This window comes from Cibotium barometz, chromosome 62 (genome assembly GCF_041138505.1).
Source record: "Cibotium barometz isolate CiBa-2024 chromosome 62, ASM4113850v1, whole genome shotgun sequence".
Taxonomy (NCBI): Eukaryota; Viridiplantae; Streptophyta; class Polypodiopsida; order Cyatheales; family Cibotiaceae; genus Cibotium; species Cibotium barometz.
In genome coordinates, this window is record NC_141107.1 from 8,684,048 (window position 1) to 8,756,136 (window position 72,089).

Genomic DNA, 72,089 nt, shown 5'->3' on the forward strand with positions numbered 1-72,089 from the left:
ATGTTGATAGGTGTTTATAGATTTAGTGCTGCCACGTTTTGTCGAGGTATCATCTCTTTTGCTCCTTTTGCCGCTTTCCTAACTTCACCACTTACTTTAGAGCGCAAAGTGATGCTCTAAGGTGAGTATGGATCTGCCTCTTCTAGTGATATCCTAGCTACATCAAGTAGCAGCACAGAGATGGGAGGTAGACGAGTTGCCCATGATCCTTGAACATAGAGCCCTTGTGTTTGGTCGTTCCTCCATGTTACTACTACTGTTGTGAGATGGGAGGTAGAAGAGTTGCCCATGATCCTTAAATATGAGCCCTTGTGTTTGGTCGTTCCTCCATGTTACTACTGTTGTGAGTCGCTTCAGAACCATGCTGTCTTCTTGCAACAACTGGTCTTCGGGTGTCATTGTTGCTGTATTTCCATCTTCTAAAATGTTGGATTCTTTGCCCTCTCCTTCTCCAAAGCAAATGTCTGTCTCATCAGAGCTCTGACTCTCGTGTTGGCTATTGGCATAGCCAGGAGTAAGCTTTTCAAACTCATTCTTTAATCTCCAATCTTGTGAAGAAGGCGGTTCTCTTTCTGGTTGTCCTCATCTTCTACCTTTGTTTGTAAGAGTCTTTGCTGCTACTACCAGATGACTAGCCTTCACTATAGAAACTCCTACTGAGGCCTAGACAACCGCCATAGGTGGCGGTTTCTTTTTGACGGTGATGGTAACTTTGGCTTATGTAACTAGCATCAGAAGAAGTAACTAGGGGTTGGTGGATTTTAGGAGTGTGTTGTACCTCGTGGGGCGTGGGTGTACACAAATGAGTGGTACTTCAGTTTTGGCTATGGGGATTGGGTTTTCTAGGGTTAGGAGTTGGCTCTCGAGCAGATATATGGTATTCTTCATGGCTGTGTGCAGAGCATGTGAAAGGCAGGAGAGAATGTAGAAGGTTGTTGTAGGCAAAGGGCTATAGCTTGGGGCGAGAAAGGGTTCTGCATGCAAACAGATAGATACACCAAGATTAGTTGGATCCTGTAGAGATTTAAAAAGGGCTACCGTGTAGCATTAGCATGCAACAACGGTTGAAAATTCTTAATGAGACTGCATCATGTCACTCTAGATTTTAGGGGAATCTTTAATGATTATTTCAAGAGGTGCGATGTCATGATGGTGATAGATGCTCATGTAGTGGATTGGTGGTGTTGTTGCCTTAATGAAGGGATTTGATGGCATCAACGCGTGGTAGGGTCGCAGGCAGTAGTAGCCGTGTGATGATGACTGGCTTCTATGGAAATGTTCTCCATTAAGTGTGCTGAGAAGGAAGGTGCCATCATAGAATTTTTGAACTATCCAGAATGGTCCTGTCCACCGCAGCTTCAATTTATTTGAGATGCGGACCCATGCAAGAATGAAATAATAGGTCTAGCTCTTCTTCCTTGAACATGCGGAACTTGGAGTGGTGGTCGACCCATTTCTTCCTTCTTTTTTGGATGACTGTGGCGATGAAAAAACTCTTGAAGCATGGTTCATCCAGCGCAAGGAGCTAATCCACGTGATGCTGTAGGGAGTCTTCCGGGCTTAACTTTTTAGCAATGGCAATGCGGAGACTTGGTACTAGTTAGGTATTCCATTGGTACGATTGCCTCTGTGCCATATATACTAGTTTGAATGGGGTCATTCTGGTCGAGATCTTGTAGGCTATGTGTGGAATGCCCATAAAGCGGAATACAGCTTTTGATCCCAATTATTGCGATTTTGATTGACCAACTTTGTGAGGATCTTCTTGAGGATTTTGTTGGTCAACTTAGCTTGACCATTGGCTTTGCGGATAGTACACTATGAAACATTTATAAATGATGAGATGTTGGGTGACCAGTTCTTTGATGACATCATTGACAAAGTGCTTGCCTTGGTCACTAATCAACTCGATCAAGCATCTGAAATGAGTGATTATCATCTCATAAAGGAATTTGGCAGTTGATTGTGTTGTATTATCCTGGAGAGCACGGGCTTCTACCCATTTGGTGCTATAGTCTAAAGCCACTAGGATATACTTGTGACCGGTGAAACGGGCTCCGGATACAATTTCCAAATAGCAATTGCAGTGCTCCGGATGGAGGATATCAAAGGCACTTATCCAATGTTGCTCGGTAGACCTTGGCTCCGCCAAGCACAGATCAAGCAAGATTGGGACATGGATATGATTACTGTCTTGTGTGGAAAGAAGAAGATAAAGATCTCTATCGCCAATAGGCAGAAGGTGGAGAAACTAGCCCAACTGGAAATAGCCGAAGGAGTCAACATGCTGGAAGGGCTAGATCTCGATGAGGAGGAGTATCTCCAGTAGAATGCTAATTTGAATAACTTGTTTGAGGTTGTTGATGCAGTATGGATAATGGATAGATATCAACCAAGCACTCCACACAAGGATAAGGTTCCCAAGGATCAGTCCACTCCATGGATGGAAGGACACACTCCGGATAAAGCATAAGATTTTTATGAGGCTCTGGCCGAGGAAGGCACTACTCCGAGTCTATAGCAACTCATTTCAACATAAAAGGCTTTTGACAAAGATCTCAAGCACTCCAAGAGGGTCAAATAGGATGAATTGATGGAAATGAATCTCGGAACTAATAATGACCCCAATATGGTCCGGGTCAATGCCAAGCTGGACACTGAGTTCCGAGAGAAAGTCCAGGTGTTGCTCACTTACTTCAAAGATGTGTTTGCATGGAGCTACACCAAGATGAAAGGGAATGATCCGAGCTTCTACCAACACCGGATCTATCTAAAGGAAGATGTCATCCCCATCCGACAACAAAAATATCGGATGAACCTGAACTATGCCAAAAGGGTGAAGGAAGAAATAGATGAGTTTCTACGAGTCCAACTCATATATCCAATTGATTGGGCAACATGGTTGTCCCCAATCGTCATTGTACCCAAGAAAAACCAAAAGTTGAGGGTCTGTATAGATTATTGGAAGCTAAATGCAGCAACCATCTCAAATCTTTTTCCCTTTCCATTCATAGATTCCATGCTTGATGTTGTGGCAGGCCATGAGATGTACTCATTCCTAGAAGGGTTTAGTGGATATAATCAAGTTCAAATGGCCCCAGAAGATCGGGAGAAAACAACTTTCATCCAAAGAATTGGGAGCCTTTGCATCAAACATCATGACCTTTTGTCCTCAAGAATGCTCCCGCCACATTTCGGCGCATGGTTCATGAAATTTTTCCTAATTTTTTGACCACCTTCATGTGGGTATTCATTGATGACTTTAGTGTTTTTGGCAAAACATCTCAACGTTTGATGCACCTACAGCTGTGCTTGGCCAAATGCAGACTCTCTAGATTAAGCCTAAACCCAGCCAAATGTGCCTTTGCTATCCAAAGCGGAATGCTATTAGGCCACATCATTTCCAAGGAAGGAATAGAATCGACCCGCCGGCCAGGGTTGAGGTGATCTGGAAAGCCCCAAATCCAACAAATGAGAAAGAGCTAAGAAGATTTTTGGGGCAAGTCAAATGGCACAATTGAATGCTTAGGTACCTCGTCCATGTAGCAACCCCCTCAAATCGAAAGATTGTGCAGATCAAAACACCTCTGACTAAGCAATTGAACTACGCAAATTTCAACTGGACAGTGGAATGCGACATCGCGTTCCAACGTCTCAAGATCATGCTGTGAGAAGTGCCTGGTTTCCAACCCCCAAACTGGTGACAACTGCCCTTTCACGTCTTTGTGGATGCCTCTCATTTGGCAATTGGTAGTGTTTTGATGCAAGAGGCAAACAAGAAATGGTTCCGGTCTATCTACACCAGTCAAAGGCTCCTAATGCTGAGTGGAATTGCTCAACCACACATAGAGAAGCCCTTGGCACATGATCTACTTAGTTACCAAATTTTGGCAATAATTTTGCCTTTCATGTGGATCACTCAGCCTTGCTATATTTGGTAGATAAGTAGAGTCTAGCAGGAAAACTAGCTAGATGGATACTAATACTTAAGGAATTTAAGTTCACAACAGCGCACACCCCAGGTGCCAATCATATGCTGAGCTTTTCACAACTAACACAGTCATTCACGTCCCCCAGACATGGTATGATGAAATGCTAACATTTGTTGTTACAGGTCTAATGGAGGATAATCTTTCCAGAGATCAGCAGAAGCGGATTGCCATCCATAGTTGGCATTTCCAAGTCATAGCCGACCAGCTATATACAAGAAAGGGATTGACCAAATCCTCTAGAGGTGTATCCCACCACATGAGTAGCGGGCTATCCTCAGAGAAGCTCACCAAGGAATTAGTGGAGGACACTTCGCCAGAGAAATCATCGGAAGGAAAATCCTCCAATCAGGCCTTTGGACAGCCACCAACAGTACTTGGTGATGCCTAGAGATGGGCCAAATAGTGTGATGTATGCTAATGTCTTGGCCAGCCAACAGATAAAGACATGATGCCACACAACCCAATCCTCCCCTTATAACCATTGCAGAAATGGGGCCTTGACTTTGTTGGCCCATTAAGCCAGATTAATTCAACTGGTTGCACTCACCGCCCGCTGATCTGCCATTTTCACAGCAAATGGCATGGGCTCCCAACTTTTTCTATATCCACTCCAGCCAACTTGACCTAGATCATTGGGATAGCTTCATCATAAATGGGGGCTTCCCTTGGTGGGGTATCTGCCTTCTCAATATTCAAGGCTTCCAGCCTTGCTCTACAAGGGTGGCATTTCCTCTCCTCCCTAAGGTTTCAAGCGACCTACCAGCTGCTCTTTGAAACTCGAAACCAATGTGAGTAACTGCTCCACTGACATGTGTATTTGTTGTCACTTCAGATCTTCCCATAGATCATACGGCTAGTGTTCTACTTCTGTGTGAGCTTTCTTGGGTAATCCACCTGCTTATATGCTTCTGCACATTCTTTCGGCCCTGGTGTCTCTGTACCTTTCATTGGCCATTGCATTTTGACTGGCAAGGAAGCTTTGCCTTCTTCTTTTGGGCTCATCTCCGAAAAACTGAATTGTGATTCCGACTGATAGATTGGCCTCTGCCTTTCCGGGTGCTTTTTTTGCAGTGCCTCTTTGGCCTACTGCTCCTCCATCCAAGCAGATACTTCCATCTAGACTTTGTGTTGTTCTTGTCAGGTGACCCCTTTCTGCTTCCCCTTCTTATCCAAGGTCGGTCCTTACGCCGCCTCTTGAGTCTTGGGTTACATCATGGATCTAGTCACTGCCATGGCTGATGACTTAGCCGCTTGTGTGGTCGGTCGGGGTACTACTTGCTCATCCAGAGCTTGGATTTCCACGACGTTTACTGCAGGTTGAATGGGTGCGGAAGCCTAGGCTCCCTCTATTTTTTCTTTATGCTTTCTCCATATTTCACACTCTGACTTCCGATGGCCTTGGCCATGGCAATAAAAGCATGTGAAGACCAGCCTTGGGGAACCAGCTGCGTCCCTAGGAGGAAAGTTTCACATGGGCAAAATTGGGGTCTGCGGGACTAGTCAAGCGTAGCCATTGGTGGCTGGGTGGGTTGGACTATAACCACCACAAGGGTTTGGAGTCTGGGTTATGGAGGGGCTCTCCTGCCATTGTATGGGCAAGCTTTAGTTGTATGTGTGGCCGTCCTACAGATGGCACACCAAAGTTCATTCAAGCTGCATTCATCGGCTCCATGTCCATAATTATGACACTTCACACACCAAATGTCTAACCGGACAATAGGAGTGGGCTTCGCACTTTCATTGGCAAACTCAGCCCTGGATGGAGCCACTTCCTTGGCTGTCTTCCCTGCCTTCTTGCTCTTGGACCTAGACTTGCAATCTTCCTCCTCCTCCTCTGATTCCTCACTGGCTATGGAATCATCGAGCCGCGTCCCCCCTAGGAGGAAAGTTTCGCATGGGCGGAATTGGGGTCTGCAGTACTAGTGAAGCATAGCCATTGGCTAGGTGGGTTGGACTACAACTACCACAAGGGGTTGGAGTCTGGGTTATGGAGGGGCTCTCCTGCCATTGTACTGGCAAGCTTTAGTTGTATGTGTGGCCGTCCTACAGATGTCACACCAAAGTTCATTCAAGCTACATTCATCGGCTCCATGTCCATAATTACGACACTTCACACACCAAATGTCTAACCGGACAGTATGCACTTTCATTGGCCAACTAAGCCCTAGTTGGAGCCAGTTCCTTGGCTGTGTTCCCTACCTTCTTGCTCTTGGACCTAGACTTGCAATCTTCCTCCTCCTCCTCTGATTCCTCACTGGCTATGGAATCATCAAAATCATCCTCTTTGTCCAAAGATCCGAATGAGGATTTCTTGGAATTTTCCTTGCTTTTGCCAGGGCCCACTCTGCTCTGAGAGCTGAGTCTACAAGCTGCTCCATGGTGATGGTAGTCAGGTTGGCACCAGCAATGGAGCATTTAAGTTGCTTACTGAGGCCCTTCATAAAATAAGAATTGAGAATTTCCTGTGCAGGCTGATTAGCTGCATAATCTTCCACTGTCATTATCCTCTGGTTCATTCTGCATATCTTATCTAGTACATGCACGGATGTCTGTCTTCTCTGAAGCATTGAAGGAATGCATCCCATATGGCTTCATAAGTGGGGAAATGGGGGTACTCATACTGAGCAACCCAAAGAGCGATGCTCTTCTAGAGTGTGGGAACAAAGGCATCCTTTTTGAGGTGCTAGTCAACCAGGCCAAGTACATTGACATGCCAAGCGGTGTCGAACATCAAGATGTGAGAATCTACATCATCCGAGGATTTCCCAAAAAATTTAGGATACTTTACGTTGACAGTTGGTCGCTACATCATAATGTAGTAGCGGAGGGGGCAAGGCTGCAGAGGCGGTGGTGGTGGTGGAGATGGTATGAATAGTGATGGTGGTGAGGTCGGGGTAGTAGGGGTGAGTGGTTCTTCTTCTAAGTGGGATGCATGTTGTTCTGGTTCAGATACAGTGGGGTGGTCTTCAGGGTTGGTGAAAAAGAATTGCCAAGCTTGGTTGCGCTCCAAGTAGCACGTTTCCCGTGCTGACATGAAGGACGGGTTTAAAAATAAGGGGAGGAGATTCAAACAAAATAGAAATCAAGTAGCATACAAAATGGCAATAATAAGAAATAGCAAAAAAAATCATGGTCGCCAAAGTGTTGATGGGGGAATATGACCGCTTATTCCCTCATGCAACCTACTAAGAATCACTGGTTATGCACGCAACATGCACCGGACAAATACGAATCTAACACAGAGACAAATGCAACACACAGATTACTGAAAAAACTACTAGACTGACCGCTTAAATAAACAGTGCAAGAGCACAATAACTTAACAGATAACTCTAATGACCATAACATGTGAAGCATAAATGAATACACAAAGATGTAACAGGAAGACGAATGTACAAGAGAGAGAAAGAGAGAGAGAGAGAGAGAACAAAAAGAACGGTCTTGCTTATATCAACCCAGAAAGGAAAATGATACAATCGGCAGCAGCCAGCCTTTACAATGCTAAGGATTCATCCTTTTATACTGCCTACTTACAATCGGCAGCCAGCCTTTACAATGCTAAGGATTTATCCTTTTATACTGCGTGCTTACAATCTTCATCAATATTCTGATAAGATGTGCCAGCTGGGTATTAAAGAAGCACTGTTTTCTACAATAAAGTAGGTGGGCCCTGACAGTTGATGGTGCTGACATGCGGCGGTACGACTTCTCTGCGGTTCTAGCTGGCGGCTCAGGATAGCCTATGGTTAACAAATGGAAAGTTTCCCAAGGTTCCACTAAATGTGTTGAGTCACTTACAAGCGAAGGCACACAAAAAATCCAAAAATCCTGCAGCAAATGGCTCTAAATAATGGATGGAGTAGAATGTCTTAAAACAAAAACCCAAAAAATGGCTTACATGCTCCTAAACCCAAAAGACCATAGCTTTGTGTTCTATTCAATCTTTTCCCTTATTTACCTCTCCTTTCTTGAGTCAATAATATCTATTTTTCTACTGTGATTTTGTTGAGGTTGTCTTATCAGGGTACCTTGTATCCTTCTCACTTGAGCACCAATTGTTGTTGGTTCCTTTGTTGTAGTAGTTGAGCTCCTTCTTTGAGTTCTATTGCTTTGTGGTTTGTGTGTAGTCAACTTTTAAGGGTGACCTCTTGCATCGCTATTGTATTTTTGTTCCAATCCAATGCTTTGAGAGGTGATCAATTTGCCTTTTCCACCTTCAAATTCTTAATCCTTTTCTTCTTCTTTCTGTGAGGGCTAGCTTCTTGTGTGTATCTTGTACCTTTCCCTTACTTGATTTAGCTCGCATTATGTCAACATGGGTTATACAATCAAAGTTAAGACATGGGATTGTATGATGTGAGTTGCAGAAGCTGCATTGTATAATTATTGAGAAAATAAATCACATAATGTATTGTCATTGTGTTGACAAGTATAAGTGATTATTAATTGTTAAGAGCAATCATGCAATTGAGGAGTTAGAAGGCCATGATGAAATTGGGCCTTCATTGGCGATTGAAAATGAAGAAATGGAGAAACCAATCATTTGTCATATGATTTTTTTTGTGCAAGGGTTACAACAATTCACTATGTCTAATGCGTGCACCTCATAATGTATCGTTGATTTGTTAGTTACACAATGTTCATGTGGGAGGAATTCTTACTAGGATTGGCCTATGGAATAACATTTAAAACTGAACCTTATGTGACAATTTTATCAACATTATGGATGAGGTTTAGTTCAGTCATTTAGGGGATTTGTGGGCTTGTCAAATAGAGGGTCAATAATGGTGTAGATTTGGCCAAGTTTTCTTTCTGAAATAGATGACATTTCCTCGTAAATAACCTTGAGCTAAAAGAAAGACCTTTGGAACCCACACTTGTCAGATGCTTACCTTATTCGGTTGGTGAGTTGCAATCTCTTTCCTTGAAGCACATTTTCTTTTGGCCTTAGGTTTCTTGGGTTATCGAGTGTATTGTTTCTAAGGTTTGGCAGCTCTAGGCACCTAAATTAAGTCATGGGGGGGGGACAATTTTGAGCTCTAAGAATATTGACAGGTAGACATCGTTGTGATTTTTGAGCTTGTGGTTGCCTTAGGACTTTTTGTTTGTGATGAGGCTTTGGTGATGATGATTTGTTTTTGTGAAATGCTCAACTACAACTTGGCAAGTCCAAGACATTCTCTAAAAGATCCCTGTCCCCACCGCGCAATGAATTCAGGGGTGCTAGCAGCTTAAGTAACACTTCTTGCGCGGGGCAGGGTCCCTCACCCGAGGCCTCGCCCAAGGATATCCGAACAAGAGACTAATCCATCGGTTCTTCCAAAACTGAACCTGGAAAAACTTCCCTTGCCCGGAAAGCATGGGCAATTCCTCCAGGATAATTTTTCTCTAACGTAGTCAAAAGTCTTAACTAACTGAACTGATCTGACCGAACCTGTGAGTCCCATAGTCAGGTCAAGGAAAAGATTGCACTTGGATCATAGAGACCAACGCTTTTTTCCTCATTGAGAGGCATAGCCATTGATTCTTTTCCATAGAATAATTTTTGGATTTACTTCATCTATCGTACCATAACAGAATTGAGACTCAATTTAGGGATCCATCAGTCCAGCAGTCCCATGGGTTAGCTAACCGCCCAACCACTGTAGTGACGGGATCCAATTAGGAATTTGGTTAGGTTTTGTCCCGGGTACTAGGGAAAAGAGTTCCCAGGGCCCCTAGCCGGATATTCATGCAAACTTAAAACTAGTCACACCACTTACACACCCAATATGAAATTGCCTTTTTCATAGATTCGGTTGTCTTTAAAACAATCATTTAATGAAAATCATAGTGTCACTACTCATAATCCTCCAAAATCTCCGGTTGAATCCTAATTTTTAATCATTCTTAGTACTCGGCAATATATTCACATATCAAAATGGAATCTCCGTTAAAGATCAACCAACAGATCCTTATAAAAGAACCATGGACTCATCCGTAGAGGACCAGCAAGGTCAATCAACCAGATCCATGCCGGAATTCAGAAAACATTTCTTACTCCTCGTTCCAATATCTTCCACGATGCACGTGTGGGCTTTAGCGAGCACCGTATGGTCAGCACCCTCTAGGATCCTTCGCAGGTGACCTAGCGCTTCACTCATAGGCCACTTCCTTGGTCCCTCATCCACCGTACCGGAAGCTCACCATTTTAATCGATGGTCAAGACCTCGGCCGACGACCTTGCTATGCGAGACGTCCTCCATCAGCTGTTGCAACTTTATCAGATTAGGTCTCCACAACCTCATTCACAAGACGGTCAAAAATGCTTCCCCAGCAATCTTGACATAAAACAGTCATTTTAAAAACAGGTCATAAATACAATTTCTATAGCGAACTCTCGTCTTTCCACATTGTTCCACATCAATCCTCATTTATTTCATCTATATTCCCTTTCTCATCACATCACAATTCACATGACACCACATCGATTCTCGTCCCATCACATTCATTTACACCCATCACATCTCATTCATTCATATCTATCACATTCATTCATTCATACCACCACATACATTCTCAGAACCATCCCATCACATACATTCTATCCACATTATATCGCATCACTTCTCTCCACATCATATCTCATTCATACACATCCATCCAATCGTTCACCTGTATGACTACCCACATCTATTCATACATTCATATCTATCACTTCACATCCACATATGTTCATGTCACATCACATCTCCTTTTATCACATCACATACTCTCGCATACACATCCACATCTCATTCTTTTACATTCACATCCATTCTTTCACATACATCCACTCACATCCCATATCATTCATTTACATCCACTCACATCCCATATCATTCATTTACATCCTGATTCACATGACATCACATCTCATCTATTCATTCACATTTATCTGGTTCACATCACATCTATTCATCCCTTCATTCACATCACATCTGATTCACATGCATCTATTTACCTCACATCTCATCACCTCCATCCACATCACATCTATTCATCCCTTCATTCACATCTATCTGATTCACATCACACATCTCATCGCATCTATTTACCTCACATCTCATCACCTCTATTCACATCACATCTATTCATCCCTTCATTCACATCTATCTGATTCACATCACACATCTCATCGCATCTATTTACCTCACATCTCATCGCATCTATTTACCTCACATCTCATCACCTCTATTCACATCCCATCTATTCATCCCTTCATTCACATCTATCTGATTCACATCACACATCTCATTGCATCTATTTACCTCACATCACATCTATTCATCCCTTCATTCACATCTATCTGATTCACATCACACATCTCATCACATCTATTTACCTCACATCTATTTTTCTTCCTGAACTATCTTTCTCAAAAAGGGGGTGATATTTCAATTACTATTTTACTGAATTTTATTCATTGAATATTCACTTAACTGATTTCTAAATTAATCATGAATTCCGATGAGGAATAAATTAATCATTTATCTAAATATTTCTACTTTGATAGATTTCCTGAATTTTCTCTTTACAAATCGAGTGAATATGAAACGATAGAATTTTTCCTCTCAAAGTATTTACTTATTCATTTATTAAATATTCATGAAAATTAAACATAGAATTAAAGAGAATCTAATTTTGATATTAAAAAAATTTATGCATCTATTTATGCATAAAATCAATTTAATAGGAATAACACCTTTAAAATAAAAAGAATTTCTTTATGCATTTTATGCATAGAAATTTAATTCAATGAAAATAACACTTTTAAAAAAATTCTATTATGTATCTTTCCATGCATAGAATTTAAATCTAATGAAAATAACACTTTTATAATAATAAAAATTTCAATATGCATCTTTCTATGCATAGAATTTAAATCTAATGAAAATAACACTTTTATAATAAAAAAATTTCCAATATGCATCTTTCTATGCATAGAATTTAAATCTAATGAAAATAACACTTTAATAATAATAAAAATTTCAATATGCATCTTTCTATGCATAGAATTTAAATCTAATGAAAATAACACTTTTATAATAAAACAATTTCCAATATGCATCTTTCTATGCATAGAATTTAAATCTAATGAAAATAAAACTTTTATAATAAAAAAATTTCCAATATGCATCTTTCTATGCATAGAATTTAAATCTAATGAAAATAACACTTTTATAATTAAAAATTTTCAATATGCATCTTTCTATGCATAGAATTTAAATCTAATGAAAATAACACTTTTATAATTTAAAAAATTCCCAATATGCATCTTTCTATGTATAGAATTTAAATCTAATGAAAATAACACTTCTTTCTATGCATAGAATTTAAATCTAATGAAAAACGCTAGATGTCCTCCAGAGTAATCAGGTTTCTTTCGTACTAGGTGGAGTATGATCTCTTTCATCTTCTTCTTCTTCTTCAATTACTTCCGACGTTACTGCCTTGGAAATGGACGGCCGATTTGGAAATATCTCACTTTGCCTTCCCCTATTCTGAGGCGGAGGTCTTGCATTACTTTGGATTGAGACTGCGGGTTGGTTAGAGGGTCTACCTCTGGGATTTCCTTGATTTTGGCAGAAAGAAACCTGATTACTCTGGAAGGAAGGAGCTAGAGTCTGGAATCTTGATCCCTGATTTCCCTGCCCGAAAAACCTTGATCCAAAAGGAGTTGGGCAATCCATACTATGATGTCCAAATCCTTGACAGTTATAGCATTTCACTCCCTTGTTCAAGGGTGGAACTTGTGAAGCTGAATTCCAAGGGATTGAGTTTCGAAAAAAGGACATTTTTTCCATTCTGGAACTTCCCATATCCTGGGCTTGACCCTGATATCTTTTAGGCGGCGGAAGGTTAGAATCACCTTCTCACCTTCTAGAATTAAAAACCTTTTAAAAGGTGATGGTGCTGGCTTTGGCGAGACTTTGACATCAAAGGCCTTGGTGAAATCCTTCGCCATCTGCACTGCTTCAGCTATGGAAACTGGCTTGGCATTCTTCACCACGATATTCAAAGGTTCGTTCAGTCCTCGAATGAACCTGGCTCCAGCAGTGGCGAGAATTTGAGGAGGAGAGCGAACGCTTGGTGATATAATTCAATAGTTCTGCTCCCCTGGGTTAACTCTAAGAATTCGTTCATCTTTGTTTCCAAAAAGCCGAGAGGACAGAACCTCGTCCTTAGGTTAATTTTGAGATCATTCCATGTCTGGGTATTCCAATCCAGACGGTTTAGAGTGGTTTCTCCATGCCACTTTGGCTATTTCTACTATCTTCAGTCTTGCAAGTGCCATTTTTCTCTTCTCATTGTACCCGATGACATCGAAGTACTCTTCCATTGCTTCAATCCACTTTTCCACGGCCTCATCCAAGTTTTTTCCTTCACCCTTGAAAGGTCCAAGCTGTGATCTATGAAGAGTTTTACAAACATCCAAGTCGAGCTCTTCCTCATCGAGTTGGGGGTTATCATTTCTACCACGACAACCTTAGGGATGAGTGTTTGCTGATTGGCATGTAGCCCAACAAAAATAACTCGTAAAATAACATTACGCTCATTCGCACATAGAATAACCTTGTGCACATTCACACATTTCAATGAGCCGATTTCTACACACATTAAATTAAGCATATTTTTCTTTGATTATTAAGTATAAAAATGATAAAAATATATACCTGTAACATGACAGCAAGGAGATGATGGAGAATTCCCTCATTACAAGCTTCGTAATGGTCTCTTATGGCACAAGGATAAGGTGTACTTGGTTCCTACCTCATCCTACATTCCCAAGGTGATTTATGAGATGCATTCTTCACCACTTCTGGGCCATCTTGGTGTGCTTAAAACTTTTGACAAACTGAGCACTATTGGAAAGGCATGTGGAGAGAGGACAAGGGGAGAATGTCATGAATCCAGTGTGCCATGATTGCCTTGGAAAAGTGGTACATACAAGGATTAGGTACACGGCATGAAGACATGGCCTCAGCTATTACCATTAGATTTCAAACTTTGGTAAGGGGGTGAGAAGGCTTGGCCGGGAGATCGGCAAGCAAAATCTCTCCGTTGACACTCAAGCTTCAACGACATATGGAATGCAAGAGGTCATAATGGCCAACACAATGTGATGCATATGAATTGGGAAAATGGATTGGTTTTGCAATGGAATTGATGCCAAATGAATTATGAAATGATGATCAATGATGTCTTAATGTGATAAGTGCATTGGCAAATGCAAAGGATATTGTGGAGATGCCATATTGATTGCTCGAGAAATTAAAATTTCATCCATAATACAAAGGACACTATGGCAAAATTTCCCCAAAAAGTCTGATGCATGGAGTGAATTGATGGCACACAATTGATGAATAGAGTTTCTTTTTATGGTCACTAAACTTGGGGGAGAGGAAGAGGCAATGCATTGCAAGTTGGAGTGTAATCTGAGTCCAATGGAACCACTTTTGTGCATAGGCACTAAACCCTAATTCAATCAAAGCACATTAGGACTGAAGTTTAGGTGCTTATACAACTTCATAGTACTCCCTTAGACCTACACAACTTGCCCTTAACCTCTCCGTTTCGACATCGTTTGGGTAGTCAAGCCTAGGTAGTTGACTTTGACTAAAAAGTAAAAAGAGAGCATACCTAAACTTTGACTTTGGTCAAACCCTCTTAGGAATAATTAGTACTCATCACATCACAAGATCACACACCAAGTTTCATCTAAATCCGGTGAGTTTTGAGTATTCTATAGCCTAATTTTCATTTTCAGCCTATATTTACTAAGAACCCTAAAACATAGGATATTAGGGCACCTCGTCTTAATTGGCGCCAATCTTCCAAAAGCAGTAAATTTTGATGGCACCCAAGCCTAAAGGAAGGCCGAGGAAGAATGCATTCAATTCTGAGGATATAGAGGGTAAAGAGATGATGGAACATGGTAACATGGAGGTAGAATTTTGGGCAACTTTCAAGAGAGGTTGAAGAAGAAGTGAATGTTGGAAGTGCCCACAAGCAAACCCCCCAATCCTCACATATCATTTCAAGTGACACTCTTATCCAAATATTGATGGAAATGAATGTAAAATTTGACACTATGGCTACAAGAATGGGATTAATGGAACAAAAGTTAGCCCAACCAATGGGTCAACTTAAGCATGGACTATAAGCATGTTAACGTTCTCTAAAAATGTTATCCGAGAAATTCCTAACTAGCAATGCTTGTTAGCTGTATTTTAAAACATCCCACATTCTCCTTTTTCAATTTCAAATGTATTTGCAAATGTAATTCCCTTCCTTTCCAAAGTTTGAAAATAATATCTTTATAATATTGTCGTTCAGTTACACACCATAACGTGGACACATGAGCTGAGCTCCATCCCTTTTGCTCTCTCTCTCTCACTCTCTCTCTCTCTCTCTCTCTCTCTCTCTCTCTCTCTCTCTCTCTCTCTCTCTCTCTCTCTCTCACACACACACACACACACACACACCCTCTCCTCCCACCCCATGTCGCCCTCTCTCTCAGCATCCCGGCAATCTCCACAAGACTCTCTCCTTCCCTTCCTCCCATATCCTCTCCTTATTCTCCCACTCTCTTCCCTTCTTTGCAAAGATATGGAGAACCGTACAATGGCATCTAATCAAGTAGGTGTTTTTGTGATGTAGAGAATGCCTTTAATGGAGGTAAAGAACTTTAACTAATATTTGTATGAAGGCATGCCTGATATCTTGGAAATTTTCCTAACTAAGTATCATTATGTATGTATGTTTGCAGCAAGAGAAACTTTCAGAAGGGATCCATTACGGATGATGGATCCCAACTTACAGGACCCAACTCTTACCATCTCATTAGGGAGTATGAGAGAGAAAGGAAGAGGAAGCAACGGGAGGAGCACAAGCGCAAGAAGGGTGAGGATGGAGTACATGCTCTTGATGAAGAAGAAAAGCACAAAATATCTTCTGAGATAGTGAAAGTTTTCAAGCAGAGGACCGAAGGCTTTTGTTACATAAGTGAGACGGGAAATCTGGAATCTAGTCATTTAGCATCCTGCCATGCAAGCAATTCAAGAACAGTCTACATGAGAGGAGGTTGTTGTTCAAACCGCAATCATTTCCAATGTGTGGAACACATTGGCACTTGTCAAGCAGCCATGTTGTAAGGACGAGTTGATATTGAATTCAAATGAAAATATGCCTATTGCAAAATTCTCAAGGGTCCTTGAAGTCCCTCCTCGCAGCTTTCACAAGGCCAAATCACGGGTTGATATTGAATTCAAATGAAAATATGCCTATTGCAAAATTCTCAAGGGTCCTTGAAGTCCCTCCTCGCAGCTTCCACAAGGCAAAATCACGGGTGAACCTGATGTGAATGGACTGTTTTCATTAGTTGCATGTCATAAGCAACATCGCCATAGCCCAATCATAGATGAAATGAAAGAATTGGTTTACACATTTTGGAGATATGAGACGTGTGTATCTCTTAACAAAAATGATGTTTGTCGAAAGAGAATGGGGAGGAAATTTAATATAAGGCACCCCGTGCATCTGCTCGATGAGCCTCTAGTGTGATCAGTCTAACTCAAGTGAAATAAATCAAGTCTCTACTAATAGCACTGGTGATTTATGCTTTACTCTACTTTGAACTCTATGCTAATTAATAGTAGGAACTCCTTTTGCTAGTTAATCCTTCATCTCATAAAAGTAAAGCTTCCTATGATAAATAGCACTATAAAGTGTGCTATCTAGCTTCACACTGAAAACCAACATGGTCTAATAGCTAGATGATGCTAACTAGAATGGTCTAATAATAACAAGCATAGTCTTATAACTAACATGTGCTAATAACCAGATTGTGCCAACTAGCATGGTCTACTAACAAGCACGGTCTAATAACTAGCATGTAATTCTAGAAAGTAGATGATGCTAACTAGCATGGTATGATAACTAGAATGGCCTAATAACTAGATGATGCTAACTAGCACGTCTAATAACAAGCAAGGTCTGATAACTAGAATGGCCTAATAACTAGAATGGCCTAATAACTAGATGATGCTAACTAGCACGTCTAATAACAAGCAAGGTCTGATAACTAGCATGTCTAAATAACTAGATTATGCTAACTAACATGGTCTAATAAACAAGCATGTGATGCTAGCAAGTATATATGCTAACTAGTATGGTCTGATAACTAGCATGTCTAAATAACTAGATTATGCTAGCTAACATGGTCTAATAAACAAGCATGTGATGCTAGCAAGTATATATGCTAACAAGTATGGTATGATAACTAGCATGGCCTGATAACTAAATGATGCTTACTAGATGGTCTAATAACAAGCATGGTTTGATAAGTAGCATGTGCTAATAACTAGATTATGCTAGCTAGCATGGTCTGATGACAAGCACGATCTCACTAGCATGTGATGCTAGCAAGTAGATGATGCTAACTAGCATGGTCTAATAAGTAACATGTGCTAATAACTAGATTATGCTAACTAGCATGGTCTAGCCAGCATGTGACGCTAGCAAGTAGATGATCTACGCTAGCAAGGTCTGATAACCAGCATGTGCTAGTAACTAGATTATGCTAACTAACATGGTCTAATAACAAGCATGTGATGCTAGCGAGAGTAGATATGCTAACTAGCATGGTAAGATAACTAGCATGGCCTAATAACAAGCAAGCTAATGACTAGATTATGCTAACTAGTATGGTCTAATAACAAGCATGCTAATGACTAGATTATGCTAACCAACATGGTCTAATAACAAGCACAGTCTATTAACATTTACTATTAACTGACATGCGGATATGTTAACACGTGATGCTATGAAAGGCAAAGTGCTAACTAGCACTGTCTGATAACAAATAAGACAATGCTAGTTCTAACTATCATCTGCTAGTTCTAGCACTTTTTGTTATTAACTTTTAAAGACAAATCAGGTTATGAGTGCACATGTCCGTCTAGACCTAAGATTAATGATTATTGTGAAATTTCATAGGTTGAGTTCTTCCACACGATTAAAGCAAAATATCTAGACTGCAACATTGGGATGAGATCCTTTGTGATACAGAAGACATTTTTCGTACATTGGTTGAAGGACAGATACACATGCTACTGAGAATACCATGTGCAAATGTCCTTTCTAAAGGACACATTGAACCACATGCAGTCTCATACCTTCGGGCTCCAAGAAGCGGGTACATGTGGCATTTGTGCCACAGGTGCTCGCACAAGCATTGGTTGCTCGGCTTCACTTCACATTTTCAAAGATGTCACACATCTATGGGATTCAATGCTTTGCCCAAAGGAAACAGATGCATCTTTCCATAGCAGGAAGTGTCTTTGCCCAAAGGAAACAGATGCATCTTTCCATAGCAGGAAGTGTCTAATGTGAGCATGCAAGAATTGTGGTGTGAAAAAGTTGGAAACATGCGTCTTAGAGACAAAAAAGAAAGGTAAGACCATTACTGTAAAAGTATTTGAATATGTCGAAGCATGGAAACAAAAAAAAGATCTTTTGAATAAAGACATGCAATGCTAGGTCTTGAAGACCAAGCTCAAGCTCTTCATCACACATAACTACATCGCCCAATGGTGGCAAGCACAATAATTCAACGAATGTATACTTAAATTTCTTGATGATGTGGTTGTTTCAATTGTAGATTTTGCAAAGAATTATGCATTCAAGGAACAAAATGGGATCCATTCCATGCACTAGCACTCGAGTCAAGTAACCATTTTCATACACATAACATACTATCAGAAGGTAGGGAAAGTAGTCAAAACAATCCACTTCTTCATATATCAGATGACAAGGTGCATAACACATTGTTTGTCTAGCATTGCTTTATGTTGCATTGTGATTGGCTTACGAAGATAAGGTGTCACTCTAAAACAACATAGGGTCTGGTCAAAATGGTGCGGCCTCACAGTTCAAGGCTGCTAGGCCTTTCTATTTTATTGCAAGATATGTTGGACTAACAAGGATGGAGATGAGCTAGTTCTTCTTTGGAACAGGGCATGGCAAGGGAGAGCATGATAGTGTAGGAGCTGTAAAAAGAACATTGACACATGAATATTAAACAAAAATTAGGCCACTTTAAAGTGTAGTGGATGTGGTTGGTTTTTGTCAAGCCAACTTGTCTGAGGGAGCAACCGTAGCATATCCTTCAAAAAAGAAAGGGAATGTGCCCGTGTGTTTTGGGCGATTAAATTGGGAGATGTGAATAGGGAGGTTAAGTGGATTGTTCCACTATTGAGAAGTCTCTCTCTTTGCATACAATCCATGGTCACAACCCACAGGATCCAACTGCCCTTGTAACAAGATCATTGGCATGCTTTTGTGATGCATGCTTACATTCATGTTGGAACCGTTGCACTAACAAGCCCCATGTGTAGCCTTGGGATTATCACCATATGGTGCCATTTCTTGATGATGATGAGGTCCCTTTAGATGAGGTCGTTGGATATGACGGATTCACTTATGAATGCCATTATGATGTGTTAAGGAGCACTTTGTGTGTTTGGTGACACTTTTGTGGTAAATCCAAATGCGACAACCAATGATGAGGATGCAGATTTTTACCTTGTTTTAAGACTTGCATTGCAGTAAAGGAGAAGGTAGAAAGGGGTACATTGATGAATGGAAGAATTTAATTGACAAAGGTTCTTATGTTGTGCAAGGACTATATTACAAGCAAATAGATTCCTACTCCTTAAAACTAGATAACAAGCAGCCCACTATCCACAGTTTCAAATCTTGTACATTGTGTCAAGATACCCATGGAGCACATGCCAAAAAGGAGGCAAGTGTACACAATCACTCCAAAAAGTTATGAAGCAATCTATAACAGCATGCCCTTTGGGATTTGACATGTAACCTACTAGTTTGTCCATATACTTTTGTTGATGCCTTGTTTGGCAGTTTAGCGGTATGCTAGTTAGCAGTTTAAGGTTATTTTAATAGTTTTCTTGTTGACAATATGTAAGTAGCACACCTGTGACTCCTAACTAGCACCTGTGTGACTATTAACTAGCATATGTTCCAGAGAGGTGTTTCTAGATAGACTGTCAACTAGCACATGTGTGGCTGTTAACTAGCAACGGTGACTAAGTTGCTGTCAACTGAGTATCCACTTTGATGGAGCCTTGTGTGGTGCAGCTGATCCAGAGGAGAGAGTATCTACTTCAGCTATGTCAGTTTAGCTAGAGGGTCAGGTATAGCCAGTTCTAAGGTAGCTGTGAGCCTGTAGCTATCACCAAGGAGCCAATAGAGTGATATCCTCTTCATTTTGGAGGTTCCTGAGGATTTGAGAACGTCAGCGGACAGATGTGAGAAAGTTTTCGCTCTAGATGGGCCTTCTTAGTCGGTTTACTCTATTTTTGTAGATTCTCAGGGTAAAATTTTGAGGCTGCTTTAGTCAGCAGGGTCAGTAGAGGGTTGCTAGAGGATCCAAGACAGACCTGGGTTTAGTAGAGGGTTGCTAGAGGATTCAAGAGAGACCTGGGGTTAGTGATAAACAGTCAGCTACTAACACTAGAGGACAATAGAGGGGGTCTAGAGGTCAGCTATGGTCAAGAGATAAGCCAAAAGATATATGATCAGAGCTTTTGGAGGTGTGTGCTGACCTGGGAGGATAGTTTGAGGAGCTGACTAGGCCAGAGAGGGAGGTTGGGAGCACATGTGCGACTGTTAACTACTAGCATATGTTCCAGAGAGCTGTTTCCAGACCGACTGCTAACTAGCATATATTCCAGAGAGTTGTTTCCAGCCAAATTGCTAACTAGCACAGTTAGCACTAATAGCACCTGTGTCAATTATGTTAACTAGCATATGTTCCAGAGATCTGTTTCTAGACAAACTGCTAACTAGCACATGTGTGACTGGTAACTAGCAGTGGTGACTCAGCTCTGCTGCTGTCAGGCTGAGTATCCATTGTGATAGGGCCTTGTGTGGTTTAAGTGGTTTGAGCATCTGCTAACAAGCATATGTTCCAGAGAGTTGTTTCCAGACCGACTGCTAACTAGCATATATTCCAAAGAGTTGTTTCCAGCCAGACAGATTGCTAACTAGCACAGTTAGCACTAATAGCACCTGTGTCAATTATGTTAACTAGCATATGTTCTAGAGATCTGTTTCTAGACAAACTGCTAACTAGCACATGTGTGACTGGTAACTAGGCAAGTGATGACTCAGCTGTGCTGTCAGGCTGAGTATCCATTGTGAGATAGGGCCTTGTGTGGTTTAACTAGCATATGTTCCAGAGATTTGTTTCTAGACAAACTGCTAACTAGCACATGTGTGACTGGTAACTAGCAGGTGGTGACTCAGCTCTGCTGTCAGGCTGAGTATCCATTGTGATAGGGCCTTGTGTGGTTTAAGTGGTTTGAGCATCTGGAAGTGCTGCTGACCCCCAGAGGAGAGAGTATCTACTTCAGTTGTGTCAGTTTAGCTAGAGGGTCGAGTAGCCAGTTTTGAGGCAGCTATGAGTTTGTAGCTATCAGCAAGGAGCCAATAGAGTGATATCCCGATCATTTTGGAGGTGCTTGAGGGTTTGAGGACGTCTGATCCAGATGAGCCTTTTGAGTCGGTTTACTCTAGTTCTGTAGATTCTGAGGCTACTTCAATCAGCGAGAGGGTCAGTAGAGGGTTGGCATAGGATCAAGGAGAGATCTAAGGTTAGGGATAAATAGTCATTTGATACTAGAGAACAACAGAGGGGGTCTAGAGGGCAGTTTTTTGTTGGGAACTAAAAGAGGACTTTGGAGGTAGAAACAGAGTGTTCTGCATCAGTTGGTGCTCGATTTGGTCAGCAGCAAGAGGTTAGCTGTGGGGTCAGGATCAGCCAAAAGATATATGATCATAGCTTTTGGAGGTGTGTGGTGACCTGGGAGGACAATCTGGAGCTGATTGGTAGACTGCTAAATTAGCACACATGTGTGACTGTTAACCAGCATATGTTCTAAAGAGATTTGTTTCTTCCAGACAGGCTGCTAAACTAGCATATGTTCTAGAGAGCTGTTTCTAGACAGACTGCTAACTACCACATGTATGACTATTAACTAGCATATGTTCTAGAGAGCTATTTCCAGACAAACTGGTAACTAGCATATATTCTAGAGAGTTGTTTCCAAACAGAATGCTAACTAGCACAGTTAGTGACTGCTAATTAGCACATGTAGAATATTAATTAGCACATGTTGTCAGCACCTGTAGATTCCTAATTAGCACTTGTATAGAGATTGCTATAATTTGCACCTGTATAGAGCACCTGTATAGAGACTGCTAATTAGCACATGCTATTGGAGATGATGACAATAAAATACTTGTAACAAAAATAGACAAGTAACCATGTATACTATTTATAGACAAAAATAAGCTCCATTTCAAACAATGCTTTGAATTTAAAAATAGTTGTATCATTACAAACAAGGTCCTTCAATTATAGGGGTCCTACTTTTGTCGCTTTGATTTCATAATAGGACATTTATACTTTTGTGGTTTCCTTTCTTTTTGTTTCTCTGAGATCTTTCGCTCTCCTCTTTGTTTTTCTACTCACTCGCTCTCCTGTAACTCTTGTTCTTGCATTCGCCTTTCCTTCTCCACCCTTTCCGCTTCCATATTGGCTTCCATTTTCCCTTAATGGTTTTCTGCTCTCCACCTTGCTTCATCTCGCACTTTTGTTTCATATTCCATACGATTGAGCACTACATCTGAGAATTTATCCTCCTAGTTCAAAGGGGTTTGCAAGTATATACTCCTGATGATCCATGTTTTGCAGCCACAAAAATAGCCAATCTTTTAATGTTTCTTCCAAGAAGTGTTCTCATTGCAAGGCAGTTTGGTGCTACAAATTTGGAGCAATCAGCCAAGTCCCTTCTGGAATGTTCTGAGACACCTTATATTTACTGTCATCCACTATCAGAGAGTTCTAAGGCCCAAATCGTGGGTTAAGATGCCAAAATCTGTTCAGCCTTTTGAAGAACACCAGTTTATTATATGAACCTGCCAATTACTGTCGTGCTACAGTCCTCTTATGATGAAAACACCGTTTCGAATATGCCATTAACTTTGGTAAATTTTCTTGTACTCCATATGAACACATGGAAAAAACAAAGGCATCAGATTTGAAAATTGGTGAGCATCTTTTTTGTAGAACACGTAATCCCTAGCCATTAATGGGTTGCTTTACCAAGTCTTGGATGTAGGGAGGCGGTTGTTGACCAAATTGGCTCTCAATGACCTTGACCAATAACCCATTAAGGTCAAGGATTAGAGCCCATCTTTCATCTTCTAAGCACTTGGGCACCCATATTGGGTCAGGTAGAGGGTGCTAATCAAGGATAATTAACTCCTCAGATGGGTGCACATTTTGCAAATAAGCGTCAATTCTAAACAAGCACACAATTAAACAGTCCAGCCGAATTTTGAATTCAAGACATTGTCTTTGGATCTCCCTAGCACATTGATTTCATTTGAGACTATGTTTAATTGTAGAAATCTAGTATGAATTTGAAGACAAAATCTTTGGGAAGGGATGGTTTGTAATGAAGCATAAGCTAAGGTCCAAAAGATGTAAATAATGGGCCATGAACAAGGCTACTATAAATAGGGCCTTGGGTTCATCATAGGGATGTTTTATTTATTCATATCTTTGACATCTACATTTACTTTTGGATTCTTTCTTGGAGATGGTCTTTCATGGTCTAAGGCTCATGGCAAGCTTGATAGCCATCCTCATGGTGGTGAGAAGTTAAATCACTTAGGCATTATGTACATACCTCCTTCACTACATGTGCATATGGATTTTCTCTATTTTCTTCTTAATCTCATGAATTTCTCATGTGTGCTTGATTCTTGGTCTAGATCCATTTCAGTGGTTTGCAATTGGTTTCATTTAGGCTGTTGTTGTTGAAAACAATGGAGATTTCCCAAGAGAAATTCAAGTCTCACAAGACATTAGGTTGTGACTTGCACTGCAATCTAGAAGACCTAGTTTGCGTACAAATTTGTTACCCTCTAACATATGCAACCACAATTGTGCGGGCTTAAATGTTGATTCCTCTTCTTCCTCGATTCCCCCACAAGTTTAGCCATATTTGTGTGCAATATCTGGCTTCATTGTTTGAGTTTTTCTTGTTTTTCTTTGGCCTCTATGTTTTTCCTTGTTGCCAACTCCTGGTTGCATTTTCATTAGGTTGTGACTTGCATTGCAATCTAGAAGACCTAGTTTGTCTACAAAGGTGTTACCCTCTAACATATGCAACCACCATGATCGTGTGGGCTCAACTTTCGATTCCTCGTCTTCCTCGATTCCCCCACAAGTTTAGCCATATTTGTGTGAAATATCTGGCATCGTCGTCTGAGTTTTTCTTGTCTTTCTTTGGCCTCTATGTTTTCCCTTGCTACCAACTCTTGGTTGCATTTTTAACTAGCCAAAAGGCTAAGTTTTTTCATTCTTGGGGTTGGGTAGGATGGGGAAGTACTTTGGCCTTGCATAAGAAGGCATCCATTTGTGTTAGTGTACTCCCCCCTCTATTGACTTCCCACTTTCGATAGAAGTCTTTGTGGGTTTCCACAGCTCCGAGGTAACATAGCCAACCATGGTCATCTTCAATCACTGGGGTTTCCTTTCAAGGATTTTGATAGGTTTGACTTTTTTCCTCTTTTCTGAGCCTCTTCTTGGTTAAACAATGTTTGTTTGAACCACACTTGAATTCTCAGGGGACTTTAAGGATGCCTGAAGCTCTCTAATGAGAAAGGGAGAATCCCTTGAGCATTGAATGAGAGTGTGATCTTGCTTCCTTGTGCCCAAGTTCTCTTGCCCTCTTACCTCTTTGTGTGCATGCTATTGCTTGTGTGTGAGAGTGTGTGAGTGTATGTGTGATTCACTTGCCTTCTTTGGCTTGCATATGAGTGGATGTGTGAGAGAGTGAGAGAGGATTGGTGTCTTGAGAGACTAGCATGGTCTCTTCTCTCTTGAGGATCACAAGCTCTACATAGACAACTCTTAACAATAGGAGGTGGGTCTTCTCGAGTGCTGGCTAGCATCAACACAGTGCCTCTTCTCCAAGATGGCGGGTGAGCATCCAAGTTTCCCATGAGAAGAGAAAGGGAAGTGCACTTCACTTGGTTAGTCTTGTGCTACTGAATGTGGTGTATTTAGTCTTTTCACATCAATGTGTACATGAAATATGATGTCCCAATTAGGAGCTCTAAGGATGGGTGCACTTGCCATGGCTTTCTAGAGCATATCATAAGCTCTTTGGCACTTGTCAGTTACTATGTCAGTTACTATGTCATCATACAAGATGATGAAACATCAGTAATAGCTAAGTCTCAGAAAACGATGGACACCCTTGAAGTTAGTGGGGAGTGATAGCTCAAGAATGAGCCAGACCACCTTGGAAGAACGGATCCACACATGGAGAAATACCAAATCTAGACATAGTGAACATTGTGCAAATTTTCAAGCTCCTAGTTCTCCTCATAAAGAAACCCAAAGAGTATTATAACTTGGACCTCAACAAAGGCCCCACTCTCGCGAGGGAGTCTTATCTTATTTTCAAGGGTAAGATATTTATCTTTGCATTCTCACAACTTTAGAAGACATGTTCAACACTAACTTATGGATCACATCATCCTACTACTTTTGAAGAGTCACTAGAATGTCTAGAGAAGAGGAAAGATGTGTGTCAAGGGCTATGGAAGCATGGCCAAACTTACCTCTCATATGAGCTCTAAGGAGGGAGCTTCCATCATGAAGAAGGATCATGTTCACTAAATCAAACACATTGTACATACTTTTTGTAACCTTTTTTAGTCCAAGTGTTGTAAGGACAAACATTTATAGGGCTAGTGTACAACTCTTATTTTTTATTTTTTTTAGCAGTAACCAAAGTGTGAATATATGGCCAAGTATATAATTGACTTTCACTCTTGTATAGGCACACTCTTATGCATAATCTAAAACACTCAAGTGGCTTAATTTGTGTGTGTGTGTGTGTGTGTGTGTGTGTGTGTGTGTGTGTGTGTGTGTGTGAGAGAGAGAGAGAGAGAGAGAGAGAGAGAGAGAGAGAGTTTGTGTGTGCATACATTGTACATTGTGTCTTTGATTTTCTTGCTTCCATATGTATGAGGAGAGTGAGAGAGGATTTTTCTATGAAGTGAAGCACCACGGTGAGTCAGATTGAAGGATCAAAGTGAAGGAGTAGGAAACTTTTCTTCGCGTAAGTGAGGCTTAGTACTAGGATGATAAATTAAAAAATTATTGTATGCAAGGGTATGAATTATGGTTATTCTTAATCAAATGCTTAAGTAGTTGTTTCTTATATTTATGCAATATTGGTACAACACAAGAAACTTGCATCCATGAAATTGTAGTATTCTAGGTGTGGTCACATACTTTAGTCCTTCACTTTGTAGAAGACTAAAGAGAAGGCTTCTTTTAATCTTGCATACAACACATTTATATTGAGGCATGTTAAAGTTTAGTAGTTTACATTTTAAGGGATCCAGTTTAGTTTGTATGGCTTGCCTTTACACAAAAGCTTTTTGTACATATGATTGTGTGTCCTTTGTCTTTCAACCACAGAGGCAGTTTGCATAATATCCAATACAAGAGAAGTTAGCCTCTTGATAGAATTCTTAAATGTAAGAGAAACACAAACACGTGTGTGTGTGTGTGTGTGTGTGTGAAGAGATGGATGTCATAGATATTACAACTGGTCTACTATAGTTTTATTAGAAGTGTGCTCTTTGAATGTATGCTTATCTATATTCATTCTACTTATCTTTCTTGGCTTGATAGAATTCTTAAATGTAATAGAAACACAAAGACGTGTGTGCGAGTGCGCGTGCGTGTGTGTGAGTGCGCGTGCGTGCGTGTGTGTGTGTGTGTGTGTGTGTGTGTGTGTGTGTGTGTGTGTGTGTGAGAGAGAGAGAGAGAGAGAGAGAGAGAGACCCATCATAGGACAATCCATATACAAATGGGGACTAGAAGAGTCAAAATGCTAATAAAAAACATGAGTAGCACCAAAGGCATTAGAAGAGCCCAAATGCTAATAAAAAGTGTGAGTAGTACTAGACTTAGCACTTTTGAAGACTTGTTTAATGAAGAGAAGCAATTTGTTACATGCCACCGTACAATCAAAGAGATGAGTTACCTACCACCATCCAAACAAAGAGATATGAGTTGCCTACCACCATCCAATCATTTGTATTCAAATAGGGACTAGAAGAGTCCAAATGCTAATAAAAAGTGTGAGTAGTACCAAACTTGGCACTTTTATTATAGACTTGTGTAATGAAGAGGAGTTGTTACCTAACACCATCCAATCAAAGAGATATGAGTTAGTTAACAACAAAGACCCCCATCATAGGACAATCACTATAAAAATGAATACCAAATGCTCACAAATAGCTTTATTACAAACTAAATTAGCAAAGTAATTATAAACATACGCTGACTTTGAAGATCTCTTGTATTCAAATAGGGACTAGAAGAGTCCAAATGCTAAATAAATATTTCTTGTATTCAAATAGGGACTAGAAGAGTCCAATTGCCAATAAAAAGCTTGAGTAGTACCAAACTTAGCACTTTTACAGGCTTGTTTAATGAAGAGGAGGAGTTTTCACCTACTACCATCTAATCAAAGAGATATGAGTTAGTTAACAAAAGAGATCCCATAATAGGACAATCAATATAAAAATGAATACTTAATAAAACAAATGCTCACAAATAGATTTCTTTATTATAAACTAAAAATAGCAAAGTAATGATAAGAGTAAGCTAACTAGGAGGATCTCTTGTATTCAAATAGGGACTAGAAGAGTCCAAATGCTAATAAAAAGCTTGAGTAGCGCCAAACTTTGCACTTTTGTACACTTGTTTAATGAAGAGAAGGAGCTGCTACCTACCACCATCTAATCAAAGAGACATGAGTTAGTTCATTACCTAAAAAAATGAGGGAGAAAAGTGTCAAAGCCGCCCCCTCATAATGTTATAGACTTCACAAAAACAAAAGTAACTAAGATGAGCAAATGATAGTGCAAAATACTACAAAATTTTGGTGGAGCAAATGATTTGAAATCAAAACAATGACGTGTGACCCTTACAAAGGCCTATCAATCATCATGTATATGACAATCAAAAACTCTTTTCTACAAGAAAAACCCCCAAAAAAAAATCAAAAAGAAGATCATATGATTAATAAATCATCATTGATTAACATCACCCTAGTCGGCATATGAAGAAAGGATCAATAGAAATCACTTAAAAGTTTACCAAGTAATGTAGGAGGCCTAAGAGTTTAGATATAGTTTAGTAAAGAAGCAATAATGAACTACAATAATGTGATAAGAACCACACTAATGATGTAATTAGATCAATGACTGATAGTGAAAAGAATCAGGAGCATCAGAAGCTAGCTCACACAAAGTAAGCAAGGGAAAAGGATCTCTCCTTCAAGTAGAGCAAGGGAGTTGCCTTAATGAGTCAAGAAAAGCATAAGTAGACCAAGTTAAGAAGATTGTAAATTACACTTTAGAAGAGCAATCGTGTTCGACCATAATTAGTGTTAATTAATTAAAACCATGCAAACTAATATCATTAAGGTAGCCCAAATAAACCCACCTAAGCTAATAAAAGCAATTAGGGCAAGTAAATCATTGGGTATCCATATAAAAGAAGAAAGTGAGTTGGTAATAAGAAGGTGGCAAGATTAATAATGCCCATCATTACGGCCATGATACTAGGATACTAATTACCAAGACACATGAAGGGAAGGTTTAATAGGTCTTTCAAAAGACCCAATTTTGAAAACAATGACAATTGATTGAGAAAGTTTGAAAATCCAAGGAGTAGAAGTGAAGCTGAGTAAAGATATTCTAAGAATTGTTACATTAAGTATTTGGAAAAATAATTAAGTTTATCCTACTACATCACACAATGGTACTGTCACATAATAAGCTTTGTAGTGTCATAGAGAGTTGAGTATATTTTACAATGGTATCCACATCAATTATCATAATGTACTTTGCCAAGTACCCATAAGCTTCAAGAACTTTTAAATCATCATCACCTAGGTATAGTACCTCACGTGCATCCATCCAACATAGAAAGTATATTGGGTTCTAGAGGCTTTCAAAGCACTACCCAATTGTTATCCATGTCAAGGTGAATTGCATACAATTATGTATAGGCACTGTGATAGCAACACTCAAGACAAGAAAGAACATTATTTTAAGAAGAATTTGTGCAAAGTCATAGATATAAAGTTCAAATATGAGAGTTTTAAAACACATACAAATTCAACCTTACTACTCACAATATGATGCTAAGATCTAATGTCAAAAGGAGACCTCATGACCATGATGGCTATGACATAATGCCAAAAGAAAGAAATTTAGCATAAACTTTAATACGGTGAATGTTTATAAGATCATTAGTATGAACTTTTTTTATATGTAGCAAGATGTAGCTCTTTAAGGACAATGAGGGAGTGGAAGTTTTTATAGGACAATGAGATGTAGTTCCTTAAGGACAATGAGAGGGTGTAAATTTTATTTTAAGTAGAAATGTATGGCATCATTAGTATGAACTTTTCCGATATCATGCAGCATGATGTAAAGGGGAATTAATCATCTAGAAAAGAAAATTAGTGTGTGTGCACATGCATGAGAGAGACAGAGAGAACTTCTAGGGGGAGAGAGCTGATTAGCAAAAAGCATCACATCAGCCCACTGTTCTCGGGGTGGATGACACCTCATCATACCTCAACATACTAATTTGCTGATTAGCAAGAGGAATCCCCTTCAACAGTCCTTTTCTTCATAGATAAAAAATTTATACATAGATTTGACCTCGTTTCAAATCAAAGCACTGGACCTTCCAACTATTGCAGCCTAAATGCATTGGTTACTCTCTCAATCTTATTACTAACACACAACAGTGTTTCTTCAAGCAGCCTAGCTCCTGTTATTGAGCAGTGGTATGCACTGCTATATTGAAATCGGTGCAAAAAAATAATGGAGAGGAGCCATGCAGCATTGCATGGCCTCTCCATTTCCATGATATTGGACTGCATCCTCCATATTTGGAGAATTCATATGTAGAGTGATGTGTAAAGAGGTGACGTGAGGTGGTCATGATTGTGTAGGAATAGTAGACTGGTTGCGGACTTGATGTCTTATAGAATATGCATAACATACTAGGATTTTGTAGGCTATATTCAAGCCAAATCAGAGAGAAGCTCGCCCCTCCCATATATAAATTCTCTGTGCATGGTCCGATTACAGGCCCATGCTTTCAACCTGAAACCTATCAAAATTCCACCATCTTCAACATAAGAGTTGAACAAAATAAACTGAACATGAAATATATTAATCTTGTCTGTGATCGATCACCTGGCATGTGCAAAAACAAAAAAAAACAAAAAAAGGCATGCCAATATGTACCACCTTATGAAATATAGATAAATTGACCAATTTCAACACTGAAGATCATTAGCCTCCCCCAAACCCAGATGAAGCTCCATCCTCTATCTTTGTTCCATACAAATGACGATTACTGCAAGGGCTTACTGGGCATAGACTTTGCATGCTGTTTTGCCAGCCAACTGCATATCACCTGTTCCCATAAACCCATGGGCACATGTAGAAGTTCATACCCTAGCTCTTCATTGTTTAACTGGAGGTTTCAAAAGCCTGTAATCACCCTGACCCCTCCAACCTTGCCAGGGCTTGTTATCATTTCTGCCCTGACGTCGCATCTCCGATCCACCAACACCAGCAGGTGAGTTTTGCACGCCACCTATTTTTGGCTTCTTATTCTGAAGATCTTTCGCATCCTCCATGGTCAATTCAGTCCTATCATCCTCGTTTCTAGATCCACCCGTGACCCACATCATTAATGAGGTCATGTTTGTGTGGTCAACTTATGGAAAGCTAATTTAACTTCCCTTTTCTCCCTCACACGTGTCCCAAGCTCAAGGATTGAAAATTGAAGTTACCTTGCTTCCCTCAGTGATTCATTTGTAGCAGCACAGGCTGCCTCCGCTCTCTCCTTAGCCGCTGAAAACCTCCTCTTGTGTGTTGCCTCAGCCTCTTCCACGAGTTTCTACATGCCATGAAAACACATCCCCTTGATTATAGCTTTCATATGGAAATAATCATCACATGAAAGCGACATCGTTGTAAGTTACTCATAAAGACAATGGCCACCGTAACAAAAGCCCATACATCAATGGATGCATTGCAATTTTGAAAGGACATTCTCCCCAACCAAGCGCCTGGTTTTGGATCTCCTTCCATAATGACAACACTGTCAAGGAAGAAAAATTCGTTAAGATCCCGTGCATAAACACGCATGCATGCAATTCAAAAACAATTTGCATGAGAATGTCTCTTGAATTTGTGGACGTGCAAAAATCCCAAAGATGCAAGTGGCTGTTATTCTATGCACTCACAAATTGTTGCAGTATTAACAAAGCAAAAAACACAATAAAAAGCAACAATGTGACTATGGAAAGCAAAAGTGGAAATATAAAATATGGCAAATCAAGAAGGGATCATCGTTATTGGTTGGTCGCCATTCTCCGAAGCTCCCTCTCCATTGTGGGACATAAATATATCCCAAAGCAAAGAGGAGCCCTTGTATGGGCTGAATGGCCAACCCTAGAAGCAGCCACAACAGCCGCAGCTATGCGGACAGCAGGCATCTCTGTACAACCAGCAGCACTGACCTGTACAGACTGCTGACACCATCCGTATGAGCTGCACAGACTATAGCAGCACATGTGTGGCCTTATGGCCATCAAAAACAGTAGTAACAGAAGATGCGGATGTACAGAGGCATCAAGCAGCAATGCAGAGACCTGTATGGCTGCCACATCATCATTTGTACAGTTACCACAGCATCAGCTGTACAGCCTGCCACATCAGCAGTACAGGGAGCCACAAGCAAGGCTAGTTGTGCTCGGTTTGCTTCTAGGACAAGCCTCAATGATTTCATAATCCTTTTTGAGTCCTTGGGGCTACAAATGGGAGGCACTGTTTGTGGCTACAAGAAAAGCACCAACAGGAGGCACTGCTTTGGTAGTGTACAAGTGAAGTTACGAAGATTGTATACAGCATCGACTTGGAGTTGTCAGTAAGAACTGTTTCATATCATTTATATGGAAATATGGAAATCTGACGGACGTGTTCACTTAGTGGCCACAGAGAGACGTCATCGGGAAGAGACCCAACGCATGAGAGAAGCACGTGCAAACCAGGACTAACATGAGTTCTTAGCCCCCAAGAAAAAGGTGCTCTAGACCAAGCCACTTTTGAAATTCACCTTCTCGTGAAGATGAGTCGAAGAAGTCACGGGGGTACTGTCCTTGCGTCGAGAACTGCAAGGTATCGCTCGTGCTCCACGTGTCGACGTTGAACCTCTAGTGTGCTGGCGCAGGCTGCCACCTGTGTTCGAAGCTCTACCTCCCGTACTTGCAATTCATGTAACACACGGGAATTCTGTGTGAACTCCTCAATGGAGATAGCCGCAGCCTGGATCTCGGAAGGGGTCTGGGAAGGGATCTCGGTGACGACTGGTGAAGGAGGGCCGCAGGAAAGGGAGGGGGGGGGGTGTGGAGGAAGGGGTGTCAAGGATTCTTGAAGAGGTATCCTTTTCTCCAAGGCCTGTATAGAAGTTGTACATGCCTACATTTGTTCGTGTCATCACTAATGACCTGTTTCTGTAAGCGATCGCTATTGAAGAAACAGTTTCTACTAGGATGTTGTGTTCTCTCTCATCGTTGGAACTTGCCATAGTAGAAGTCGTCAAGTTTTTCCCTGCCCGCAACAATACCATCACTATGTGTATGGGAGATGTTTCCAATCGCTTCCGGAGGCTAGAAACCGTCCGTCCTTCGAGGGACAAGAGTCACATCGGAATGGGAGTGAAACCGGTGTCTGAAAACCAACCACACAAGCTAGAAAAAAAAAACTTCTTTTTTTCTTGGTTGAATCTCTTTACCAAAAGATAAAGCTCTAATACCACTGTCACATGTCGAAGCTTACAAACAGGATTATACATCAAATAATGAATATTCAGCACCTTGGTTCCTAACGAGTGCACAATGTAGCGGAAGTAAGAGTGCAAGAGAGAGAGAGGGAGGGAGAGAGAGGAGAATCACATTAAAGACACGGTACACCCGATTGGTGTTGGTACCCACAAGATCACACAAGGAGCTATGGAGGATGAAATATCATCATCATGGTGAAGTGTGTGAAAAAGAGAGAGAGAGAGAGAGAGCTCAAGTGTGAAAGAGAGATTACACAACTTGAATGGTACGCATATGCAAGAATGAAGGACCCAAGTACATGCTTTTATAGGCACTAAAGCCTTTGTCTTTTGACCCTAAACCTAAATAAGGGGTGTTCACACCTAGAGGATGTTCACACCACAAAGGACACTAGACTAGACTCCAGACTATCCAACAAACCCCCCTTCAGAGTGATGGTGGAGTTGCATGCATTGCCTTCAATAGTCCCGTACACCAACACTACCAGACACAAGATATGTTTCCCGCTTCAGATTCAAAGGCCAGTAAGCGTGGCTCAGAGGCCGTGAGCATGGCACAGAAGGCTCAGAGGCTTAACAAAGTGTGGCTCAAAGGCTTAACAAGCATGATCTTGGCGAAAAACTCAAAGGCCAAGTCCTGCCTTGGGCAACAAAGACAACCTACATCGATATACCAAAACAACCCCCCCTCGCCTAAAGCAAGGGCAAAAAGCGTATGATGGAGAGGAGCCTTTTATAGAAATAAGGCATTACATAATCCAAAAGATAAATAACTCAGATTTTGGGGGACTACCCAGGCAGAGAACCCTTGACTCAACATAAAATAGGAAATAGATAATTATGGAGAGATCAAGATCCCCCCCTCGAACATATGTTGGTGAAGAGTAGCATCTTCTTTCGACGTCGTTTCCAAGCCAAAGAGACTTGGGGTCCAAGCATGGTTCTCAAGGTGATGGACACTTGAGTTTGGAGCTCAAGCGTGGATGTAGATGATGCAGCTGAAGCAATCATTGATGAAGCACACGACCCCAAAGCAGAAGAGATGTAGTGCCCTCGACCCATGGATCTCACACGCGATAAAGGGCTCAAAAGATTATCCTTAATTAAAAACGCACGTGAAAGGTTTCGAAGCTGCGTTTTTTTTTTCTTATGTTTGGTTGATGAGGGTTACCTCGTGGGCTTGTTGCTTGTTTTGCTGAAGGTGAAAGAAACCGCTGCTGCAGAAGAGGTAGGCCAGAAAAAAAGCAGCTGAGAAGCAGGTGCTGTCAAACATAAAACGCAGCCAAAGCTGCTGTGGAGGAAAATGCAGCCTCCAAAAGACTCCGAAGAAGGCCAACTAGCAGCAGGGCTAGCCAGGCGCACAGTGGGAGGGGTGGCTGGTGGAAGCAGTAGAAGTCGTCGTGGAACACCAGATTGATGTTGGCTGGGCTCTGAAAAGAAACACGGACAAAAAAACGCAAGCCTCTCGTGCAGTAGAAGAAAGGTGATGGGCAGGCAGATCAGCCGAGGTAGGAGTAGCCGAGTCAAAGGAGGTTGAACGCCCAAAACGCACGAGCTGTGTAGAGTACTTGCTGCTGTGCAGCACAACAATAACGCATCCCACAAAAATCGTAGGAACAGAATCTCGTTGACAGGTTGCCAGCAGACTGCCAAAGACAGCAGGCAGAGGTGGCGATTGGCGGATAGGTCAAAGAGGAGGTTGCAGCGGCGTTTTCTGAGGCAGATGACGCCCAGTTCAGAAAATGCAAAGTCAATGTAGGAGCTGCTGGCTGATCCGCAAAGAGGCAGCTATATGGACTGCATCATGATGGAGAGGCGCATGCGAAAAACGTATAATGATGATGATGTCTCAAGCAGGCATGCACGTGGGACATCCAAGCAGTATTCAGAAAAAAAACGCAGCAATGATGGGCCATGGCTTCGGGCTCTGATACCATGTTGGTACTGTGACACAAAATTGGGGGTTTATTTCGGTCACTTCTTAAGATCCGGTGTTGAAGAAGAAAGAAGACATTTTGGTGCTAACTGAGGACAAGAGACAATCTCACTTCCTATCTCCCTAGAGTAAAACAAAGATATAGACATTGAAAGTAAGGTTGTAATCCATAGATGGAAATAGAAATGGCTCAGGAGAAGCATTAATTTGGGCTAACCGATCAGCCCCAAAAGCAAGGGCAAGTCTCTGCTGGAAGAAAATCTTTCGGCTTAGCACTATGTGAATAGAGCTGAAAGGGGTGTATTGATATGGCTCATTTGGACGTATTGGGCGATTCGGACGCAACATTGGGAAGTAAATGGTAGTAGAAATAGGTTACAAATGATTTAAATACATGGGGTTTCACATGGGCAAGATGATTAAGAGGAATTAATTGTGATTAAGGAGAGGGATGACCAAAAATGCAAAAAAAAAAACAGCAAAACACAGAGAATTGTTGTTTGCAATCCTTATCGCTGCACTCAAATTAGACTACATAGATGCGTAGAGCTCGAAGAGAGCTTCGCGCCTATCTAAAAACTTTCGAAAATGGATAACCAAGCGGAAAGTATGGGCATTTTACTAACGGCATAGAAAGCTGTGCAAGAAAAACGACTTTAAGCTAGCAATTATGGGAGAGATTTTGATCATCATTTTAACATGAGATGGAAAAATTGATTACACGTATGGAAAGAGTATTGAAAGAGATTTCTAACCATATAAACAATTTTAAAAAAGATCACCCAAGAAAAGAGTAATTACCAATAGAAAGTAGGGATTAGAACCACCAAAACTGCATTCCTCTTTGCATTTGAGTGTCACCATTTGGTCCATCTCCATTTCTGGAGCCACTTCTATGGGACTGTCACTCCATAGAGCGGCCAGATTTGTGCCATGTTCACATGGGGCCAGGCCAGTGTCCCATGTGAAAGGGCCAGTTTTATGGTGTCACATGGACGGGAGCCAGATCAGTGCCACCCGTGTGCGACCAGTGCTACGTCACATGGACGGGAACCAGTTTTGTGCCACCCGTGTGTGATTTGCTTCGTGCTGTATGGACGGGTGCCTGTTGGTGCCACCCGTGTATGGCCAGGATGGTGTCTTACCTATGGGACTGTCACTCCATAGGAAGACCAAGACATTTATTATATTTGTCACGCCAGTTTTGTGCCCGTCAGGAACCTCTTGTACAAGTTTCATGGTAGGGAGATTTCGTCCATTATTTGTATACATGCATTTATGCCTGCATGCATAAATTTGTTTTTGCATGACTTGTTTGCGTGTGTCTGCCTGCTATGCCGTGCCAGTACACTGGACGGGGACGCCCCCACTGTACCGAGGAATGCTGTTTGCTGACTTGGTAGTGTGGCGTGTGAACAGGTAGTAAGTATTTTCATTTTGGCCTTTTTAAAAGGTAAAATTCATAAACTATGGTTAACTTTAATGTTTATAAGCTAATGTGTTCACACGCATTTTAAAAAGGAGCTGGACATTTTCTTTTGAGGGTGCCCAAAGTGTTAATTTGATTTAAGGTTTTATAACCTTTAAAAATAAGGGCTTTTGCATGGAACCTTTTTGGAGATTATCCACGAGTGGGGTTGGTGGCTTTTCCTTCCTCCTTCACGCTTGGTACCCGCCTCCTTACGGCTGCTGTACCCACCTCCTTGCTCCTGCTCTACCCACCTAAGGAGCTGCTGTACCTGCCCCCTACCTGTCTGTACTGTACTGGCTTTGCAGCCCTGCTGGACCCGCCTCCCTGTACGAGCTGTACCCGCCCACCTGAAAGTGTTGTACCTCCTGGCTGCCTACGTGTACCTGCAAAACAGTGTTGCTGCCTTCTTGTACCAGATGTGCTGGTTGCCCCTGATGTACCTGGCTGTACCTGGCTATAGTACTTGGTGTACCTGCTGCTCAGCTGTACCTAGCTGTACCCACCTGTAGTACTTGATGTACATGTTGTACCTGACAGTACCTGCCTGCTGAACCCACTATACCAGCTGTACAAACAGTCCTGCACGTGTGAAGCATTTAATGTACTTGGTGTATCTGCTGCAAAGTACAGAACCCGAATATTAATTGGCTAGCTGTACCTGCACACGTGAAGTTCCTGACGTGCTTGATTGTACCTGCTACAAATTGTACCGGTTGTATCTGGATTGTACTCACCATACCAGGTGGCAAAGATGCTTAACATTCTAGTATTCCACGGAGGTGAAGGAGAAGATCCAAGGGCCTACCTGCGAGAGTTTAGTTGAGCATGTAGGATAGCAAGTTGGTCATTAGAGCAGCGAGCAGAGATACTTCTTGATTTCTTGGAAGGTGCAGCTTTGGCATGGTATGAAGGCTTGCCAGAAAATTCTCAAAAGGATTAGGAAGAGCTAACCAAGGCAATGAAGGAGACGTTTGGGTTAGTGGAGCCGCCAAATGCTTTGCTTCTACAATTGGATCAGCTTTCTCCAAAAGAATGGGAGTTTAGCAAGCACAAGAGAAGGAAAGAGAAAGAAGAAGAAGGGTGATGAGACTCCTACAGCTCAGAAGGTGGACATTGATGTAGGAGATGATGTTCCAGTAGTCGATGTCATCATAGATGGGCAATCCATATCTAATGCATACATTGATGGGGGTGCTTCTATCAATGTAATGAGTGAGAAGACAATAAAGGATGTGGGTTTGAAGCTATTCTTTGCTAATTTTCCATATCGCATCAAACTTGCATATAACTAGGGTGAAAACCCTAGGAGTAGTAAGAGATTTGGAAGTAGATGTTTGTGGAATTTCTGTGCCTGCTACTTTTTAGGTGATTCCTACCAAGCCTGATGCTAGGGCTTATCCTTTGATTTTGGGAAGGCCATGGAAAGTGAAGGCAGTTCAAAAATGGGAGATAGGTGATCACATTCTTCAAGGGGGCAGCAGGAAGGTATCGTACAACATCAAGAGTCAGCGCAAAGGAATGATAAGAGATGAATCCTCAACTTTTGAAAGTTCAGAGTGGAGTCATCCGCGATGAGGAGACAAGTGGTAGCTCAGAGATTTCCATCTCTCAGAAGGAGAGGTGGAAGGAGTTGCATTTGGTCTTTGCCTCGGAATAGATCGGGGGGACACTGAAAGAGACAAAACCTTGGAAGGAGAATATTCTTCAACCATGATCTTGAAAGACGGTGTGGACCTCACTAGTCTTCTTCGACAAAGTGAACTTCTTCTTGATGAGTCCATAACAGGTAATGAAAGGGAGGATTACTTGAAAATGTTAGATGGATTTCCTAATCTTTTTGCAAATAGCTACTCACAAGTACGCCAAGTTACCTTAGTAGTGGAGAACAAAATTGACCTCTAACCCCAAAGCAAGCCAGTAGTACAGCGACTCGGGCGATTGGGAGTGGTGCAAGCAGAGGTGCTTAAAAGAGAGGTAACTATGGGTCATCTTTCCTGTAGAGAATTCAGAATGGATTTCTCCAGTTGTGGTCACTCCAAAAAAGGGTGGAAAATGGCGTGTATGTGCGGACTTCCGTCCTTTAAATGCATAAACAAAGAGGGATTATTTTCCTCTACCATTTTCAAGATGAGATTTTGAATCAGGTTGCAGGCCATGAGTTGTATTCAGTATGTGATGGATACTCTGGATACTTTCAAATCCGAATTTGTGAAGAAGATCAAAGAAAAACCTCATTTGTCACCCCCTGGGGAGTGTATGCCTATAAAGTAATGCCATTCGGCTTGACCAATGCACCCGCAACTTTCCAACGATTCATGAGTCAGGTATTTGCACCCTACTTGGGAAAGTTTATAAGGGTCTTCGGATGATTTTTGCATTTATTCGAGCCGCATGGATCATTTGGAAAAATTGAGGTTGGCTTTGCAAAGTGTCGATGATGCAAAAGGGTATCTTAATCCTGGAAAATGTCGCTTAGCCCGTAAAAAGGTGGTTCTCTTAGGACATATCATCTCAGAGGAAGGCATAGAAATGGATCGTGAGAAAGTGCAAGCAATTTTGGCTCTCCCACCACCAACCAATGTAAGGGAGGTAAGAAGGATTTTGGGTAAGACAAAGTACTACCAGTGCTTTGTTGACATGTTCTTTGAAAAGATGTATCCCATAAACCTGTTGACAAAGAAAAATGTTTCCTTCCAATGGGAGCCTGAATAAACTGGAATGCATGAGCCAGAGTCCAATTGTGCAGCCTCCTAGGTGGAGGGAGGACTTTTATGTAAATCCAAGTGTCTCATCACATTCAGTGGGAGCTATACTCTTACAAAAGGGGAAGCAAGGACACATGCAACCGGTGTATTATGCAAGCCGACAACTCACTGATACCGAGGAGAGGTATGGTGAAATGGAAAAAGAAGGGTTGTCTCTTGTTTTTGCAGTGAAGAAGTTTAGATCATACTTACTACCTCGCCCTTTCTTCTTCCTTATATCTCAGCCTTATTTACAATTCTTGGTTCGCAAACCCAACCCTATAGGGAAGTTTGCCCAGTGGCTTTGCGAGCTTCAAGAATTCTCTTTCAGTTTCATTACAGAAAGCACCACTAGGGCCTCTCTTGCAGATTTGCTTACAGGTAAGAAAGAGCAACAAGGAACAGGGACAAAGGAAGAGGTATGTGAAGATTTGCAAACACCACCAACTGCTTTCACTATGCATTTTGATGGAGCCTTTAGCCCCTCTAGGTAATGTGGGGCCGTGGGGATAATTTTATTTGACCCAGAAGTAAAGGAGGTATGGACAAAAGGTAAGGAATTTCCAGAAGCTATGTCAAATAATGTGGCGGAGTATAATGCATTGATTTATAGATTGGAAGATTGCTTGAAGGAGGGTGTGAAGGAAGTAGAGGTTAAAGGGAACTCCCAACTGGTCATTAGGCAAATGAAAGGAAAATACAAAGCAAGGAGTCCTAATTTGCAAGAATGTAAAAGGACAATGGAGTTAAAAGAAGCTTTTGAGTTTTGCAAATTTGTACATGTTAACAGGAAAGATAATCAAAAGGCTAATGAGTTGGCTACTAAAACTTTAGCTTCTTTAAAGGTGGCTATTCTTGCATTGATGGATACAAGTTAGCCAGAGCTCCAAGATGTTCAGCATTACTTGGATGAAGGCCACTTTTCTCTTGGATTAAACTCTCAGCAGAAGCAAAGGCTTATAAGGAAAGCTCGGCCTTACACGATTCTAGGTGACATTCTCTCCACGCAAGGTAAGGATAAGATTCTTAGAAGGGCAGTGAGCTTGGAAGAATCTAAAAGGATTATGGAATTATGTCATGAATGTTCAGGTCACTTTGCCTCAGCTAGCACAACTCGTAGGATCCTCAACACTGGGTATTACTGGCCTCAACTTAGCAAAGATGTCTATGATTGGTGTCGAAGCAGTGAAGTGTGCCAAGCATATGGTCGCAAACAATTGACTCCTGGACCTTTAAATCCCATTTCAGCATATGGTCCATTTAAAAAGTGGGGATTAGATTTTGTGGGTCCACTTCCTCGATCCTCACATGGGAAGTATTACATATTGGTGGCCATAGATTATGCAACGAGATGGGCAGAACCAAAGGCCACAATCAATAATAAAGCAGGGACTGTGTCATTATTTCTTAGGGAGTACATATGTGCCCGATTTGGGTGTCCATTAGAGATTCTTACAGACGGGGGAGATCTTTTAGGAATGAATTGATTGAATCTTTGATGCAGAAATTGAGAATAAATCATGCTATGTCAACTCCTTATTATCCTCAATGCAATGGTTTAGTGGAAAAGACTAATGGTTTGCATTGTGAAACTTTGTCTAAGCTAGTGGATACTATGAAGCGAAAGTGGGATGTGCATTTACCAGAGGTCCTATGGGCTTATAGGACCACTCACAAGATCTCCTTTGGTTTCACACCTTTTCAGCTAGTTTATGGGGTGGAGGCTATTTTGCCAATAGAATTGGAAATCACAAGTCTCCGCATATCTTTTGCACGCGTGAACAATGAAGAAGAAACTCATGCCCAACGCTTGATACAACTTGAGACCTTGGATGAAAAGCGGCTTCAGGCACTTCAAAATTTAGAGGCAGCATAACAACGGCGTAAGGCAAGGCATGACACTTTGACAAAAAAGAAGAAGAAGCCAGAACTCAAGGAGGGAAGCTTGGTTATGCGGTTTGTCGGCCGTGTGGAGAAGCGGTTAGATAAGAAGCTTCTTCGACGCTGGGAAGGCCCCTTCAGAATAAAGCAGAAGTTTAGAAACAACACCTATCTTTTGGAAGATGCAAATGACCAGAAGGTTCTAGGACGTGTCAATGAGTATCGGCTAAAAATCTTTTATCCTAGGACACCATGGCCAGCAGACCTCCAAGACAAGCATGGGGATCTGCTGGGGGGGGGGGGGGGGGGGGAGGGGGGAGGGAAGATGTGACATGAAAAAATAATATTTTTTATTTTCAACTTTGTATATGGTTTTGTGGCTTTGCAATGGTAATAAGATGGAAGCTTGTCCAAGAAGATTACGGTGGGCCCGTAATAAAATGACATCATGGCGGCAGCTTGGCGGCTACCCCGACGGCGTCTCTCATCAATATTTTGCATTTCCTAAAGTTTGTGTAATGTGTGGATGTGACCATTGTAAATACCAAGTATGTTCTATAAATGCTTTGGTATGGTTGTATAGGTGAGTAACGTGGAAAATAAAAGTGGACCTAAATGTATGCATGGCTCACCTTTGTAATATTTAAATGCTATTTGCCACAAGCTAGCATGTGAAAGGCATGTGGAGAAGTGTGTAGGTGCATAATTAGGAAAGATTCTTCTAGAAATCCTACATGGATGAGGAGCCTTTTGACATTTGTAAAGTGAAAAGGCGACATAGATGCCAACTTGGCTACAATGTTGTCTCATGCAAGTATCTTTAGTCAAAGATCTTGGAGGGATTCTACAATTGTAACTTGTAACAAGGTGAGAGGGGGTCACTTTTCCATCTATAAAGGAGCCCTCCTCTCCCTTTCAAATCAACGAGTGAAGCCTCTACAATTGAGCTTTTGAGCATTCTTGTGTCACTATCACCCTCTCGATTCTCTTAATCCTCTTCCCAAGATACTCTCTTTGCATATGTAGGCTTACTTAGCATTAGCTCCCAATGCCTTACCCTAAGATTGGAACTCTTGATGATCCAAACTAAGGGAGATAAGGAGTTATTATCTCGGTGGGCCTATGACTTCTCAAGGTAGCCCTTGCCTTATTGCCGCCCTCCTTTGGAGGTACCAATGGTTTTAGTGGTAATGAGCATGTGGAAAGACTTTGGGAACCATGGGGCAGATTTACGTCGTCCACTGCGCAATGTTAACCCTTACTCTCTAGTTTGTATCATGAATGAGATGAAAGGTAAGGTCTTTGCTAAGTTGGAGTCTCAATGTCAGGAGGCCTACAGATCGGAAGACAACATACACATATTTAGAACACTTAATTTAACTGTTATTAAACAATGGAAACAACATCAGCAACACAAATATTGGAAATACTGAAAATATAAATGACACCAACACTGGGGCCGGAAAAGGCCGGCCCCCACCTCAATACTTTTTGTATTTCTTGGAGTATTTATATTTGTACAAGTGTCACGGGCCTGACAGGCCAGATTTCTCCACAAGGGAGTAAAAACAACCAAATAAAACTAATTCAAGTCGATGACGAGGTGTTGGTCGGAGTAGCCCCAAATCACAGGCTCATTCCCACCTTCACTGGGTGTACACGTGCCTTTCAGTGGTCTTCCGGGACCGTGCACCAACAGGCACGTCCGTACTAACGTAGACCAAGGAGTACACCGCGGAGGGAACGTGGCCTGGTTCTCCCCAATGATGCTTTGCTCCCAAATTCCCTGGTGAGTCAAACCTTCACTGGCTCTCAGAAGCTCTGAGAGCGCGGTTAACAACACCACACAGGGAAATATACTAGCCATACCAGGAAGAATTTCATGAACATGGTTAGCATATACATGCCATGCTCTTGCACTACACAACTTAAAGCATTCTTTGAATTTAAATTAGCAAATTTCAGATTTACACAAATGAGAAAAATATGAGAGCACCTGGTACAGTGAGTACAATCCAGATACAACCGGTACAATTTGTAGCAGGTACAATCCAGATACATCCGGTACAATTTGTAGCAGGTACAATCAAGCACGTCAAGAACTTCACATGTGTGCAGGTACAGCTAGCCAATTAATATTCGGGTTCTGTACTTTGCAGCAGATACACCAAGTACATTAAATGCTTCACACGTGCAGGTACTGTTTGTACAGCTGGTATAGTGGGTTCAGCAGGCAGGTACTGTCAGGTACAACATGTACATCAAGTACTACAGGTGGGTACAGCTAGGTACAACTGAGCAGCAGGTACACCAAGTACTATAGCCAGGTACAACCAGGTACATCAGGGGCAACCAGCACATCTGGTACAAGAAGACAGCAACACTGTTTTGCAGGTACACGTAGGCAGCCAGGAGGTACAACACTTTCAGGTGGGCGGGTACAGCTCGTACAGGGAGGCGGGTCCAGCAAGGCTGCAAAGCCAGTACAGTACAGACAGGTAGGGGGCAGGTACAGCAGCTCCTTAGGTGGGTAGAGCAGGAGCAAGGAGGTGGGTACAGCAGTCGTAAGGAGGCGGGTACCAAGCGTGAAGGAGGAAGGAAAAGCCACCAACCCCACATGTGGATAATTTCCAAAAAGGTTCCATGCAAAGGCCTTTATTTTTAAAGGTTATAAAACCTTAAATCAAATTAACACTTTGGGCACCCTCAAAAGAAAATGTCCAACTCCTTTTTAAAATGCGTGTGAACACATTAGCTTATAAACATTAAAGCATGCATAAATCTGTTTCCTCCTGTGCCCTGAGGAGTGGATGCATGGCGGGAGGTGACTGAAACTTCTTCTTTATGCAAGTATGATCTCAACCTTTGAGAGGCAAGGTCTCCACGCTGCAAACGGTGTGATATGCAGCGGAAGTCTTTGTATTGGAAGATCCTGTCACACAAATGCTCACACCGTCTTCTGTATCCTGAGTTTCGTGAGTTTAGCAATCCATTTCAATACTTCAAACTTTAAAGAGATGAGAGAGAGATAGATGATAACTGTACACCAGATTGGGTCCCGAATTACCCACTGAAGGACCCCCTATCCCGATAACGAGATAGTATTTGCTTTATTTCTTTAGAGAGAATGACTGTGGACTGTAGATAAGCCAAATGCAAGATCTCAGAGGATCGGAGAGTGGCTGATCTGTACACTGCTGTAGAAACACCTCGATGACCTGATCTCGAGCCTATGCACTCTTCCCAAGGGCATGAGGAAGGGCTGCACACCTGAGGCTGAGAGAAGAAGAAGGTGGACTGTTCTACACTATGTTAGAATGCTGAAAACACTTATGAATGCTGTGTTACCTTCACCAGATGACTACTGCATGTATGGATGATGCACAGAAGGCTGGAGACTGATGCAAACTGCAAATTCAGGGCTGGAAACTACTGTAGACTGTTGATTCAGAGCTGGAAACTGCTGTGGACAGAAACGCAGGCCTGTAGGGGTGTTGATGGACTGAAACGCAGAGGTTTTGGTGTTGGGAAAAGCATAATGAGTGATAATGCAAGCTTAATGTGAGCAAGGGATGATAAATGAGCTATGGTGGTTCAAGATAAACCATGGTGGTCACATGAGCAAAAAGGTAATTAACTAGCACTTAATCAAGGATTAAGGGAACACAATGGCAGCATAATGAGGAGCTTCACATAGCATAGAAATTCGTGTTTTTCTCATTAGGAGGGCCATCATTTTATAGCCAAAGTGTACAAGGTTGAGTGACATCATTGCTTATATATCATCAAGGGCATCCAAGGCCATCTCCCCCCTCCCTAGAATATAGCCTCCAGAGCATCTTCTGAAACTCGCCTATTCCAAGTGGGGGTTTACCCTTCATTCACCTAGATTCTCTTCATATTACATGGTCCTTTTACATTTCATTGTGTGCCTTAACCTTAGGCCATGACATTGATCACATATTCCAACACCCTCCCTTGATCATGGCATGGTATATTGCCCTCTTTTGATCCAAACATTACATGAAAGAAAAGAAGCTTAACTCATAAGGAGTATAGCTCTACAGTACATAAAAGAAGTTAGCATAGCTCATAGGGAGCATGTGTCATGTGCATCAGCAATGCCATGGACCTTCTCAAGACTAAATCCAAAAGGGGCAAGCAGATAAAGACTATGAACCAGTAGAAGATGGACATGGAGCAGGACTTGGAGCAAAGATGGATCAGAAGGGCTGTCGGCTGCATGGAGGCTGACATCAGCAGTACCAAAAGGCTGTCGGCTGCAGGGCAGAAGGTGCTGGCAGCAGGCGCATCAAGAGATCCAGTCTGGCTGCATTTATTGGATATTAATGATTTATTAACTGGCCGACCAGCAGTCGGCCAGTTCCCCATTCTGTCCAAGGGCTATAAATAGCCTCCCTTGCTCTTTGTTTTAGTGATTCCACCCACTAGGGGTGAGAGTCATTAGGATCCTAGTCTAGGGCAAGTTTTGGGTGTGTTATCACCTTTTTTAAGAGGGCAGCCAAGGGCTGCAAAGACATGTACCCTTTTTGTACAATAGATATACTGAAATTCCAGCACTTCTCACTCTCTCTCTCTACTCTCTCTCTACCTGCGTTTTTGCATCAGATGGTGCGTTTTTGCATCAGAAGGTTTTCAAGAGTGTTTAGGGCTGAAAGAAGACTACCCAGAGCTTCCGCGCGTTACAGCATGGCTTCTACATTGCGAAAAGAAAATAGCATGACATGAAAACATTCCTACATGAAAACATTCCTCTCCCATACCCCATCATCATCATAGCATCATCATCATCATATCCATGGGCATCATCATCATTTGTTGGTCATGGAGACCCAACTCCCCATCAATCCCCCCTTGAGGGCTACATGGCCTACTGAGAGATATTGTGGGCATCATAAAAATAACACATAACCTACATCATTGGTGGTTAGAGGTGTCCATACATAAACATTTGGGTAAGAGAGGGCATAAACATTGTTGGCTTTAGAAAGCCCAATCTGCATCTACCGCTTCATCAAAAGAGGTAGTAACATTGTTACATGCTTGAATTGCTTCTTCGGAATCATTTGAAGTGCTTGCCATATTTGCCTGGTTGGTGTAGCATTTGTCTGCGAGGTGACCTGGCTTTCCACATTTGGTGCACATTCGCTTTGGCTCGTCTTTGTGGTAGCAATTCTTGAGAAGATGGCCTGTCCTTCCACAATGTGTACATTGAAGTGGTTTGTCAGCTTGCTTTTGAACAAGGTATGCCTGGGTTGAGACAAGATCAATGGCCCTACCTTTCAACTTCTTCTCTTCTTCCAAGAGAACACTCTCTATTCCCTCCAAAGTGGGATCCTGCATGTACTTTAAGGTCGGCATGAGTGTATCATACTCGGATGGCATTGACTTTAGGAGGATGGCTATGGCATCACTCTCCTTGACTGGTTCATTGATGGCTTCGAGCTGGGCCATCAAGCTCTTCATGGTGTTGATGTGAGACGCAAGTGTCTCATCAACCTTGAACTTTAGACTGTAAAAGTCTACTTTGAGACTGATTTTGCTGTGGAGGCCTTGAGCACCAAAGGATTTATCCAATGAATTCCAAGCAATTTGTGAAGATGTTCCATTACCAATGTAATGTATATAACTATCTTCAACTCCAAGGGCAATGAGAGCTAATGCTTTCTCATCCTTGGTTTGCCAAGAGACTTCTCCTTCTCGTGTGGAAGGTTTAGGTATAGTACCATTGACTATGCCCCAAACTCCTTCTTTTATTAGTAAGAACCTCATTTTGACTTGCCAAGTGTGGAAGTCATGACCGTTGAATTTCTTGATGAAAGAGGATGATATGTAAGTTGACTCCATGATTGGAATTGAACAATGCAAAGTATTAAAAGCTAGAATCCCCCTTCACCATACAGATGCATGATATTACTCAAGAATTCCCCAAACCCATAAGCCTTTGCATAGTAATAATAACTGGGCCTAGACTTGATTTTCATCCTAGATTTTCTAATTTTGCTTTTGGGTTTCAATGATTTCTTGATATAAGCTTCATTAGATGATTCCGCATCCGAAGGCATGATTGCAAAGAGGTATTCAACTCAATATGCATATTAAAATGTCATCTCAATAGATAATTACTATTAAGTACATGATGATTAGTGGAGGTGATTAATTCAAAGAGGGAAAACTGCCCCAAAAAACAGAGTGAGCTTTGAGCAATTGAACGAAGCTCTTCCCAAATGAGAAACATAAAATGCTTTAAACCAAGTGAAAACCAAGGTGTTGGCTTTAAACTCAGCACTCAAACATGTCAAGATGCTGCTTCAATCTCTGGAAATCTTCTCTGCAACACAACATGTACTGCTACTGATAAATTAGTTCAAACAGCAGCTACAGTGGACCATTGCTCATGAAAATCAACACGTGGGGGCTTCATAGCATCAATGTTATGCTCACAAGAGGAATTAGCAAACCATTCACCGTACACCGCGAATTAGACGAATTTCGCTAGAAAGAAGCGTGCTGTTGCAGAGTTGATTGCGCCGCGTAGAGTGCGTGGGAGCTCACATAGAGCTAGGCGTCGATGGAGCCGGCTGCTAGCTTTCTTTTGAATCAAAAAGCTTGTGATTTGATGGACTATAGAGCTCGTATGAAGCAAAAAACCAGCAGCGGGTGAGTTGGAGCTTTAATGGAAAGCTTGCAAAAATGAGAAATATGATTAATGTGGTTAATTACTATGCCTAAGGATAACCAAGGCTCTGATACCATGTTGGGAAAAGCATAATGAGTGATAATGCAAGCTTAATGTGAGCAAGGGATGATAAATGAGCTATGGTGGTTCAAGATAAACCATGGTGGTCACATGAGCAAAAAGGTAATTAACTAGCACTTAATCAAGGATTAAGAGAACACAATGGCAGCATAATGAGGAGCTTCACATAGCATAGAAATTCGTGTTTTTCTCATTAGGAGGGCCATCATTTTATAGCCAAAGTGTACAAGGTTGAGTGACATCATTGCTTATATATCATCAAGGGCATCCAAGGCCATCTCCCCCCACATGGCTCCCTAGAATATAGCCTCCAGAGCATCTTCCGAAACTCGCCTATTCCAAGTGGGAGTTTACCCTTCATTCACCTAGATTCTCTTCATATTACATGGTCCTTTTACATTTCATTGTGTGCCTTAACCTTAGGCCATGACATTGATCACATATTCCAACATTTGGGACAGAAAACGCAGAGGTATTCTGCTGCTGGACTGAAACGCATGAAGTTACTGCTGCGGGACAGAAAACGCAGGCCTGATTGCTGGCGTTGAACTGAGGCTTGACAGTATGCTGAATTAGAGACTGTAGAGGACTGAATCAGGGCTGCTTTGATGCTGAAAACAGGCTGATTGGAGGCTGATAGCAGGCGCCTAGGGCTGACTGAAGCAAGGGTTCTCAAGGCTGGAGAAGCAAGCTTATGAGCTCCAAGGGCTGGATTAGTCTAGGGCTGAAGGCAAGGATGCTCCTAGGGCTGAGGAGGAGAGCTCTTAGCACAATGAAGACTTGAATGAGAAAAGAGGCTCTATGCAAGCCTATTTATACTAACTGGAGGTTGGTCATTTAATAAAGTTTATATTTATAAATGCCCAATAATGCAAATAATGCTAAATAAATACTATTAAATATGAAAAAAATACCAGATAAATCCTAGTAAATTCCCTAAGACTTCTGGGATGTTCTAAATGATGCACAAGCATATGAATGCATATTATGCAGGATGCAGAGTGCTTTCTGATGCAAACCCTAAGGCTTCTACTGACTCTACATGCATGAATGATTCTCTCCAAGTGGGTTAAGGGACTTGACTGACTGACTGACCCACTAAGGCTGAGGAATGACCTACGTAGCTCGTGCCTGACTTATCCTGGACTGAGGATGTGCAATGGGGTCACAGCGTACGACAGATATTATCCTATTGGGTTCTAAAACTGTACAACTATTGCACTTCTGATGATGAGCCATCTTGTCACCATGCACTGAGTGCAGAGTGCATGTGACATTCCCTCCTGATTAGCTTGGCGGCAGGTTCATGGCTTTCAAGTAGTCCGCCAATAACTGGGGGTACTCCTGGAAGAACTCCTTGTCGAGCCATACGGCTTCGTGGGTGCCTCGATCTTGGAATTTCGTATAGAACTGACGAATCCGTCGACCGGAACCATGCTTCCATCGATGAAGAAGGATCTGCTCAGGCTCAATCACTTCTGCCTCGTCTACCACGTCTGGCTGCTATTCATCTGAAACATCAAACCCTTATGGACCAACATATGGTTTTAGCCAAGAAACATGGAAAACATCATGCATTGTCCAACTCGCAGGCAACTTTAACTTCATTGAGACATCACTTATCTTCTTAACTATTGGAAAAGGGCCAAAACTACGGAATGAAAGCTTGGGACAATGTTTACCCACTTGTTTCAATCTTTGTTTCATGATGCACTGAGAGACCCAATCCCCTTCCTTGAAGTGGATATCTCGTCTAAACTTACATGCCTGTCTATGAACTGAATGATGGCCAGGCTCAAAATTGAGGGCCAAACTGGGTTGAGTACCAAACTCTGCGGAATCGACATACTGATCTTCTAAGTCTTTTCCAGAGATGTTGAGAATGGTAGACTCCTGACTGGTCGGGATGCTGGTCTTTCTACTAAGAACATCTGCTACTGGGTTATGTTGACCAGGGATGTACTTGATCATTCCTCCAACCTGGTGGAAGAGCTGACCCTGTCTAGTGTGCTGAGCACTCCACTGGGCACTTGGCATCGTCGGGAGCCACTTAAGTGCTTGGTGGTCTGTGGTGGTGACTGTGAAAATGTGTCCATAAGGAACATGTTTCAAATGTTTGAGAACTAACTGCTGTTCTAGCTTGCCCTTGAAAGTCTTGGAAAGACAAGAGGGAAACTTGCTAGGAGGTTCTGCTAACTGAGGGACTGAAGATGATGAGACAGCAGTTATTGATGAGATAGAAGCTGTCTAAGCATAAATTAATGCTCCTTCTGCTCCCTTGCACATAGCTCGCCGGGCCTGGAGATGAGAAATCATAAGAACGCCAAGAATGCTCCTATCCCCCCGAATCGTGACAGGCTCAGGAAAACCTTTAGAGATAATAAAGGTGTCCTGCCCCCAATTGGGAATAGGTTCATACTGACGAAACCACTGGATTCCTAAGATCATGTCACATCCCAAAAGAGGAGAGACGATGAAATCCCGATGGAATGAGGCCTTTTGAAGTTGAAAAGAAAACTGTTGTGCCTTCTGAGAGATGTGGGTGCGGAGACCAGGTGTAAACCCGTCTACCTCCAAATGATAGGGCACTAAGGTACAGCTCATGTTGGTAGCCAACTGGGGAGAGATGGCATCCTCAGAACTGCCCATGTCAAAAAGGATTATGAACTGTCGGCCTTTGGCAGAGCCATAAGCTCGGATGAGGCTTTTCTGAGCAGCATCGCTCTCACCCTCCTGCTTAGCATCAAATACCACGGATGGCATGGAATGCATAGAAGGTAAGATCTGAACCGCATTGGTGATAGCAGGCGGGTTTGGAGGAGCGGGGGATACTGCGGCAACTGTGGCAGAAGGCTCTTTGGAGGCTTGCTCCGTTTGCCTTTTTGGACAATCCTTCTTACCATGCCCAATGGTATGACAGAAAAAACATCTGTTTTCTGACTGATATTGTCTTTGCTCCTCTGGAGGAAGATAGCCTCCGGTGATGCTTGCTTGAGCCGTTTTCTCAAGGGTCTTCTTAGGCTTGGATTCCTTACCCCCTGAACTAGAGCTAGGACTGTTGTCTGTCTTAGTGTCTTTAGAAGACGAATTGCCCTTCCCTTGTTGGGGTTTGGTACTGGGCTGAGATGACTGCTTGGGCTTGCCTCCGTTCATCTTCATTTCTTCATTCTGAGCGAGAGTCAGAGCCCGGTCATATGTACTTGGTTCAAAGTTACGAACTGTGAACCGAATGTTAGAGTCCAATCCACGAATGAATTGCTCCATCTTGGCCTGCTCGGATAACCCTAACTGCTGTGCTAAAGTAATAACCTTACCGGAAAACTGAAGCACTGGGGATCCGTTCTGTCTGAGTCCATAGAACTCGTCCTTCAGACCGGTCATGTACTGGGGCAGGAGAAATCTGGTCTTCAGGTCATGGACAAAGATGTCCCAGTCAAAGGCTGTGACACTAGTGGCCTGGTCTGTATGAATACTAGACCAATGCTGCCACCAAGTGACTGCCTCACCAGTGAGATGGGGAGCCGCTAAGTGGACTTTGTCTTGTGGGTCTGTGATCCTAGCTAAAGGAAAATGAGCATTTAACTGATGAATAAATTGATTAACTGAAGAATGATCACACTTACCATCATACTTACTGAAATTTGGTTGACTGCGAATGATGGTGGTTGATGCTGCTGCGGGCTGTTGGCTGGTGACACCTATGACTGGGGAGACTGAGGAGAGCTGCTGATACCTCAAGTGTATGGCCTCCTTTTCCCATTGGTGTTCGAGTAACATACGTTCTCGATCAAGCTCACATTGGTGTTCCCGAGCGGCGAGTTCAGCCTGACGCCGGTCTTCGTCGATCCTGCGTTGGGCTTCCTCATAGTCCCGTCTTTCTTCTTTTTCTCTTCTCCTTCGGGCCTCGTCCTCTCTCCTTTGTTGTTTCATCTGAAAGAAGAGGGAGATGTAGTCGGGTGCTGCTGGAGGTGTAGAAGGACGTGTTGCTGTTTCCTCCAAGAGTTGGAGACGTTCCATGAGCAGCTGGTTCTGAGCTCTAAGAAGAGCTATGGTGTCTGCTGTAGGCGGAAGAACGAGGTCTCCTTCGGGGGAGACGTCTTCCGGCTGATGAGTACTCTCTCCTGTAGACATGATGCTGAAGTCGGTGGTCGTGCCGGAACGCAATCTAACCATCCAAGGATGCCCCCACGCTAGGATACGGTGTGTGTGGAGTATCTGAATCTGATACCAATGTGATATGCAGCGGAAGTCTTTGTATTGGAAGATCCTGTCACACAAATGCTCACACCGTCTTCTGTATCCTGAGTTTCGTGAGTTTAGCAATCCATTTCAATACTTCAAACTTTAAAGAGATGAGAGAGAGATAGATGATAACTGTACACCAGATTGGGTCCCGAATTACCCACTGAAGGGCCCCCTATCCCAATAACGAGATAGTATTTGCTTTATTTCTTTAGAGAGAATGACTGTGGACTGTAGATAAGCCAAACGCAAGATCTCGGAGGATCGGAGAGTGGCTGATCTGTACACTGCTGTAGAAACACCTCGATGACCTAATCTCGAGCCTATGCACTCTTCCCAAGGGCATGAGGAAGGGCTGCACACCTGAGGCTGAGAGAAGAAGAAGGTGGACTGTTCTACACTATGTTAGAATGCTGAAAACACTTATGAATGCTGTGTTACCTTCACCAGATGACTGTTGCATGTATGGATGATGCACAGAAGGCTGGACACTGATGCGAACTGCAGATTCAGGGCTGGAAACTGCTGTAGACTGTTGATTCAGGGCTGGAACCTGCTGTGGACAGAAACGCAGGCCTGTAGGGGTGTTGATGGACTGAAACACAGAGGTTTTGGGACAGAAAACGCAGAGGTATTCTGCTGCTGGACTGAAACGCATGAAGTTACTGCTGCAGGACAGAAAACGCAGGCTGGCTGCAGGCTAATTGCTAGCGTTGAACTGAGGCTTGACAGTATGCTGAATTAGAGACTGTAGAGGACTGAATCAGGGCTTCTTTGATGCTGAAAACAGGCTGATTGGAGGCTGATAGCAGGCGCCTAGGGCTGACTGAAGCAAGGGTTCTCAAGGCTGGAGAAGCAAGCTTATGAGCTCCAAGGGCTGGATTAGTCTAGGGCTGAAGGCAAGGATGCTCCTAGGGCTGAGGAGGAGAGCTCTTAGCACAATGAAGACTTGAATGAGAAAAGAGGCTCTATGCAAGCCTATTTATACTAACTGGAGGTTGGTCATTTAATAAAGTTTATATTTATAAATGCCCAATAATGCAAATAATGCTAAATAAATACTATTAAATATGGAAAAAATACCAGATAAATCCTAGTAAATTCCCTAAGACTTCTGGGATGTTCTAAATGATGCACAAGCATATGAATAATGCAGGATGCAGAGTGCTTTCTGATGCAAACCCTAAGGCTTCTACTGACTCTACATGCATGAATGATTCTCTCCAAGTGGGTTAAGAGACTTGACTGATTGACTGACCCACTAAGACTGAGGAATGACCTACGTAGCACGTGGCTGACTTATCCTGGACTGAGGATGTACAATGGGGTCACGGCGTACAACAAATATTAGTCACGGCGTACGACAAATATTATCCTATTGGGTTCTAAAACTGTACAACTGTTGCACTTCTGATGATGAGCCATCTTGTCACCATGCACTGAGTGCAGAGTGCATGTGACAAACGGGGTGGATTCTTGAACATAAGCTGTCCATCCTCTCCCTCTTTAAGGTCACCCTTGCGGATAAGAAAAGAGAGTGCTAGCTCCCTTGGCTTCTTGCCTTCTTCTCGAGCCATAGACTCAAAAGTCATGTCCACCATTGCATCAGCTTTCTTGGCTTCTATGACACTTTATACATGAGGGTCTCCATGCAAGAATTTCAGCTCTTGCTCTTTTTCCTGCAAGAGCCTCTTCATGTGCTCCAACTTAGCCCTCAATGCATTGGGCTCTTCCTCGTGCATGGGTTCTTTACCACGTGATGGCTGTCCCATGTATGCACTGTCATAGACTCTCTCAAGAAGCTTATGCCTTCCATGCAATGTATCGGAATCCGGTGAAGCACTTGATTGGCCCCTCGAATTCGGCACTTCCAATGGGTTGCCTTGGCTGTCCATTGAATTAAGTGTTCGTGCTTGCTTCCGATCTCAAAACTCCGTGTCTCCACTTGAGAAAGAGAGAGACGACCGGGCTCTGATACCAATGTGACTGCTCCCCTACAGGAGGCCTACAGATCGGAAGACAATATACACATATTTAGAACACTTAATTTAACAGTTATTAAACAATGGAAACAACATCAGCAACACAAATATTGGAAATATTGAAAATATAAATGACACCAGCACTGGGGCCGGAAAGGACCGCCCCCCCCCCCCCCTCCTCAATACTTTTTGCATTTCTTGGAGTATTTATATTTGTACAAGTGTCACGGGCGTGACAGGCCAGATTTCTCCACAAGGGAGTGAAAACAACCAAATAAAACTGGTTCAAGTCGATGAAGAGGTGTTGGTCGGAGTAGCCCCAAATCACAGCATATCCACGGCTATGTAAGAGAAATTCCATTTCTAAAATAAAGAAACCAAGACAGGAAGGGGCCCTTCTTCGGCCCCTAGTGTTGAGTACAGCGCGCACACACCGCACACATACACATAATCTACATCTATAACGATTCTATATTTGGATCATGTGTTGTTGTCTTGATTAAGTCAAATCAAACCCTACTTACACATACATACAACAAATGTGATTCTCTCTCTCTCAACTCATCCAACAACTCACCCATGTGAGATCTGCAATTTGGCACCAAGTACACCCACGAGTACAAGGACAGGCACACTGGGGAGCACATACATGCACAAACACGCTCTCATGTCCTTGCACATTCTGTGGATAATGACATTAAATAGGCCTACCATCTTCTTCCTGAAGCCGCTGCACTGGAAGGTGCAACCCAATGACTATCATCAGCTGCTACTGCTTCCTCTTCTGCTTTCTTCACAGCTTCCTCTCTCTGCTGTGCTCTTTGCATGAACTGGAAGGAGGAATCAGTCAAACACTATGTTAGTCCCATGTTTGGTTAACTTTGAAATATCCTAAAGGGGAGGCTCTAAGGGCCAATTTGCAAGGAGTTAGGGTCAACAACTATAGACAAAAAGAGGTTTCTAGAAAGCCTTTTCGCTAAGCAGTTTAGATGCTTCGAAGGAAGAGTCTTATTGGACCGCACATCTAAGTCGTACATAAACTAGACCACATATCTTACCTACCGTTCTTGGCTATTGAAATGCAACCATGCCCCTACCATACATACTACTGGTGGCTACAGAGACTGTGGGTTCCCAGGCCCCTTGTTGTGAAGATGCAATCTGCATCATACGATGCGCAGACAAGCTGGTATCGTTGCACAATCCATTTGCCCCACCTAACAGGGATGTCATGTCACCTCCATCATCCTGTAGAGCTTGGACAGCCAACAGGTGATGCCTCCTGGAGGCTACGTCAGTTTCATCTTGCAGACTGCATTCGATTAATGGTACTGTGCTGAATCCCCAACCACCAACAACCATTACTGCAAGCAGCTACTAATACCCACCCATCGCAGAAATGAAGCCATCGCTAGGCACCCCACGGGTGGATGAATCATCATGCGCCAGTAGGCCAACAATCCACGTGCCCTAAAACGCATTTAATCCCACATGGACTGAGCTGTTTCACAAGCAGGCTTACATGACTGCGAGTTTAAGGAAACCCTTTTGAAGCGCAATTGGTTCAGTAGTGAAAGAAATTCGCAGAATCACAGAGAGAACCACACACCTTCAAGTGCTGAAGTCCGTTGGAGTACTCTCGTTTCGCCATAGCCGGCCACTCTCAGAAAATTACTCTGTAATTTAACTAGGTATATAAACATGTGTGCGACGAAAATCCACGTGGAATTGGAGTAGTCTAGAATGGTGTCTGCTATTTCACACTACAAGGTTTGAGCTTAAAGCTTATCGTAGTGGTTTTTTGGAGACAAAAATTGAAGCTTAGTTAACCAAAATAGAAACTAGTATAAACTGTGCAAAAGACCACTACACTAGCACAAAATAAGTACCCACAACGTTTTATGGTTGCAATCAATTAATTAATTACGATGCGCTCAATGACATGTGTCGTATCATGGTTTTTTTTTGTTGTGTGACATGTGTCGTATCATGGTTTTTTTGGTTGTGTTCTTGCATGATTTTCCTTAATGTCTTCTCAAAATGGTTTTATTGCTCTTGCATGATTCGTGGGTTCTTGCATTGGAGTTCTTCTTGAAGGGCATGTGCGGCATCCTTTGCATATTCTGCGAGTTCGTGCCCATGCTAGTTCGAAGGTCTTCTCGAAGGGGTTCACTATTCTTCCATGGTTTGTGGGTTCGTGCTCATGGTGTTGCGAACTTCTTCAAGAACTCGAAGGGCATGCGCGCCATCCTTTGCATGTCCTACGGGTTCGTGCCCATGCTAGTTCAAAGGGGTTCACTATTCTTGCATGGTTCCTGGGTTCGTGCTCATGGTGTTGCGAACTTCTTCTCGCAGGGCATGCATGTCTTCCCTGGTTTTCGTTTCGTTGCCATGCCGGTTTGGCTTGCTACTTCGTGTCCTTCGCCCTTCCTTCCCATGCTTCTCGCACGTTGTTCTTGAAGGTATGTGCTCCTGGATTTTTCTTTCTCGCTGCTTCATGGATCTTCCTCCGACGTGGATGTTCATCGCTACTTCTCGGATATTCTTCTAAGATGTGCCATCTAACAACATGCATGTCATCGTCCGTGTACTGGTATATCATGTTCTTGAATGTGTTTCGTGTCTTTGCATAATAGGTTATGCACAATATGGGCTGCCATCTACACCACGTTTCTCTAATTGTTGGCGTGTTCTCGAACAGTTTCGTGTCTTTCTATAATAGGTTCTCCGCAGTATTTAATGAACCTTACTCAAACTTGTCAATTCAATTCAATACAGTGCTTTCTCACCTTTTGTATTGTGTGGTTCTAATGCCACCGAGGAGGAAACCTTTTCATGATATTTCTAATATCATGAAGGTTGATCGATGTCCATCTTCTTCGTTGATGCTTCATTCTCATGAGCATAAACCTCCATCTATTTCACCATTGCTCTGTCACATCATGAAGCAGAACCTACTACTTCCACTGTTCCTAGAGCGTGTCCTCAAATTGAGACTCCTTCGGAGGGTGGCTATACCATTCGTAGCCTCCGTGGAGCCAAAAATAGAGCATGCTCATTTGGTAAGAACTCTGCAAAAATAGTATTTTTTTATATAATTTCTTGCATGCATGTTGTTTCATTATATTGCCACATCTAATTTTTTATTTTATTTGTGTTATAGCTCTTGTTTGTGTTACAGCACTTGTTTTGCAAATATGATGTCCATATTAGAAGTATTGGCCTCAGATTTCCTTATGTTACCATGATGCTTTGGGGTTCATATTTTATATGACATGAGATGTATATGATATCAGATATATATTGATCTCATATATTGCATATTTTGGGGTGCACGAACAACAAATATATTATGTTTTAATATATATAATAATCTTTATCCGTTTACAGGTTTTGTAATAGAACGTTTTGTATTTGCAAAAGATAATTTACGTAGAACGTTTTGTATTTGCAAGTTAAATGTACTTTAATGTACTGCAATACACTAATGTTACCCACAAATAAGTTCCCACAACGTTTTATGGTAATATGCACCTAATTTGTTTTTATGGTGGTTGCATTAATTTAAATTTCTTTAATCATCTACCTTTGGTATGATGACCACGTGTTTTTTGTGGTTGTATTAATTTATTTTTATGGTGGTTGCATTAATTTATTTTTTCTTAATTATCTACCTTTGCCCCCATGATCACCACGTGTAAGGAAATATATGGATTATATTTGTAATTTTATATAATTTGATTAACTTAATTTATATTAATTAATAATATACTTTGATTAATTACTTTAAATAGCTTACCTACTACAATACACTAATGCCGCCCACAATACATAGATTATATTGGTAATTTACTTCCCGTCGTTTGCATATATTTTTTTGGGTCCGATGCTTATTTATGCAGAGAAAATAAATAGATTTATAATTATCTTAAAAATATTAAAAAGTAATTATTTATTTCGAGCTTATGATACGTTACTTAAAATAAAAACCAAACTGTATTGAAAGAAATTAAAATTTTATTATTTTACTAAAATTAAACTTTAAATTTTATATTTAAAAAAATTAAACTAAATAAGTTTAGAAACTATACATGACAAATGAGTATATAATTTTATCATACATGTAAATTAATTGTTATTTATTAGAAATAAATTTTAATATTTTAAAAATAAAACCAAATATATAGATGCATTAATCTTCCATAAATAAAACCAAATATATAGATGCATTAATCTTCCATTAATTAAATGATAATAAATTGCTTAAAGGTGGAGGCGGTTCAGTATATCGACACAGAAAGGGTTAAAAGTCCCCTCATGTAAGAGAAAATGTTTCTTATATTGCTAGTTCCATCGACACAAAAAGAGCTAAAGTCCCCTTGTTCATTGGCCTACCCATGATAAGAGCATTGTTCAAGTCAAGAGCTTACTAGCCTTGCCGAATCATGTGTCATTGGGTCTTGCCTTCAAGCCACAATGCAACTCCCTGTGGGGGTGCGCGTCTCTATTGCATTCTCACTCCATTGTCACACCAAAATGCTGTTGAAAATAGCAATTGATATTGGGTGAATGTTAGGAGTAAGGGGGAGTGTTGTGTGACCCATTATATCAGTTATATGACTAAGGCTCAAAGGCCTAAAACAAGTTCAAATATGAAGGAGAATATGGAAAGCCCAAATGGTACCCAAAAGAAGGCGCCTAGAATTAGATAAGAGGAGGCCCCAAGTGGGTGCTCACTTCAAGGAACCTCAAATTTAAGCAAGCTTATGAGATGGCTTAATCAAGTTTATGAATCATGATTAGTGACTAATGAAGATATACTCAAACCTATATAAAGGCCTATATGTAATGGCTTAATCAAGTTTATGAGTCACAATTAGTGGCTAATGAAGATGTAATCAACCCTATATGAAGGCCTCTATGTAATGGCTTAATCAAGTTTATGAGTCACAATTAGTGGCTAATGGAGATGTAATCAAACCTATATAAAGGTCTCTATCTAATGGATATGTCTAATATTTCATCTTATCATTATGCTATAACTTGTCATTTGCCTTAATCGCATTCTTGCATTTACAAGCTGTTATGACTCACCCTAACCCCCCTTGAAACACATCCAACAAGAGATTACTTTTGGTGAACCGCCAACTGCTCGTGATTGAGGATCTTTCCAATGGCCGAGCTCGTAACCCTTGAGGTCTCCAAGCTCTTCAACTCCTTGAGAAGCAATTCCACCATGTCTCCCGCGTGCGTTGTCACACCGTCACATTGCACTAGTGTGCTCGTCCCTCCTCTCACCTCACATCACTCACACACACTCACTAGCATGCATTAGAGAGAGAGATTAGCAAGAGGATCAGCAAGAGCAAGACTCTATTGCACAATAGGAGAGTCCTTTGTATTATGAGAGATATTCACTCATATACATGGCTATAAGTGTTGACACTCACTGAAATTGTGGCCGACTAGGCACTTTAGGCTCATAAGAAGTCTAATTCTATTATAATAACTACTCTCATAATATATCCATGAAGTACATCACTTGAGACTTCATCCTAACTTACTACCACATGCTCTTGAAGCGGGAATCGCCATAAGTATTCCATCAAACCATTACGGGCGCCTATCCAAGTTATAGATTTGGACAGCATTGCTTCATATCTTAAATGTATAACCTTTTGGTGTATCTACCTTGACTTGATATAAGATAATGGTAGTAGCTCTTGTTAACCCTAGAAATGGGTTAACATTCCCTCCTTCCTGGTGCCGATTGTGTCCTCGTAATCACATTGAAGACCTTTGTGTAGGGAGAATTGGCAAGCTTTGTTGATGTTGAATTATATTCAATGGTCATTGTTCCTTCGGAATGAATAAGAAAAACTAGTTAGTAAATGAAAATGTTAGAGATTAGCATAAATTCAAAAGGGGGTGGGTCGGTGGGGGTGTTTGCGAATGATTGCAGTTTTATTTGTGTGAGCTTTATATATATATTTATTGCTGCTCATGTTGTTGTTGGCATTCATAAGCAAGAGTTACATGGGATTTGTGTTAGTTGGGAAACTAAGAGATGTTAATAATGGAAGAGAAGAGAAGGAGGAGCCGAAGGAATATAGACAAAATCATCAGAACGAGATTGTGATTCTCAGTTCCTCATTTGATTCATTGAAGCGGCATTCATCGTTTGAATTAATTGTCCTTCGATGAAGTCCTTTTTTGTGGCAGGATTCTTGCCAAATGTTGTTAAGTAGGACCTGTTCCTTCATGCTTCTTCCCGCGGCTTTTTATGCTTTTATGTATATTTAAGTTTGCTTATGAAGTAGATATACATGAAGTACAAGAATTGAGCCTGCAAGGAGATGAGGATCGGATTACAAAGAGAGGTGCTCATGGGTGTTACCACTCACAGACAGTCACCGATTACCTTCCGGCGCCTAGTGCGACGGAAGAAGAGGGCTTATCTTGCTCAACTAGAGAGGGATTTGTATCAGTTATTTATGAGTCAGGACTAAGCCGAGGCATGGAGACTATTCCATGAGCATTCACCATCACCAGCCATTACCTCCACAAGGATTTGGGGTGAGTGTGCAGCATCCCTGTACACAGCACCAGGACAGCCGCCCCTGCCATACCCATCGGAGCCATGCCTAGAGACATGTGCTTTCTTTACAGCTGAGATGGTAAGGAAAGCTATTGTGACGGGATGAGGATTGTGAGAGCATATGATCATGATTAATGTGCTTGGGAATCCAAGATTTGGTATCACCTTGGTAGCACCCTTGAGCTTCCAGTAGCCTTTTCGGTACCCACACTTGTTGACTTGTTGGAGTTCTTTGAGGAACTCGTATAGGCTTTTGTGGACGGTGTTGTGGAGTACTCTTATTCTTCCTTGGCCTCTGAGTGCTACATTGAGGAAGAGGCTTTGATGATCGAGGCACCCAAATTGGATTGGTTCCTTCATCATAGTAGCCTTGGGCTACAAGTAGCTGCTTCTCCACCCACATTTTGATACCACCATTAAGATACCTTGATTTTGGTTGTCTTGATCAAGTTTTCTTTTTAGTTGGCGGCGGAAGGTTTGGGGGCCTCCTTGACATTGGTTAGCACTGAGGGTACCGATTTGAGACTCATTGGCATTGTTGATAATGAGGCTAGAGTCTCTTGTGGAGTGGATGTCGATGATGAGGCTTTTGAGCATGCATCCATCTCCTTTTGTGAGGGTGATGAATGAGGAGTTGTCGAGGTTGAGGCTTTTTCTTTGAGTTCCTTTTTAGAGATAGATGGTTGCGCTTGTGGAACTTTGTCAGGAATAGCTTTTGAATGCAAGGTTTTGGCATTGGACATAGAAGCTCCTCTTGTTGGTGAAGATGGAGTCAGAGCAGGAGATGCTTTATCGGAGTTGATCATTTGCTGCAGATGGTAGGTCTTTGTGTAGAGGGTCTTATGAGGAAGAGGCTTGTAGCTTTTTGCGTTTAGCATCATAGAAATCCATTAGGGTTGGATCCTCTTCCGTGTAGTATGGTATTATTAACTTTGAGTGGTTGACCGTCATGATGACCCTATCGCGAGCAAAGCACTTGGGCAGCAATAGTCCATTTATGCCCTGAGATCAAATCTTCTTCCAACACATACTCAATCACAAAAAACTTGCAAGTAAGAGGGTTAGTTTCAATATACATTGTATGCTCAAAGTACCCCAAACATGGCATAATCAAGTCTTGTGTAAATGGAATTCTTTCAGGATGAGCCGTGAGTGTTGGTTGACCTAACAAATCCCATAACTCGAGGGTCATGAGATTCTTCTCTCGTGTTGGATAAATATGTGCTTGAATTGTGGTGAGTCTAGTGGAAAGTTCTAATCTAACCATAATTCTTAGGATATTCTTAGAAAGATATGTTGGAAGTTCCAGCTCTTCCAATGTCTCTTCCTCCCGTAGTAGCAATTGCACAATGCCTACTGGAGTATTCAAGGTGACTATTTTCATGGATTCATCAATTGAATGCAACGAGTCACTTACCCAAGTTCCACCAAGGATGACATCATACTCAAGGAAATTCGAGGTAACATGGAATCTTAATTCCACATTTCCACTTATTGTTTGAGTAGCATAGCTAAAGTAACCTGGAACTTCAATGTTTTGTCCATTGGTACCTCTTGCAAGACCATTGTCTTTAGAAATGATTTTAGGTTGTCCCAATGGCACCCAAGTGTCTATAGTTATGATGTTATGACTCGATCGAGGGCTAATCAATGCGCATTTACGCTTAATATCGTTGCCTCTAGGAAAATCCAACCATGCCATGATAGAATCTTCAAGAGGAACCATGGATGTTTCAATTTTTGTTTCAGCTTCAGATCCCGTTTTGTTCTCATATTCCCATTCACTTTCATCCTCTGTTTGGCTCTTAGCTTTTTCAATAGTACATAATGTGTACAATGGCACACTTGGTCCTCTGACAATTCTAACTAAGGTCCGTTTGGAAACTTGTGAATCCTCACAGTCCTATGTAGCTCTTTATGTCTTGGTAGTATAACTCATGTTTAGCCTTTAATCACTCAACAATGCAAAGCATGCTCTCCTGAGCTTGCCTTTTGTGTTCCGCCATATGTCATGTGATCATGATTTTCAAGTCGGGGTAGTTGGGCAGGTTCTAGTTTCTTGATTGGTCTATGAGGTGCACTGAGTGACGAATCGAAACTTGTTTCATCCTCACTTAGCGACGTACTAGAACTTATTTCATCTTATGACTTTCCTTGGATTGTCAGGTTTTTATTAGTTTTGCCCATGCGATGAGAACAAACTTTCTTTCGGACTTTTGTATCCTGTGTCGCACATGTGGGTGTTGTGGTTTGTGTGGTAGCCTTTGAAGTGGATGCTTTTGTATCATTAGTAACTTTTTGCTCTATTGGGGTTAGGTCCTCTATAGGCTCCTTTCCCTTGTCCTTTATTTCAACCTTGGTTTTGATAGTTTGGTTGTCCTTTATTTCAACCTTGGTTTCGACAATTTGGTTGCCCTTGTTTTCTTGGGTTTAGAAGGTTTTGCTTTCTCTTTTGGCTTCTGCTTTAAAGCATACTCTTCTACCCATTTTGAAGTATTTTCTTTTGCATTCTTTTTTACTGTATCTCGTGCCTTCGCTTGTAAGCGTGTAAAAACATTCAAGGGTACCATGGAAAATTGCTCGTTTTGTATACTCAAGATGTTAAGAGTTGTATTCTGTGAGACAGGCTACAGTGAAGCAACTCACCTTTGGAAATCTTGGAATATGTGATCAATTCCACATCGTTTGCATATGGATTGCAAGGTGTCAGTGACTATGGGCATGGAAGTATTCCAAATTGTGCATTCTGCCACCTTGTGCGGTCCATGACAATAGAAACATTGAAGTGTTCGTCTTCGTTGAACTATTTCTTGAGCAGTTTCAACCCTTTGAACTGTGTTTGTTTGGGTCATGGGAGATGGAGGTTTTAAGGTAATTGTAGGTGAATTAGAACATTACGATGTGTCGTGACCTAAAGCACTGCAATGTCAGCAGAATTGAAAGACAGGTTTAGGGTATGCACATTGGGGATTGGGGTGGTAGTGGTGGCAAAGAACACAAAGCATTAGGTCCACCACTGTGAGAGGCATTAAGGATGTATTTTCTTAAGGGAGCTCATCCTCTCGGGTATTTTGGTTCAAGGCTTTGTAGAATTCAAGGAATGACAATTTCAAGAATTTAGCCATTGTTTCACTTGGTTTAGATGAGGGACATCTCACATCATGATCATCCTCCATCATGTTGTCATCTAAACATATTGCTTCTTTACAACATTGGTCCAATGTGTCCAGATTGGATACAATGATCAAATTGTATAAGCTCTTTTTCTTTATGCCCATCATGAAACATCTCTTCAATTGAGCATCATTTAGTTTCTCCCATGGCTCACATCGTGAGTCCAAGATTTTTATCTGAAGGAAAAAATCTTGAATGGTCAAAGGCTTCGCATCATTGTTCAAACAGTTGTATATGAATTGAACAGGATCAGTTGTTCCATCATATTTGTCCATGATTTTAGAAATCTGTATGGCCATGTTTTTGTATCAGTCACTTAGGCCCTGTGTGGGTGCTAATGTGGTTAGGTACTCACTTAGTCCTTGGGGAACCCCCCCTCCTAGATTAGTCAGTATGTCCAAGGTATGAGCATCTAGGGGTTGAAAAGTGTTGGTACTTATAGGATTTGTGGGAATGTTAGGCAAAAGGACAAAAGCTCGGTGGGATTGAAGTGACAGGGGGTGTAAAACCTGATGACACACTTGTTGTGGGATTACAAATGGTATTGGGAGTTGCAGGACATGGATCTCAATGGCTCGAAGATATCATCATTGGGTTTAGTCTGTGTTGTGTGAGCCCACGTAATATATCTTGACGTTGTTAATTGCTCCGTTTAATGAGCAAGCATAATCTTTTTTTTCTTGCTTTTTAGGTTTTCTTATAGCCCGTTTACAGCCTTAGGAGGCTTGACGTACTCTTTGTTGGGTCAAACGAGTGTCCGTTTGCCCGAATAAGCTTAGGCGCTACAAGCACGTGAATGACCTTAGAGATATTTTTTCAAAAAAAGTGCATGCCATTAGCATCCTAGATGTAAGAGGAGGTCTCAAAACCTATTTTCCATCACTGTCTCAACATGAAAATTTTTTCGAAAAGATTTTCCCTGTTTTGTAACCCATTTTTTAATGTGTTCCAAAAGGAATTTGGAAAAACTTTGTATGAAAGAGTTGTAGTATTTTTGGAGTACTACAACTTTGTCTCTGAGTTTTTCGTGATTTCATTGTTTAGGCACTCAAAAAGTTGCTTGAATAAGATTCGCGAGCTGTTTTGGACGATTTTTAATGCTTTAAGGGCCATTTTTTACCTCGATTTTCAGGTCAAATTTTGAGGCTGCTGGTCAGAAGCCAAAATGATACATTTTGCCCTCGGATGCTCGAGACCAATTTCGAAGAGCTCGAGGTCGGCTTTCTAATGAGCACTAGAGTACATTCATTTGATTCACAGTTTAGAAGATACGAGCCTCCAAACAAGGCTGTTTTCTAGACTTTTTTGGGCCAACGGATCCCCCCTCATCAACGACGTGAACTAATAGGATGCAGTTTACTATGTAAAGCGGACTTCACGAAAAAAACTTAAATAATTTTTTTTTTTTCAAGGGGGCTATTTCACGACGTGAAACAGCATGTATGGTTTACGACATGAACCGCTTAAGGCACGAAACCTTAACGCGTGAAACGTCCATTTTTATATATATATATATAGAAATCGGGCATGAGACCCTAAGGCGGCGTGAAACGTCGAATTTTTTAATTTTTTTAATTTTTGGCACGGGGGCTATTTCATGACGTGAAATATTAGGTACAGTTCACGACGTGAACCGCTTTAAAAAATGTCAAGCCGTGAAACGTCTATTTTTTTTTAAATTTGGGTATGAGACCTTTAGGCATGAATCACTTAAGGCGTGAAACGTCGATTTTTTTTATTTTTTTATTTTTTGGATGTGAGATGTTAAGGCGTGAAACCTTAAGGCGTAAATTGCTTGATTTTTTTTATTATTATTATTTTGGGCGTGGGGTCTTAAGGCGTGAAATGTCAGATTTTTTTAGGTCTAGAGAAAAATTAGAATTTCCTTGATTGGGGGAATATTTTTTTAATTTTAAATTGGGGAGATATGGGCATTTTCCCAAAAAGGTAAGTGGGAATTAAAAAAGTCAACACTTTTATGACACATCCTTACACCCTTCATAAATGACCCCCAAAATGGACAATTTGACAATTGATTGACATCTTTTCATTCAATGCTCATTAGTCTTAATGAGTTATGTAAAAAAGTACTTAAGAATTAAACCATGTCTCCCACGTGCATTGTCACACCGCCGCGTTGCACTACGTGTACTCATCCCTCCTCTTACTTCAGAATTAAAAAGTAAAAAAGTACTTAAGAATTAAACCATGTCTCCCACGTGCATTGTCACACCGCCGCGTTGCACTACGTGTACTCATCCCTCCTCTCACTTCACATCACTTACACACACTCACTAGCATGCATTAGAGTGAGAGATTAGCAAGTGCAAGACTCTATTGCACAATGGGAGAGTCCTTTGTATTATGAGATATATTCACTTATATACATGGCCATAAGTGTTCACATTCACTTAAACTGTGGCCAACCGGGCACTGTAGGCTCATAAGTTGCCTAATGCTATTACAATGACTAATCTCGTAATATATCCATGAAGTACATCACTTGAGACTTCATCCTAACTTACTACCACACACTCTTGAAGCGGGAATCGCCATAAGTATTCCATCATACCATTAGGGGCGCCTGTCAAAGTTGTAGATTTGGACACCATTGCTTCATATCTTGAATGTATGACCTTTTGGTGTATCTACCTTGACTCCTTGATATAAGATAATGGTAGTAGCTCTTGGTAACCCTAGGAATGGGTTAACACAAGCCTATATAAATAAGCCAAGCACATCCTCCAAGAAAACCCTCATTGGGGCAACAACTATTTCTACCAAGAAACATGTAGCACTTAAAATCAAAATCCTATGTAGTGAAGCCTCTAACTCTATAAGAAAAACCCCTTTAGAGCAAAACCTCCAAGGATCTAGCCAAGCCTCACTAAAGAGGTCTACTCTTGTGCAACCTTGAAAGTTTACACGATAATGCATACCCAAAGATGTGGAATCAAAACCCTACAATCTTTGAAGATTAGAACCTGAACATACCGTTAAACTAGCCAATTACGTAGAATAAGTATAAAAACATCAAAGCATTGATGGTTGAATCTCAATGATACTTTGAGGATATCACATTGATATGGTTTCCTAAGCACTAGAAATATACTATACCAACTAGGGTACGGAGAAAGCAGAAGTCTATCAATGCATTCAATGCTCTATAATGTGTGAAGTTACTACATGCTTAAGGATTCTACTAGGGTAACATATAGGTTAAGATTTCAAACCAAAATGTAGTACAACCAATGGAATCTAAAGGGGAAACCTAAAAGGATGCAAGAGCATGTAGGTACCGAAACATTAGAAACTCAACCAATAAGAAAGTTTTACCCAAGGAGTCTTTGAACCCTTTGATAAAAACACTTACCCTAGAAAAGGTAAGGAGATGTATATGTGCAAGTGCTAATGGTGGTGCACAAGTTTTACCCAAGGAGTCTTTGAACCCTTTGATAAAAACACTTACCCTAGAAAAGGTAAGGAGATGTATATGTGCAAGTGCTAATGGTGGTGCACAAGGAGGAACCATCTACTTGTAGAAAGTATCTTTTCCCAATTGGCGTTCACTTGAAATTGAGGGAAGTGATTGGCAAAAAATAAATAAAAAATCTAAAATGGCATGCATACGAGTTCAAATTATACATCATACTTTTTCGATGATAAAATCACAATGGTATGCATCTACTTCAGTCATCCGAACAATTTGAATTGGCTGGATGAACAATTTCTAATGGTATGCATATAAATATATACCATATAATTCCAATGGTATACGCACAAATGTATGTGTACAATTATAAATGATTACTATATAATTTCAGTGGTCCCAACTAAATTGTACATGTACAAGTTTAAAGTGTTTTCCTACTTGTCTACGTATAATTTCAATGGTATGTGGACAACATTATAATCACTTGCCACATTCAAAGTGTCTAGTGTGCATTTCCTACTTTTCCCTACTTTTTGACATATAATTTCAACAATGAAGTATATAATATCAAAGTAATATAAATAATATACAAAACATTCTAAGTGTGTAGTATATATGCTTCCACTCTACATAAAGTAATATAAATAATATACGGAACATTTTAAGTATGTATTCTTCCACTCTACATAAAGTTATACTATGCGTCCAATTCTAATGGATTACATACAATTGTAGAATACAATAAAATGCATCCTTTTCTCATACGTCTACTTTGAGACAAAAAAAAGGAACCACGTCAAAATTTCTCCAGTCCTATTAGATTTGCAACCAAGCCTCTTGTTATCATCATCATCATCATCATCTCCATCACACATGCTTCATCACCTTCAAGCTAAATCACAACCCACACATGTCATTTTTTGCAGTCTCCCATTGTGTGCTTGCTACACGATATATAGTGAGGTTGAGCTTATAGAATCTGCTTTCCATCATATGAAGGGAAGGTTATATCACCTACATTGCCCAAGGAGTGAGGGTATAATTGGAAAGCTCACAAGCCTCATTACTTGCAACATTATCCCTACTCTTACACATAGCACTTGTTACAAGTGGAAGGACATAACATGACAAAACATTTATGCCATTGATTTAGAACAAGGGAGAAGACATGATTTTTGAAGATGACAATAAAGAAGCCATTGTACCCATCACCCCCTCCAAAATGTGTATCCAAATTTGGATTCAACTTGGAAGTATTCACCTAAATTTTTTAGATTTTTGGATTTTGTAACAGAAAGGAAAAAATGATCTGAAATGGAACAAATTACAGAAATTGATGGAAAATTAACAAACGAAATTGAAATTACAATCATTTACTTAGTGCTAAGGCCTTTCAATAATGTAACAAAACCCTAAGGGACTAACCATTTTGGAGCCCTACTTTGGTAATAATCCATCTCATAATGTAATCCGACATGGTTAAGTCATGTGCATAGAATTAGGTTGTGTATATGGATGTATAATGCCATTGTAAGGGTTAAAATTATAAAGCTACATCATCTTTTGGTCCTTAAGAAGTGTTTAGTCACCTAAAAGTGTCTAGCTTAGTGCAAACACATGGCCAGGTATATAATTGACTTTTGGAGTCATTGTAATAAGGACTTTTTTACACATAATGTAGTAGAGCTCTTGGCTAGTAGAGCTCTTGGCTAGTTTGAGAGAGTTCTTGCTATTGTGTTGTGCCTCTAGCATGCTTGCATTTGCTTGCCAAGGAAAAAGGGGGGAGGGGGGGAATTTTGAAGTGGGAGAAAGGTGTTTAAAAAAAAAGGTAGGGTGGGTTAGCTTTGAAGGCATAGAGGGGTGTTGAAATAAAAGGCGGGTGGGTTTTGGGTAAAGCGAGTTTGTGAGAGGGTTCTTAGAGTGGGGTTGTAAGTGCAAGTGTGTATATAGAGGAGGGGGCTATTTTTTATTACTATTTATGTTTTAAATATATTATTCCAAAGTATATCTATACAATTGATAAAGGTTCTATATGTACAATTGACAAGGGGTTTACCATGTTACATATGTACGAACGAGGCTAAGGCTAAGGCTATGTCAATCAACAAGGGGATTGTATCAATTGATAGGGGTCGTATCTGTAAAACTTACAAGGGGTTTGCTATGTTATGTATACGTCCAAAAAAGCTAAGGCTTCTAGGATTACCTTATGAGTTCATGAGAAAAATGAAAGGTCATTTGCAAATCCCACGATGAAAGCTTAGATACCACTGCCACCATCGATTTGGCTATGTGCTTGATTATAACTTGGCATTCTAATTAGTGAGTTGGTGTTACGACATAGTGCATGAGGGGGGTGTGGAGTTTGGTAATCCTTTGAACATTGAGGGACTTGGTGCATGACTCTCTTGGGGGTTTGGTACCATGGGTTTCTCTGTTTTGGTGAAAGTGGAAATGGATAGGGCCACCACAAATGGACTTGGTATTGCCTCTTGGTGCTTAGTGTCTAGATAGGGCCACTATTACCTTAGGGGAGTTTCCAACCTTATTAGGGGTGGTGTTGGCTGTTGAGTAGGGGTGGTAGTCATTGCTCTCCATACCTATGTAAGCTTTGGGGATGGCATCAATGGAGGTATAGCTTTGGTTCTAGCTCCTGTGTAGGGGTGGTATAATCACTGCTTTCCATACTTATGTACTTAAATAAACTTTAGAGGTAGTGTCAATGGAGGCATAGCTTTAGGTTTCCACTCCATCTTTGGTTTAGCATTTAATGGAGGACTTGTAGGATGAATCACCAAGTTGTTTGTTATTAAGGCTTTTGTAGTTGATGTCCATGTTTTAGCTCAGCTCATGTGGGACACTTTGGCTAGTTGGGATTAGAAATAGTTATGGCTAAAGTTCGGCCTTTGTCATGAGTGGGTTTGATGATGAGGTTAGGGTATTCAAAGCTTGAGATTTAAAGGCAAGGTCCTCCTTTGGAACACATAGTGGTACTATGACTTCTTTGGAATGAATTAACAAGATGGATATTTCTTTAGATTAGCAAATGATACATTGGGTTTCCTCAATCCATTTCCAACCCACTTTTGGTAAATCAACTACCTCATACATTCTACATTCAATAACCAACGCATATCAGTGTAGTAGCATCACTCATAAAAGGAAATGATTGTTCATTAGTTTCAACTCAGGATGTCCAAATCTCATATTCAACTCATCATAGGATAAATGGGAATTTTTCTCCACTCCATTATGGGTAGGAAAACTTATCAATATCCTTGGTGCTTGTTTCTTTGACACATGTAGGTCCCAAGTCTCTTTTGGTAACATCCTTGGTGCTTGTTTCTTTGACACATGTAGGTCACAAGTCTCTTTTGGTAACATCCTTGGTGCTTGTTTCTTTGACACATGCAGGTCACAATCACATGGATTAGTAACATTCAAGATCTTGACTGTAACCATGGGACTCAATCCTTTCCGAAATGGACTTTCACTTAAGTCATCATAAATTCCACATCCTTGATGCTTGTTTCTTTGACACGTGTAGGTCACAATCACATGGATTGGTAATATTCAAGATCTTGACTATAACCATGGTACTCAATCCTTTTCGAAATGGAATTTCACTTAAGTCATCACATAAATTCCACATGGGTTGGTCAGCAAACCAAAAAATCCTCTAAGTACTTAGTTGCTACTTTGAACATGACATCAATGGTTCCCAACACATGCATCCAATTTTCACAAAAGTCAAGCTCATTGAGTGACATATACACAATGGATTTACTTAGTTCTTACTTTGGACATGACATCGATGGTTCCCAACACGTGTCCAATTTTCACAAAATTCAAGCTCATGAAGTGACAGAAACACAATAGATTTTTTAGTGATCTCTTTTCTTTCGTGGCACAATTGATAAACATGAGAATAGAGACTATTTGATTTGTCATATTTGGAATCTTGGGATGTACCTTCCACATTCTTAAGTCAATCTTCAAGGTTTGACTATCCTTAATGAGATCAACATGGTTAGTAGATCAATTATGAATAAGTCTTTTCTCTCTCATAAAAGGCATTCTTCCCATAATCACACATCATATGAATCTAGTTATTTAAGGAAGTTCATCACCATGCATGTATGATGAAATGTGACTGAAAATATTTTAGTCATAATATTTTCAATCTTGAGATCACACATAATATACCCATTGGTCATGTAGTTATTCCATCGTCCTTTTTGACAATCAAATCCATGCACTCTAGAGGATTTCTAATATACCCATTGGTCATGTAGTTATTCCATCATCCTTTTTGACAATCAAATCCTTGCACACTAGAAGTCGTCTAATATACCCATTGGTCATGTAGTTATTCCATCATCCTTTTTGAGAATCAAATCCATGCACTCTAGAGGTGGTCTACCCCATTTTTCTTGATAGACCTTAGTTAGAACCATAACACCACCATCTAGGATTTAACACTAGTTTGGTACCAAAACAGGACACTTGAGTTTCCTTTTTTGGGGGTTGCGAAAAAAATCAAACTCCTAATGTAGGCTTTAAAAACCAAAATGCTTCATTGGGCATGTAGAACATAACCCTATGCTTATGTAAAAAATGCTAAACATATAAAATGCCTTTTTATTTGGAAGTACATAAGCAACAAAGTAGCATATGTCTTGAAAATGAACATTTTTTAGGATTTTTCCAAATATGCAAGCATCATTCTCTCAAAAAAAAAATCCAATGATATCAATAGCATTTTTCCC

The 72,089-nt window shown here is 41.2% G+C and overlaps 1 protein-coding gene across 3 annotated transcripts; it reads right to left on the reverse strand.

Moving 5' to 3' along the window:
- Nucleotides 1-29,768: 29,768 nt before the first annotated feature.
- Nucleotides 29,769-55,881, reverse strand: LOC147604113 (uncharacterized). Of its 3 annotated transcripts, none has more exons than XM_086795622.1 (5): nt 55,504-55,640; nt 54,827-54,945; nt 31,254-31,335; nt 31,025-31,131; nt 29,769-30,333 (listed from the first exon to the last, which is right to left on the reverse strand). In XM_086795622.1, exons 1-5 carry the CDS (start codon nt 55,594-55,596, stop codon nt 30,306-30,308), a joined length of 429 nt encoding a protein of 142 aa, XP_086651748.1. In that variant the 5' UTR covers nt 55,597-55,640; the 3' UTR covers nt 29,769-30,305. The 3 variants fall into 3 exon arrangements, with proteins under 3 accessions (XP_086651748.1, XP_086651746.1, XP_086651747.1); XM_086795620.1 differs by lacking the exon at nt 29,769-30,333 and adding an exon at nt 30,407-30,896 and having other exon boundaries at nt 55,504-55,621; XM_086795621.1 differs by lacking the exons at nt 29,769-30,333; nt 55,504-55,640 and adding exons at nt 30,409-30,896; nt 55,725-55,881.
- Between the last annotated feature and the right edge of the window lie 16,208 nt (nt 55,882-72,089).

Bases quoted from the DNA above. Each gene is read 5' to 3' on its own strand.
- LOC147604113 (XM_086795620.1), bottom strand. From the start codon at position 55,596: ATGCGTTTTAGGGCACGTGGATTGTTGGCCTACTGGCGCATGATGATT. The intron at 31,336-54,826 runs GTAGGCCTATTT...CTTCCTTGACAG, and splicing joins GCGGCTTCAGGAAGAAGATG to TGTTGTCATTATGGAAGGAG. The intron at 31,132-31,253 runs GTATGGGCTTTT...CATGGCATGTAG, and splicing joins ATTGCAATGCATCCATTGAT to AAACTCGTGGAAGAGGCTGA.